Source organism: Erpetoichthys calabaricus, chromosome 5 (assembly GCF_900747795.2).
Source record: "Erpetoichthys calabaricus chromosome 5, fErpCal1.3, whole genome shotgun sequence".
NCBI lineage: Eukaryota > Metazoa > Chordata > Cladistia > Polypteriformes > Polypteridae > Erpetoichthys > Erpetoichthys calabaricus.
In genome coordinates this window covers 114,355,269-114,427,357 of record NC_041398.2, presented here as the reverse complement: position 1 = coordinate 114,427,357, position 72,089 = coordinate 114,355,269, and the positions used below count along the sequence as shown (strand labels likewise).

Sequence of the window (72,089 nt, the reverse complement as noted above, 5' to 3'; positions counted from 1 at the left end):
AACTGTCAAGGAAGAAAAGTTCCTTTTGGGCCTTCTTCCAGTGATTTTCTTTGTAATGTCGCAGCTCTATACCCTTCAGTTTCAGGTCTGGTCTGAATGCCGACTTCTCCCATTCCTGTTTTTTAAGTTAACTGCGAGACAGAAGAGATGGGACCTCCAGGTTTGAAAAGGAACATCAGTGGGTTTGAGTTCTCCAGGCTGCAGGTGAAAGAAGAGAGTCTGTTAGTTTCCACGTTTCCCTAGACACTGATGACTGTGTCCTTACCTCAACAATTCTGTGAGAATGCTCCCGATTTTTTCGCGTATAATATAATTAGCAAGTAAATACTGATTTTGACTATTTCTAAAGAAATCAGTATTGTTCTTTACTGTGTTATTATGAACACTTGGAAGAAGAGGTGTTCCGAGATTAATTTTAATTGATGAAAATTAACCTGGAGAGGATACGCAATGTGTAAGGGGAATCGCAACTTTATAGGCTGTGGAAAGGAAAGAAGTTCAAACACTAGAGTTAAACCAAAAAAAGCAAAAAACAAGATCACTAAAAGAAAATCAAAGTCAAAAACAAAGATTTCAGGCCAGATGTTTCAATACTATCTTACTTGTTTCTTTCCCTTACCTAACCCTAAAAAAATGTCAGGGTAAGCAGAAGTATTGGAATTGCCATTAGGTTCTTCTTATTAGAATAGCCAAATTCTGACTCCATCAGAGTGAGTCTCTTAAGAAAATGTGCAGCAAGTCTAGCAAAACTCTAGCAAAAACAAAGAAACCTTTTTTTTAATGCTGGCATGTATACCTCTCATTATTTAAAAGAATTTTAACATTTTTAACTGATAATGCCTAATGAAAGAGTAATAATGAAAACAACTGAAACAATAAATTCATAGTTTAACTTTCATGTTTAAAAGGCAGAATAAGAATACCGAAATATAATAACCAGTTATTTAAGTAATACATTGAATGATTATTTTGGTGCGGTGGGCTGGTGCCCTACCCGGGGTTTGTTTCCTGCCTTGCGCCCTGTGTTGGCTGGGATTGGCTCCAGCGGACCCCTGTGACCCTGTAGTTAGGATATAGTGGGTTGGATAATGGATGGATGGATGATTATTTTGATTATTTTGGCTGCTGAGACAAAGATGGATGGCATGCCCCAGACAATGTGAGTAGTTCCACAGTTCTTTAGTGAAGGTGTAACTTTTTACAAAATTGAATTTTTTATAATAAATCTGCTTGTATATTTGTGGTTGTAACTGATAAAAACTTATTAATATTATATATATTTTATACATTTATGACTTATTAGACTTTTTTCAGTTTTCAATACATTTTATAGCCTACACACATCTTCTGTGGTTTTCCATGGTAGGCCACAAAAAATGTCAAAATAATTTATAATTATTATTTATAATTAATTTGAATTAATTGATTTTACTATTCTAAATTACACTGTTAAGGTAAAATTGATTAGGAAATTTTAAAAACCCTGATTCAATCTGGTCCTGTATCTCACATAACATTTTTAAAAATGCAGAAGGCTTGTTTCTTTTAATCTGTACTCTTTTGACATGGACATTATGCACACAATTTTCCTCCTTATGATCGAATTTTGTGGAACAATGTGAATATCACTGGGAAGGATATATGTTTGGTTTCTCATCATCTTGACTGATTTGACCCATTATTATTCTGTGAAAGTTTTTTAAAAGATAAAGCTTTCCTCATGAGGTTCAAAGTTTGATTGTGTAATGAGGGTTATAGCACTGGATGTTATCGTTTTGATTTTTTGTGTATTGGCAGCAGGTTTGTGTGTCTTGAGTGCACCACAAGTTCTTTCAGTTGCCGGCATTGGGAGGTGTGGTGGGTAATGCCAGCGGCAGATTTAAATAGCTACCAACTCACAATATCTTCATCAAAACTTGTTGATCTCGCAGTTGTTACCTTTTTCTGTTTTGCATCTCTCTACTGGTTTGCCCTTTAAAAACCTTGTTGGTTTCCTAACATTACACTTTTTTTTCATTTAATGGAAAGCCTAATGCAAGTGTCTACTGTATACAGGTATGAACCACTATTATTTATTAATGGCATTCATATTTTGATTCATAAATGTACTAAAAAATTTATTAGGATTTTCTGTATAGCAAAAAGTTTTTTTGAATATGCATCTGAGTATTATTTAGCCTTGTAAGCAAAATTTTGTTAAATTTCTTGATATTAAGCATAAATGTTATTTTTGTAAAAGTGATTCAGAAGATTTAATGCTTTTATTTTACACATTTTATATTTTTTCTGCTTTCTCTGGGGACTTTTGGGGACATCTGTATAGATAAATGGTTGTTTTTGCCAAAGGAGTTTGATTTTGGGGCTTATTTTTAGCTAGTTGTTATCTTGAGAGACTTTAGTATTTTACGTTCTCATTCATTACAATTTTATTTGCTTATTGCCACTGTCATGTAACGGCTGCATCAGCCGCTGACACAACAGTCTATCCCATAACCACCTGGGAATGCACAATACACAACATCATTCATGTGAACGTATAAAGGTCAATGGGCTTTGATTAAAAATAGCGTTTGGCATGGGAATTTTAAGATAAAACTTTTCCTAGATAGCAACATTGAACTTGATTGTTTACAACTGCTTTTCTTATAAATAAAAGTTAAAAAGCAACAGGGTTCATACTAGAAACAGCATTTCATTTCTGAACTTATGACAATAATGATGTCTGATATAAAAGTAAACAATAAAATATCTAGGTATAACAAATGTGAAAATGTAACAGAAAGACCCCAGCAGAGCTATAAAACACAATCATAAAATAATGTTAAAAAAAATTATCTGTATAACACCTCCACTAATGACTTTTACAACTCTTTTGCTTCTCTCTCTAAGAAAGACTTGCTCTTACATCTCACCAAACCTTTGTTGACTTGGACTCTCTGTGTGTTCTCCTCAACATGTCAATTTGAAGTTAGTTGGCTGAAACAAGTACTCAGTGTTGGTCATGTAGGGCCAGGTGAATGAAGAAAGTACTTGCAGGATATACTACACAGAAATCATAATAGATCTTTCTGCAGGATGATGTTTAGGGCCTGATAAAGTTTTTTTTTTAGAATCACTTCATATTGTTTTCTGTCTCCTTGTCAGCACTAGTATCTTCTGAAACTCAGGGGCACATTTTTGTGCCTACTCATTTTTATTTTTACCTTACATGCTTGTTCAAATGAAGAATATCTGTCAAACATCACTCAGCATTATATGTCAGCTGTTATACAGTTCTACTAGACAAGTATTTCTTACTATTGTGAAAGGGGAATCTTTCAAAAGCCTCAGGCAACAAGATTTCCTAACTCTCAATCATATACTTATCACTCATCATATGAAAGGCTTCTGCAGTCCTGAAGTCCTAGTCCATACTGCACTCAGTCAATAAAAATATTTATAGAGCCACATACCTAGTCAATTCCCCATTTGCAGTGCTGAGAACAATTAACACCAGAATGTTTGAGCCTTTATCCAGGTTGTCTCTACTGTCGTAAAAGTAGAGAAAATGGGTTGGGTTTGGCCTGGTACAAATTCTGCAGCACTTTTTGCAAAATGTATGGCTTCCTGTGAATCTGCTTCTGAAGTCAATACTTTCCATTTGCATACATCTGACTGCTTAAGTTGCCTTGGAGGTTGTGGGTATTCTTCAACACTATTACTTATATTCAGTTAAATGGCTATTATGTATTGTGAAGAAACAAATATAGCTGTAGGAAAAGGATCAAAGACTTACTGATCAAAACATATTAGCATATGATTACAAGCTGGTAAAACTGGGGCCAGGTTGCTCATTTGAGGACAAAGCCAGAAAGACCAATTTCTATGATGTAGCACATTATCTTCACACAGGATTAGAGGAATGTTGGCCTTCAAAGTGAACAGGAAGGACTGAATGTGCTGTAAAAAATCTAAACTGGCTTTCTCATACCCAAAGAGAGTCTATTCCTGAGCAAGGAAGCAATACTAGTTTTGGCTGAAAAGAGGTTTAAAGCCACTCCAATCCAGAAAACTGGGGCCAGGAAAACAGCTGGGGTTATGACATGTTGCGCGGAACCTGTGAGGAAGAGAGAGATAGGGAGTGAGAAAGATAGAGAGGGAGAGACAGTTTAAGCCTACTCAGGAATGCATAGTCTGACAACAGATTCTGGTTTTGTTGTGTCTTTAGAGGTTTGTGTTCCTTTTATTTGTCCCTGTACTTCCTTGTTATAATAAATATAAAGAGTCTGATATACCTATGACTTCTTGGCATTTTTCTTGGGTGTGGAGAGATGACAGGAGGATAGTGCCCTCTGTTATGTTTAAATAAACAATTGAGGAATGTGTATAGAATTAAATTAAATGAATCACGTGTTGGAGAAATTGAATTATCTTGCCTGAAGAAGGGGCCTGAGTTGCCACAAAAGCCTGCATATTGTAATCTTTCTAGTTAGCCAATAAAAGGCGTGATTTTGCTTAACTTCTTACCACATCCATAATGGCTAACACAGTACAACACCCTAGTACTTCTGATGTTTTTGAAAAAGAACTCTAAGGGCTGTTTCAAATGTGCTTTAAAAAGAGATTATCAGATATAAGTGCAGGTCATTTTCTTTTTGAAAATAACATGTACTGTATATTCAGAATACACACACTCTATTTCCATATTTACTTTAAACAGACCAAACTGAGACTTCTCCAAGATGGTCTTGGTTTATTTGAAAAGGAACAAAAATCGAGCCTGTTATCATCTGTCATAGTGCAAAAACATACTGTAGTAATGCAAATCCAAAAGGAACTAAATCGAGCCTGTTATCATCTGTCATAGTGCAAAAACATACTGTAGTAATGCAAACCCAAAAGGAACTAAAAAAAAAAAAAAACAGAAGTGAACCAACAAAAGGAACATAGTCCTCTCTCAAGGTCACTGAGCAACTTTTTTTAATATTAAAACAATGGGACTACTTTATATATAAATTTGGGCAATATACATTTAATTTAAACAGTTTTAAAAGAAAATATATGTGAAAAAACAATAGAACACAACTTAAGAACATTACAAAGATATTTCTTTCATCCATGTATAAACTCTGCTTTAGATACCCACATATTAGGAATGGGAGCCTCTTTAACAAAAATAGGTTCTTCGCTGTCTCCACATTTATATTTAAGACTTCCATCTACTGTATCTAAATGGTTCCACATCATAAAATTTTATGGGCTCCAAGTTTAAATTAATCTTAAATCTCAAAGTTTATTGTTTCCTTTATTTTTTCAAAGGAAATAGTCAATAAACAGGTTGTTAATATTTTATATGTGTTACGACATTAACTGTGAAAAGATTTTTTCATTTTGCCAATAAAAAGTGAAATGAAGACTGCAGACTGTTAGGTACCCCGCCTTTTACTCCGCCCTGCCCTCAGGATGACCTATTTTCTTTTTGTTCAACTCACAATGCCCAGGGCTTATTAAAGCCTGGAGGCAGTCCCAGCTAGTTGAACTTGAAATAGGTAAATTCTGGTTTCTATAGAAACAGTTTGCCTTCTGAAACTTGAGAATTGCAGGTAGAGGCGTTCAGCAAAAAAAGAAAAAGAAAAACACTCAAGAATTGTAAACAATTCTACAGAAAGCATTTTGGACATTTGCTAGTTTCATATCCTAGAGTGAATTTAAAGGCTGGCTTCGTATACATAATAATATTGTTGTTTACAGCACAGTGTCCCCATCACTACACTAGGGAACTGGGATCAATATACAGACCAGAGGGTAAGTGCCCCCTGCTGGCTTTACCAACACCTATTCCAGCAGTAACCCAAGCTTTTCCTAGATGGTTTCCAATCCAAGTACTGGCTTGCCCAAATATACTTAGTTTTAGGTGGATGTCCTCTTCTGACACTTATGTTTTATGGAAACACAACCTCATACACTTTCACATATAAGAATATATACTGTACAATGTTCTTTGCCCTGTTAACTACTGTACATCTTTTGAAAGTACTGCTGGAACTGGGGGATAAACCATTACAAAACATATTTTGCTTTCAGAGTAAGATTATGGACTATTTTCATACATTTTTGTCATAAAGTTTGAAAGTAAAAAAGTAAACTCAAGTCTCTTTGCTTTTCATCTAATGTCTGTGGTCACAAGGTTGTGCTTTCTGTAGGGTTGAAAGAGAAACTGCTGCTGCCCAAGTGTTAGTAACAGGGTAAAAGCAGGAGTGAAATATTTACTAATTGACATGCATCTGCTCAGTTACAACCAATTAAGCCCAGATATTACAGGAAATGAGGTGTAATTTCAGTTTGTGCCACCTATTGAACCTACACTAATGCACATGAATTATGCTAGATGACCAGCAAGACGATCTGAAAAGTAACCAGGAGCATAGATGTAGTCAATACTGAAAAAAGTGTCAAAAACTGAGAAATTTACCACCATGCCACCTAAGCTAAAACAAGAATCAAAAAATAAAAGTGCAATTTGAATACAAGAAAAAAGCTTTTTGAAAATTACGTTTTAGAGAGATAAGAACAATTAATAAAAAGAGTTTTGTTAATCTGTAAACTAGGATGAAGACAAATACATAAAGCTGACCTTTTAACCTGTTGTGCGATGAACGTTGGAGCCACAACCTTCAAACCTCAACCCTAGCAACCACTGAAGTGACCCAGCAATGGGTGGACAAAAATTGTGATGCCCTTAACAACTAAAATGGTGCTTGAAAAGATTAAAAAAAATATCATAATTGGAACCATATAAAATTTCATAATTCTAACACCACAACTGGAATACAGTATTGGATAAAAGAAAACCTCTAAACGGATCCAAAAATGCAAGAACATGAAGAGAAACATGTAAATGATTAATAATCAGTACCCAGAATTACTTCTTGATTAGAGTTTGGGTCTTTATAGTCTCGGCCACTGAGACAACTGTACCCTTGTGCCTTATATACTCATAGTTTTCTCAGTAAAATACTGTAAAGTAAAATACTGATTAATGATTCAGAAAAATGGATATCAGTAAGTGTATATTTAAGTGAGGTTCAGTGTCTCCCTAATACAAATTACAACCTATTATTGTTTATGATCTCTCCAAGTGGCAATATATACTAAAAATGCTATATTAGTTCCAGAAGAGTACTGAATTTAACTTAAGGAACACATAAAAATGTATAATGAAACTTATTATAAACAATTTTGAAAAGTACTTTATAATCAATATCTAAGCAATAAAACAGTACAGTACAGCTTGTTTAAATTATTTGGAAAATGTACTGTACTATGAAAAATGATTAATTTGAATTGCTTTGTTATATCAAATTTCTTTGAGTAGTTTCTGAAAAACTGTTCAAATAATTAGCTTTCTACTTAACCTGTAATACAAAGCATTGCAGCAATGAGCATGACAAGAATTAAAATGTTTAATCAGAATACTTAGTTATTATTAAGTTTAGAGCCAACTTTAAAATTTTCCTTTCAATGTATACAATTATAATTTATTTTGTTCACCTTTAACTCATATTTTATAAATGCCAATACTCTAGAGTGTTTATTATAGGTACATGAACTACAGTTCATTAAAACTGACACAGTAAATTCAAACTAATGTGAAAGGTAGTTTTTAGCCATGGCCTATATGGCCATCAAACTGTGGAATCATTCACCGGCTAATATTTCATAAGCTGTATTGGTCTCAGATTTTAAATCAAGACTAAAGACTTATTATATTAGCACAACATGCTCTTGTTGGCATTGCTGATGAGGCTATTAATATTTGTTTTTAATAACTGTGCAAAGTATTTTGATTGACAATGCAGTACACTGTAGTAGTTAGCACTGTAACTGCATGAATCCATTGTCCAGGTTTCATATACCATGCTCAGTCTTTGTCTATGTGGAATTTACATAGTCTCTGTGTGTATGCATGTTTTTTTCCAGTGATTCAGATTCATCTTCATTAGATGCTCCACATCCTGGTATGGCATCTGATCAGTTCAAGAGGGTGTACTACAGAAGGTGGTGAAGACGGCACTTAATATTACCATCTCCAAGCTGCCCTCTGTTCAGTACACATACAACACTCACTGCCTTTAATTATATATAAAATGTATGTAACTTAAGAGCACAAGTTCTAGGGTGAGTTTCTTTATGCTCTAATCAGTTTTGTTTTTAGTGAAGCTATTGCTATTGCATCTAAGGTTTCCTTAAGAGCTATATTTTAGATTGCCTTATTTATGTAATAAATGCTTTCAGGAAAAACATGAAATCAGCCCACTTAAAATATACATATAGCACTTATATTCATAAATTACTTTGACACCAGAATTCTTCCTCTTTCAACAAATAATAGGCAAGTAAAGCCTGCCAGAGAATTTACAACCAGGAAACAATGTTATAATTAATGTTCTTGCTCTCGTTGCTGGATATTTGAAAGGTTTCTAGTGAAGTGGCAACTCAGGCATTCCGATTCTTGTAACATGTGTATGTTTCCATGTTGGCAAAAAACACATTTTTATTTAAGTCAATAAGAAAAAAATGCGAAAGAAAATGTGAAAGAAGAATCTAATCAGGATATAATACTGTATATACTGTAGAAAATCAATTCTCATTGGGGGTTGCGTTTCTGAAAAGTCCTGCAGAAAAGGAATCCGTGGATACTGAAGCGTTAATCCTATGGAAATAATGAGGACAAGTTATGGTGACCTTATTCACAATACACTTTTGCTATCCATTCCCATACCATACATATATAATTTTGTGTACCAAAAATTAACTAAGCTCATCCAGGTAGGGGAGAAGCGGGCTGGGTCTGGTCCAGCAGATGGAGACAGGGATGGACAGATGCACTTGAGTGGAGGATGCTATTGCCTATCTGCTTCACAAAGCTTTTTCCTACCTGGACAATACTGGCAGCACTGTGAGAACTGCGGTTTTTGATTTCTCCAGTGCCTTCAGTACCATCCAGCCATCTCTGTGAGGGGGTAAGCTCATGGATACGCAGGTGCATGAGCTTATGGTGCCCTGGATAATAGACTGTCTGTCAGACAGAACACAGTGTGTGAGATTCATTGTATCTGATATGGATGTGGGCAACAGTGGAGCACCAAAAGCTCCTTTATTCCAACATCAATACATCTGCATAATGCCTCACTGTGAACATATGACTGGAAAACTTCCCATGTGGATTTTGCAATGCAAGCAATGCCAGCAATGTGACATTTTTTTGTCATGGATAATTTTGATATTGTTCGCTGTTGTTAAGTGTATGGTAACATATATGCTCTATTGCATCAGAAAACTTTTTCTGCATGGAAACATGAAATTATTTTTTTTCAGCTATCTCTACAAACTTCATGAGGTAGGGAGGATATAAAAAATATATAATTTTGGGTATTGTATTTATTTAACTGAATAAGTGTTCAACATTTTCAGAAAAGGTAAATGCCAAAAAACAGCTATAAGAGGGGGATAATGAGGTACTAGAGCTAATGGCTCAGATTGATATGATCAACATTACGGTGTTCAGCAGCTAAACTGTATAAATTATTGTGAAATGAATTAATCATAACATTTCCATTAAAATGGAAAAAATATAAAATTCCTGCTGGCAAATATAGCAAAATATTTAAATTAAAAAATTAGTATCTTTCACATAAGATCAGGGTCATGGGGAGGGGGGCAATTGGCTGGAACCTATCCCAGCTGGCATAAGGAGCAAGACAAGAATAAACCCTAGACAGGGCACCAGTCCATCACAGGGTGAACACACACAACAGGGGCAATTTAGCATCACCAATTTACCTAACACCCATGTGTTTGGACAGTGGGAGGAAACTGGAGCCCCCACAAGAAACCTATGCAGAGACGAAAAGAACATACAAACTTCACACAGGAAGGACCCAGTACATGAATCCTGGTCTCCTTTATATGAGTAGTGCTACCACTGTGCCTCCATGCCGCCAACATAAAAAGTAAAAAAATGAAATATAATTACACTGTGAGGAATCTGAAGCTTGAAAGAACGGCTTGAATGACAAACTGTCATAAAGGCTCGAATTCAACACAACATTTTTGGTAGCTTGAAGAAATAGCAGGATGAAAAACATGCTAGTTCTATTGATTCTGTGCTAGTTCTTTTTTTAAGATACAATAGACAAATGTCAAGTTGAACATAAATTCTATTTCACAGCTAGCATATCTCAAACCTGATTTTCACTAATCAGAAGGTGAATTACAGATATTTTTAATTACACGCTGACTAGTACAAAAACACAGGTTTTTCTCCTATTGACTTCTATGAAGCTTTCAGTTTCAGAAATTTGTATTTACATTTTGCCTTATCAGGGCACAAAATGTATACAATCAATATAGTTACATTTACAATATATCTATAATACAATTTTTGTGAGGTGAAATTTAACTGTATATAAAATTGCAGATTATAGAATTGAACGTTTGGTTGTACATGTCTCAAAATACTTAATAGTCATCTCTAATTTGCACTCTGAGGCTGAATTATAGGTATCTATAATTCTCATTTTTGACTAATCAAAAACATATGGTAAATGTCTCAGATTTGAATTATGACTAGCCTCATGCATATTGAAATGGTCTCAAATTTGAATGTTCACTAGTTGAACTAGTCAAAAGTATATTTAGATGTATAAAATATAATTTTGACTTACCTTAATGTAATTATTGCTAGTCAATGAAAAATATTAAAACAGCATATCATACATGTAAACCTGACATTGTCCACACATTTTAAGCCATATAAGATATGTATCAGGCTATATCTGAAATATTGAGTGCAGTGTTGGTCTCCATATTACAAGAACAATTAAGCAGCCTCAGAGTAAATCCAGAGGAGAGCAAACAGACAAATTCCAAAACTAAGAAGCATAACCCAGAAGGAAGACTGAAGGATCTTTGTCTTTTCAACTTAAGTAAACAGAGTTCTGTATATATAAATGAAAGTAAGTACAGTTGATGCCAGTTATTACTTTCAAATAAGTTCTTTAACAATAACATATGGGTAAACTAAGACCTCAGTAAAGTCTTAATTTTGTTTAGACATCCGGAAGTATTTCTTCACACACGGGACTGTAGATAAATTTAAAAAGTTACCAAGTAGTGCAATTGACAGAAGCCACACACAGACTATCAAATTTTGAATCTTTTTTTGGAAACATTATGCTAATAGGAACATTTGGATATTGCTTGACAGAATGACTTTAAGTTCTTATTAAATCTGTGTACAAAAAAATGCATTTTTTTGGAGGCTACTTTTTGTTTACTGCATAGGTTTTTATAATTGCTTCATGAAAATAATGAATAAAAGCAGTAAGTCAGTAACTAAGTCAGCAATTTACTTCAAACGTTTACAGGTGGTGAATGTATTTTCAGGTGAATGTGTACCTTTTGCTTAGAGTATGTATGAATGATATAAAAATGACCAACAGAAGTCCATATATTGACTAAAGTGCATCTTTTGGCATAGTTAAAAAGATTTTAAAATCGTGAGATACTGTGTTATGAATACAAAATTAATCAACTAAACAGAAAATAAATAAATAAATAAAATATTACAAAGACTCAACCAAAACACAAGAAGCACCTTTCCTCTTTTAAAATGTTTAGTCCTTAATGCAAGGAGAAAATGTATGAATTAGAAGCACCCTATTGACTTGGGACTGAGAGAAATGAGAGTGAAAAAGTGAAATATATTATCAGTAGTTATACATACTTCAGAAAGGATAGGCAAGAAGGGAAAGGAGGAGGTGTGGTGCTATATATGATAAATACTATTCAGGTGCATAAATTCAAGATGGAAGAATAGAACATGTCAGAATCACCATGGGCTAAGATACTAATTAAGAAGGCCAGAGGTTTGGTTATTGGAGTTTGCTACATTCCACCAGATTTTGATATTTCCAGCAACAGGATATTTAATCAAAAAAGACACTTTCACGCATAGGTGCCAAAAAGGTAAACGATAACACTTTGGGATTAGAAGGGGCACTGGCACTAACCATTTCTTATCCCTCCACCAAAGTTCTGAGAAGACATCCAGGGATGACGCCTACCCCCACCTATAATATCCAGAGGAGGCTCCACCCCTTCTCCCTTGGATGTCATAAAAATGGGCAGTCCCCAGAAGGAAGTTGCCAATCTCTACCTGAGCCTCATTTTTATGCCAAAATCCAACAAAACAACTAAAAAAATCAGGTAAAATGGATAAACATCTTTTTTTAAATTAAAACTGAAAATGTCACTGTACAAGAAACTTTAATAACAGCCAAATAATTCTGACTTAGAGGAATACTGGGCACTACAGTAAGAGATAAAAAAAGCATTCTAAAAGTCAAAAGAGAAGTTAAAAAAAAATTGCTATGTGAGTCCAAAACAATCTTTTGAGTACCACTCCAGTAAAAAGACAATAACAGGATTAAGAAACCTCAGGTACACAAAGGGAGAAATCGTTGAAAATGAGAAGGAAATAGCAAATGAAGAGAACAAATGTTTCACTCAAGTATTTGTAAAAAAGGAAACAAATGTAATGTCCCCTGCAGAAGTATAAACAAACTCAGAGTTCCTACATTTTAAAACAGAAGAGTTACATTTGCTTCATGCCATCAATATGTTGAACATAAGAACATAATAAATTTGACAAACAAGAAGAGACCATTCAGTCCATCAAGCCCGTTTGTTTAGCTATTAGCTAAGCTGTCCCAATATCTCATCCAGATTTTTTTAAGGCTGTCAAGGTTTCTGCTTCAAATGCATGTCTCAATAGTTTGTTCCAGAATCCCAGAACTCTTTGTGTAAAGAAGTGCTTCCTGGCTTCAGTCTTATATGCACTTCACCTTAATTTCCACTGATGTCCTCGAGTACATGATTCACTCTTAAACTCAAAGAATATTGCTAGATCTACTTTATCAATGTCTTTGAGGATTGTAAATACCTGGATTATGTCCGGATTATGTTTGAGTCTAAACAGTATTAATTCTCTTAGTCTGTCAGAGTAGGGCATGTTCTTGAGTCATAGGATAAACTTGGCTGCTCTCCTCTGCACAGTTTCAAGTGCTACTATGTCTTTCTTGTACTGTGGTGACCAGAACTGCTCACAGTACCCAAGATATGGTCCTGCCAGTTCATTATACAGTTTGAGCAAAACATCCCTTTACTTAAATTCAACAGTTTTTATGATATAATCTAACATTTTATTTGTTTTATTTGACTTTTTAAACACTTCTATGCTTTGCTTAGTTGATGCAAATGTTGCATCAAGATAAACCCCTAAATCCTTTTCAGAGGTTACTTCCTGTATGACATTGTCTCCCATGTTGTATTTATAATTGATGTTTCTTTTTCTCACGTGTAATACTTTGCACTTTTCTACATTAAACTGCATTTTCCAGGTGGTCGCCCAGTTCTAATGGTTGTCCAGGTCTTTTTGAATTCTTTTTGCTGCCTCCTCGTTGTCTGCCATCCCTCCAATTTTAGCTTCATTTGCAAATTTGACAAATTTACTAACTATACCAGAATCAAAGAAGATTAATAAAAAACGGGACCTGATCAGATGTTATGAGTTGTATTGAAATAAATTAAAGATGTCATTTATAAACATGTGTTAGGCATATCTGATCAGCTACTTGAAACAGGAGAAGTACTAGATGATTACAAAGTTGCAAATCTGACTCTAATCTTCAAGGGTGGAGATAAAATTGATCGTGATAATTACAGACCAATAAGTCTGACTTCTATAACTTGCAAAATTATGGAAACTATAATAAAAAATAAATTAGTACCTATAACTATGATTACTAGATAAGAGCCAGCATGGGTTTATGAGAAAAAGACCTTGCCAAAATAATCTTTTAGATTTTTTTAACAGGCAACTTGAATAATTGAGAAAAACAAACCCTATGACATAATTTACTTAGACTTTCAAAAAGCCTTTGATATAGTCACACATCAAAGATTAATTTGGAAACTAGAAACGGTAGGCATCAGATAGAGTTCCTCAGGGGTCTGTCCTTGGACCATTACTTCTTTTGGTTTATATTAATGACATTGATTCTGGAATTGTTAATAAACTTGTGAAATTTGTAGATAAAACTGAAATTGGAGGAATGGCAGACACTAAAGAGGCAGCAAAAATAAAATTTAAAGGACCTGGACATGCTTCAGAACTGGGCGAATACTTAGATAATGCAGTTTAATGTAAAAAAGTGCAAAGTGCTACAGATGGGCAACCATAAGCATCAGTTACAAATAAAAGGTGGAAGACACTGTCCTAGAGGAAGAAATCTCGGAAAAGGATTTAGGGGTTTATGTTGACACATTGCTTTCATCATCTAAGCAATGTGCAAAAGTGATTGAAAAGGCAAATAAACTGCTAGGTTACATCATAAAAACTGTCGGATATAAACAGAGAGATGTTATGCTTAGACTATTTTACATACTAGTGAGACCATATGTGCAGCACTGTGTGCAGTTCTTATCACAATGTTATATAAGAGACATAGCAGCAATTTTGTTTGTGTTCGCAATCTCTAGGCTTAACTCAGAGTAAAAGAAATGAATACAGTCTTTTAAGTTGAGAATTGACCGGATGACAGTTTGAAAAGAATTTTCCATCAATTATATTTGTTTTTGTTTGTTTTATGTTTTTTCTAACAATGTCCTTCAACATCAACAACAACAACATTTATTTATATAGCACATTTTCATACAAATGATGTAGCTCAAAGTGCTTTACAGGATGAAGAAAGAGAAAAAACACAAAATATATTAAAAAATGAAATTAGGCAATATTAATTAATATAGAATAAAAGTAAGGTCCAATGGCCAGGGAGGACAGAAAAAAACAAAAAAAACCTCCAGATGACTGGAGAAAAAAAATAAAATCTGCAGTTGTTCTGAGGCCATGAGACCGCCCAGCCCACTCCAGGCATTCTACCTAACATAAATTACCTCAATCAGTCCTCATGGTATTCAGGGTTCACATGGAAGAACTTGATGATGATGGTCGTGTTGACTTCTGGCCTTTAATCCATCAATGTAGAGACATCATGCTGCTTTGATCAGGTGGTGATGGTGAAGATCACCACCACAGAAAACCGGAAAAAGAACAGCAGAGAAAGTATGGGTTAGTACGAATTTTGGAGCCATCATGAATGATAATGATAATCAAATGTATATACAGAGTATCATGATTAAGCTAAGATGAAGCTAAGAGAAGCCATATTAAAATAATGTGTTTTTAGAGGTTTTTAAAGTGTTCCAGTGTATTAGCCTGGCAAATTTCTATTGGTAAGCTGTTCCAGATTTTAGGTGCATAACAGCAGAAGGCTGCCTCACTACTTCTTTTAAGTTTAGCTCTTGGAATTATAAGCACTCATTTGAAGATCTAAGGTTACGATTAGGAGTGTAAGGTGAAAGACATTCTGAAATATAGGATGGAGAGAGATTATACAAGACTTTGTAAAACATAAGCAGTATTTTAAAGTCAAGTCTAAATGACACAGGTAACCAATGTAGTGACATCAAAACTGGAGGGATGTTTTCGGATTTTCTTTTCCTAGTTAAGATTCTAGCAGCTGCATTCTGCAGTAGTTGCAATCAATTGATGTCTTTTTTGGGTAGTCCCGAGAGGAATGCATTGCAGTATTCTAGCTGACTGAAAACAAAAGTGTAATTTCTCATTATCTTACATGACCGCTAACAACAAACCATTTAAATAGTACTTTGCAGTAAATAAAAACATACAATTGAAGAGTTACAGGATACACAAGCAAATGTTAAAATTTCCATTTTTTACTTTTTTAGCTTGCCCTAAATTCCATAGGTTCTTGCAAAAGATTTCCTGCCCCACAAATTATCAGTGGGTAATCATTAGGACACATTGGACTGAGTGGGTCTGAATATGGATGGACTGATGGACAGGATTGTATCAATTATTAATAAACATACAGTATAAGTAAAAAAAAAATGTGGGAGAAAGCTAAGTGTGTTATGCAGTAATACCTAGTACATGGTAAATACAATGAGTCAGCAGGGTGTAATAAAACAGCATGAGAGAAAACAACAAATCAGATAAAACAGCAAATGATTAGCACAGATAGGTTTAACACAGTAAAGCAATATTTAATTCTATTTTTTTTTTTTTGGATGTACTGTAGTAATTAAATAATACCCCACTTGATTTCCTGTGGTGCAATTTACCTTGTTTTGTGGTTTATAATTCATGTAGTTTGGTGACGAGGCTTACACTATGAAGTACTGGATGTATGGGACGTGTTTACTACAATAAATCTTTAAGAGAAAGTAATAATCAAGTGTGGCAAAGTTAAAATTCACTGCTATTAATTAAAACAGCAGTCTTATATCATAGTGTCCTTTGCTTCCTGCAGACATGGCTGTTTCGTATACAATAATATAACAATTATGAAATGAAAGATGTGCATTGATAAAAAAAACATATGAACAACAAATAGAGAAAATTACTGGTAAGACAGTGTAATCATCTAATTAGACCTCACCTAGTTTCCAGATCCTGTTACTTCAGTATATCAGGGGTGTGCCTGTTATGCACAGGGATAGGCATTTAAGCATATCCCCAGGCTGAATTGTAATTGTTCCTCAGAACAGACAGGAAAATAGAAATTGAATTGTATTTCCTGAAGACAGAAAACTCTGAGGACGCTGCAGTCTTCGAAAAAGGTGAGAAAACAAATGTACTTGTTGGTAGTTTGCACAATACATTCAAGTAATGTTTATTGGTCTGAAACATAAAATAGATTTTTAGACAGCTTTACATTTGTTGTGAAATAACTGTACATCCCAATAATCATAAACACACACAGACATTTAGGCTAAAAGACTATTCCTTTACTTCAGTTATATATGTGCTTGCTTCAAGTACTCTAGAGGAATGAAATCACAGTGATAGGCATAAAGCTGAATTCCTCTTTTCTATATTATAGGAATATTTACCTACTGACACAGTACGTATCTGTATAGAAACTGCAACCAAAGGACACAGCAGAGTCTGATCCTTTTGGCTGTCCTTCTTTGTCAAGAGAAGTTTGTAAAGAATTATACATTTAAGCATTAAATCAATTGTAATTTCCCCTTTAAGCCAAGATTTAAGGATTTTCTACACTAGTAGAAGAATAAGAAAAAAGATCTTGATGATACCTATAGGAAAAGTTAACCAGATTAAGTCCCTGGGGTTTGCTACCTCCACTACTTTTTATCTTATCTTTTTTTCCTTTGCCAGGGCTATAGTGTGGTGAGCACTGCTGCATCAAGATTTCCAAGAACCTGGCCATTCTCAGTGTGGCGTCTGCACATTCTCCTCATCGTTACGTAATGCTTTCCTCAGATTTTCCAATTTTATCTTACATTGCAAAGGTGTATATTTGGTTAATTATTGATCTAAATTGATGCAGTAGAAGTGAATGTGGCTTCATATGCATTAGTGTTCCTTGTGATTATTTACATCTCATTAAATGTTGGTGTATCCCCTGTGCTTGATGATGCACTACCTTCCAAATATTTAATGGAAAATGTTAGCTAAAAAAACAGATACACATAATACGTTTATGCCATTGAAAATGTAACTCTAATTGTGCCATTTTCTGCAATTGATTACCTTGTTTAATATTGGTAATGTTTGGAATTTTACAGTTAATTTATTAAAGAACTAAAATCTAATTTCATTTTAAATTCATTTAGAGAACTAAGATAGATAGATAGATAGATAGATAGATAGATAGATAGATAGATAGATAGATAGATAGATAGATAGATAGAACATTATTTGTCGCCAGGGGGAAATGTGGCTCTTTATATAATATATACAGTATATATATATATATATACATACAGCATATATTATATATATATATATATATATATATATATATATATATATATATATATATATATATATATATATATATACTACAGTCTGAACACAACAACGATAACAACAGCAACAAAAACATTTATTTATATAGCACGTTTTCATAAAGTGCTTTACGAAATGAAATAAAAGGAAGTTAACATAAAACATAAACAAACAAGATTAGGAAATGATATTTTACAGTATGTAGCAAAGCAAACGGTACGGCTGAATGGCCAGGAGGACAGAAAAAACAAAAAACTCCAGTTGGGCTGAAGAAAAAAAATAACAAAATCTACAGGGGTTTCATGGCCAAAAGACTTCCCCCACTGGGCATTCTACTTAACATAGATTTTCTAAATCAGTCCTTACGGTTTTCAGACTTCACATGGAAGAAATTGATGATGATAGTCATGTGGACATCTGGGACACCCATCCATAAACACAGGGGCGGCATGGTACCTTGATCAGGTGATGGTGGCACAGATTGACACCTCAGTAGAACCGGAAAAGAAAGCAGAGAATAGTAGAGATTAGTAAGAAATTGTAGAACCTAGAGGAAAATAATAATTCAATGCCCATATAGTGTAATAGGAATACAACTAAAATGAATATACAAAAAAGGCATTTTGAAATAATAGCAGTTTTTAAAATTGCTCTACAGCAGGGGTGGGCAAAGTCATTCCTGGAGGGCCGCAGTGGCCGCAGGTTTTTGTTTCAACCCAGTTGCTTAATTAGAAAACAAACCTTGCCAATAATTACATTTCATGGCTTGTTAGTGCTTTAACTCTGCTATGTCAAATCATTCTCATATCCTAGATTTTTTTTCCATTCTAAGGATATCATCCAAATACTTTGACGTGTAAAACGGAGGGGTAATTCTCAATCCTTCACTTTTTTCTCTTCTCTTTCCTTCCAAGTATTTAATTAAACCAAATAGTGCACGATAAATACACAGAGGTGTAAAGGGTAACAAGCAAAATGGATAACTGCTGGTTTCTTTTGTCATTTGCATCTTATTGTTAATAAGGAGCAATTAAAAACCGAGAATGCAGCTGTTTAAGACTTAAATAAGCAATAAGGGTTCAAATCTTAATGAGGGAGATAACTAAAATGAAGCAGAAGTGTTTCTAGAGCAATAAGTGCTTCTTATTAAGCAATTGGGTTGGAACAAAAACCTGCAGCCACTGCGGCCCTCCAGGAATGACTTTGCCTACCCCTGTTCTACAGTATTTGCCTGGCAAATTTCTATTGGTAAATTATTTCAGATTTTCGGTGCATAACAGAAAAAAGACGCGGCACCACTTCTTTTCAAGTTGGTTCTTGGAGTTATAAGCAGACCTTCATTTGAAGCTCTGAGGTTATGACTTTGACAAAACATTTCAAAATATGAAATGGGGTGGGATTATTTAAGGCTTTGTACACTATTAATAGCATTTTAAAGTCAATTCTAAATGAGACGGATAACCAATGTAACAATGCTAAAACTGGTGAAATGTGCTCAGATTTTCTTTTTCTAGTTAAGATTCTTGCAGCTGCATTCTGCACTAACTGTAACACACACCAGAATAACTAAAATTGAAGAAATATTTGTACAGAAAGAAAACTTCTGACTTGGCAGTCATAGTCGCAGTGAGCCATTTTGCAGACATATTGCTGTTGGTATAAAGGAGCCCCAGTAGCGTTTCTTGACACACTTCTGCTGAATAATTAATAATGTAGAACCATAGAGCTGTGAGGCAGCAGAACTAACCACTTTACCGCCATGCAGTTTTAACATAATGACACAAAGATTTTATGTACTGTTATCTACTACCCTCTTTGAAATACAGTATAGTTATTCCGATTGTTTACCTCTCCTCTTAGACAGTGCCCATTAAAAACATGTTTCCTTGTGTACTGTAATGAGACATGTTTTGTAAAAATAGTTTGCTTTCTATAAATGGCACTAAATACTGAAAGTTGTTTAGTGCATAATAAAAATAAAGAATGCTATTAAGTGTTGTCTATTCCAGGGCAAAAAAACTCCATCCATTTATCCATCCATCCTCTTATTCAAGCCATGTAAGCCACTTTTAAGGAGCCGGAATGTACTGTGGCAACATAGGGTACAAGGCAGGAACCAAACCAGAATGGCACAACAGTCAGTTGCTATGTACTCTCATACATATTACCTAAACTTAATTCACACCGAGACAGTTTAGTGCTACTAAATAATGTAATATGCACATCTTTGGAATATCTCAGAAAACCAGAATGTAAACGTATTTTTCTTGAAGACTGCTCTAGTGATGATTTTTATTCTGATTTAAAGCTCTTCAACTTATGATAAAGTCCTTTCTAAAAACTACTTGCCACAAGGGTTTTAAACGCAAATAAAATATTACGAGAAATGATACCACAACTCTTTTTTGTCAAATAAACTAGTAATACAATTCTAAAAACACAAAGTAATAGGATTATTTTTAATTATTAAAAACTGTGATTTGTAATATATTTTGAAATCATTTCAAAGAATATAATGTGACTGGAAAAATGTTAACTGACACAGTGGGCAGCTTCTTAGTTTAGCCAAGCTATTTTTAGTGTACAGGAGTAGCTAAGAATGATTTGTCAACTTTCACCATATCTGTTCACTACATTGACATATATGTTGTAAATATACCTCATGGTAGTAGTTTTCTTTCTAAATTCTCAGTCACAAATATATTGTTGATTAGTTTTCCTGATCTGTTCTCAAATAACATATTGTTGATAAGCAAAATGTCAACACAGTAATGATGAATTTTGACAATGATGAATCTTTTGACAACTCGGTTATCGTCCCCTCAAAAACTGCAAGAAGTCTTGGTGTCACTCTAGATGAAGAATTGTCTTTTTCTCCACACATCAGCAACCTCTCCAGGTCCTGCAGATATCTTCTTTACAACATCAGGAGAATCCGCCCCTTTCTCACTACAGAGGCTACTCAGCTTCTCGTCCAGACCTTGGTCATCTCTAAGCTGGGCTACTGCAACTCTCTGATGTCTGGACTTTCACTAAAGGCAACACGACCACTTCAATTGATCCAGAATGCAGCTGCAAGACTCATTTTTAATATTCCCAAATTCTCACACACTACACCTCTGCTGCGGAACCTGCACTGGCTCCCTGTGGCTGCCCGCATCAGGTTCAAAACCCTAACACTTGCCTTTAAGGCCAAAACTGGAACTGCACCACCTTACATATCAGCACTGGTTAAGCAGCGTGTCACTTCTCGCTCTCTCAGAACATCAAGCACTGCTCATCTCGAACCACCCTTACTTAAAAGAAGAGGACGACATGCATCAAGACTCTTTGCAGTGTTGGCTCCTCAGTGGTGGAACAAACTTCCTCTTGCTGTACGAACAGCGGAGACCCTCACTGTCTTCAAACGTCGTCTGAAGACACACTTCTTTAAACAGCACTTGGGGGACTAAAGTCCCCATACTCTTTTCTACCCTTTTCTCAAAAAAAAATTAAAAAAAAAACATTTTGTACTAACAACTTACTATTTTCTTCTAGCATGGTTTTGTGTACAACTTGGTCAGCGGTAACTTGTTTAATGACAGTAGATTTAATCCTAGCCTTAAAGACTGAAGAACAGTCGTAGATTACTAAGCACTGTTGTAAGTTGCTCTGGATAAGAGCGTCTGCTAAATGATGTAAATGTAAATGAATTAAATAAAGATTTGTGCCACATTGCTGAAACAGATAGCTTTTTCAATATTTTCTTGTACTCTGCTCCACATAGTTACCTGGTGTGTGCTTATATTGCTTTGCTTTTGTACTGTAAGGATCCTTTTAATAACACTCTCTATGTAAAGAGTTATATACTGTACAATAAAGACTGATTCATTGATAGATTGAGGATTGGGTTTTCGGTCTGAGTAAGGCTACACAACATTTCTAGCATTATATCATAAACCTGTACTATTTTAGTTATAATATGAACCTATCTCCTGGATAGTGCAAGCATGGCAGAAGAATAAATACATTTTAAAAGAAAAGTTTGAAAAATCTGTTGGACAGACGAAAGATACTGTAATTTCAACAAGTGCTCTGAAGCCAGATAAGCAAGAATGGTTTGTTATACGTGCACGATGGCAATCAATACTAAAGAATTTAAAACTCTTTTAAGCAATAGAACAAAGAAGACAACTGTCTCTTTCAAGCAAAAGATAAATTCTCAATTAATAATCACTTGACTGCTTGCTGCTAGCATTCAAAGGAATGTAATTAAACTTCATATTATTTGTCATATGTACTCTGGGTAACCAGACTGCAAACAATTCAAGCAGTATGTCATTTTTTAAATAAACCCTTACCCAAAGAGAAAATCAGGACACTCTGAAAAATGGTTATATTCACATCATATACTTAAATTAATTTTAGGATACATTTTAAAATGGTTCATATAAAATAAAACATGGAAATATATGGCGCTTGGTGAATAAGTAGGTCCACAAATTGCAAACTGCTACATGTTAATATTATGCGAGGAATACTGTAGTGTCGCTTTCTTTCCTACAAACATTTTGTATGAGATTTGCTCATTTCAACAGATCATCCCTTTGAATTAATAGTGAAGTATTGCCAACACAGAGGTTAGTGAAGTTTTCCTATAAATTTAACATTCAGCATTTAGTTGTGTGATGTCAGCACAGAAAATTGTCACTTATTTAAACTTGACTTAGAATAAAAAGGCCTGAATTAAAATGAATTTGAAAGTAACAGATACAATAACTGTTAGATAGTTGGTGGTAGATTTAGTGTCACTGAGGAACTTCATCTGCTGGTGGTTTCATAGAGAAGAATTCTGGCCTAACTCGACACTTCCCGTCACCATTCCTATTTCTTACCTTTAAGTAGTGACTACAACTTACACTGCTACCACCTAAGATGCAGGTCAGCACTGACTGACAATATTTACGGTATATGTAGATTCCTTCCTTTCATAGCCATGATGTCATTAAGTCAATCCTTTGACTCTGCTCCAAATGCCAAGTCCTGGTAATTTCATGCATTGTAGCCCTGAATCTTTTTTTCAGTTTAATTTTACATTTGGAATGTAGCTTCTCTTCAAGGTCTCACACTTTAAGTAATTTTTTGTTGATGTCTTGCTTCCCTAGTTGCTGGCTTTAATATTAACCAGCAGTTCAATTCCATTCATCAAGTATGTCAGTTATAATCCAAGCAGCTATTGCCCTTCCCCCACTGAAAAAAAAGTTCCTTGTGCCCATTTATACTCAAAGCGCTCTTCTTAAAGGAAAATACCTTCTAAAAAATACTATGTAGATTGCAATTATTTTGAGTTTTGAGCATAGCAAAAGATATTTTGACTCTTAAAAGGTACTGCTGCCTAATTTATTCTTTTAAAAAAATTAAAAGATATGTATTTTCAGAAAACAACTGAATTAGTTAAAGCAGGTGTTTTATTCCTTTGCCTTGATTCTGAAGATTGATGTACAGTACACCACACAGTATACTATAGTTATTGCTGATAAGGAAAAGGTTTTAGGGATATGTCTGTATTATTCATCCTGTTAATATTTAATATAGAAGCTTGCACAACACCTCGAATTGCTCCAAGATGTATCTGTTTGATGAAAACATTTTCTCTTTAGATAGATAGATAGATAGATAGATAGATAGATAGATAGATAGATAGATAGATAGATAGATAGATAGATGAAATTGTATTTGATCATCCATCCATCCATCCATCCATCTACCACACTTATGCAGTTCTGAGCTGTAATACGGTGGTCGCTATCTGTCCCCAAGGTGGGAACTAACTCTCAATGAGTGATCAGACTTTTAGATGCACATTCAGGTACCTTGTGCCAGTTTAGGCTTGCCAGTCAAGGTTAACACCAGAGACCCTGAAGAACACCCACAAGGGCATAAGGACAGAGAAAGCTTTGGAATCCAGGGCTCTAGGTTTGTGAGATAGCAGTTGTAGTCACTGCAACTTTATGCCATCCACAAGGAATATCATAATGTAAAGTGACAAATTGTGGTGTGTGCTGTGTAGGCCTAGGGGAAAGTTTTCAGTTTAAAATGTTTTTTTTTTTTTCTTAAATTGAACACCAATATAATACTGTTTGTTTCATATTCCCAGTTATCCATTAGGAATATGGGAGACGTGTCTTTCTATAAAATGTATAAATTTGATGAGAATGTATTGTTATATTTGAAGGACTTGATTTATTTTTGTTGAGCCTCTTCTCGAAAATCTGGAGAAGGGATGTAGTTCACGGGTAAATTTTGACGTCACGTTTCTAAAGCCTAGTCTCTCCCTATACCTTTCAGAATGAAATAAAACAAATTTTATTTGTGGGCGCTCTGGCATATGATGGTGGGCAATGTGTAACACACATTTTACTACCGTTTTTGTTTGTGATGGACACACACATATGATGATGTTCGTAGCAATGGAGGCCTTCGATGATAGCCAAGGGCATATTGATATATTCGTAATAAAAGTCGTTATAAATTGTGCCCGATTCGATTCTCCGCGCCATGGCTCTAAAGAATGATTTCGATAGGCGGGCCTGACTTTTAAAGACGATTTATGAAATACATGTATTATATATAACAAGGTTACGAATGTAAGGAGCCATATAAAACTGCTTAATTCTTTATGACTGATCCTGTAAGATAGACATGAAGAAATTTGCCATGATTCTCCTTAATTTGTTTTGGGGCCTGATCACTGAAAAGTTGTTTACGTTTAAATACGCCATACTTTTAATCCGCTTGTTTCTCCCTAATGGACGCGCACGGAGGGCTTTACAGTTAAAGGCTAAGTAAAATTTAAAGCTTGTTCAGTTTTACGGTTTGTCCACAGCTTTTCCTAAATGAAGGTTAACTACTCCCCTGGCTTTTAATAAAGGCATTTAAGAGATCTTGAAATGCAAAAGTTAGATTCTGAGACTGAGCTATCCGAAGTGTATGCGGATGAAATGAAGTAAATTAGACAGAACTCAATGCAGCTTGCTGAAAATGTAAAGAAGCTTATCTTGAGATATATTAAATTGAGTTTCAGATTAGTGAAAATCTGAACTTCATCTTCAGATATCTGAAACTCATCTTGACATACATTTAAATGTTAATTTTACTTGCCGTATCCTAGTCTCATTTGATGGTGATTTTCCCGGGGTTTTATATTCGGAACATTCATTTTGCCCTGTCATATTAAAAATAAAGTTGTTTTTTTCCTGCCTTGTTAAATGATTTATCTTTACTTCAGTAAGTGGAATGCACAACCCACATCACACCTCGCCCTTGCCTCCGCCCGTCGCGACACTCCCAAACTGACAGGAGGCTCCAGCTTCTGCTTTGCTGTCCCCACCCTTTCCTCGCCTTCACCGCCCTCCTAGAGACTCCCCGCCTGGACAGACAGTCATGTGATGGGAAAGCTGAGGGCCGCCACTTTAAACAGATGGGCATTCAAAGTTTTCATGTGAGTGAGAGAAGAGCTGTGATAATCGACGGTTAAACGCGTCTTCTATCTTTGAACTGTGGAGTATAAGGGCTTACGTCGTCTAGGAAGTAAGTGCTATTCTCCGAACTCGGATGGATTGGGGGAGGAGGTTCTTGGCAACAAATGGTGATCTTTTTCATGTTTATTTTATTGAAGTGACGTGCTGCGTGTAATAAATGAGTTACAAACTATCCTTACTACAATAAAACATGAGGTGATGGGCTGCTTTTATCATCCTACTTCTTACACCATTATATCGTAGGCTTTATGCAACTTTTATCAGCCCAGACTTCGTTACAGTAATAGAAAGCTTTTGGCTGATACTGGCAAGCGTTACAGAAGACAAGTTTCGTACCTGGCGTTCAACTTTTTTTTTTCTTTTTCTTTTTCGGAAGAGCTGGTAGTTGCTGCTCCGCTTAGCTAGGCAGCGCACCTGAAGGAGTTAAGTTTTGAGTCGCCTGTGGAACTTACAAACGAAGCGCTGAGATTTCGAGGGTTGAGAATTGCTCTTTTCAGACAAGAGGTCTTCATTGTCTTTGCCCCCCACCCCTGTAATGTGTGCGGACTTGTAAAGTGTAACCCGATCCTAGACAGCGGGTGAGGTGATTGTGTACCATAGTGCTGGGAAAAAAAATCCTAACGTGCTCCGTAGCGCAGCCACCGATGCCAAGATAGTAGACGGCAGATGTCTGGGATGAATGTCTTTCATACTTGTAAGGAACTCGTCATAACCTAATATTTAACGTCATATCAAGTGTGTTCCATCAGGTAAAGGATGCTTCTGGTAAGGAACAGCTCAATCCCAAGACGCGAAAGGTATGAAGAGTGTTTTCAAAATGTATAAGCTTGACGGTGTTGGCATTAACCAGTGAAATGACGAGCTAATTGTTTTGTAAGTGAAGGATTTTATTTGGGATTTAAAACGATACAGACTGAAATACATATAATTTTTGTAATTGGTTTCGGTGGATTATCAGTCATTAAGAGGAAAGATCAATTAAAATTGAAGAGAATAATCGTGCCGCGTTAAATTTCGTCTCCGGTGAGTTTACTTACAGTGCGGCAGGTGTGCGCTCATGTAACCAGAGGGACCCCGACAGTAAAGATCTGTAACTTTATTATATCTCTTCGTTCACGTAAAAACCAATGGCTGAAACATAGATAAGTAGTACTGGGTGTAAAGTTTGAGACAATTGTAGGAATTGTCACGTACGCTGGGTCAGTTATGAATCGTTAACCTAAAACAAATAACGGGAACAGTTGTTGGCACCCTACAGTGTAAAGACGTTATACTGTATATCGCTGAGCGATGCCGCGTGTTGTGAAATGCGCTGTATAACAAAATATTGATTTATTGACAGATAAAAAAAACTATCAGTTTGTGCTTTTTATCTTATACTTCATTTCGTTATAATCGGGTTGTGTAATGCACACCTTTCCTTTTATTACTGGCTACTTTAGAGGTTATCCAGGGTACTTGCCATCTGTGTATTTCACTCAGAAAATGACAATTGTGCACTTCACGTTTGTTGAACTAGTTTATATTAAGCCTATTGTACACACACATTGATTAGAAGAAGTAGTTGTACTCTATATAGTCGACTTATATATTTATATTTCTTTAATGTGACTTTAATTTGAGCCCTGTGGTTTAACTCTACATAAAAACATAGCAATAGGCTAATTTGCCTATTATTACATATTATTTACCATCTTACATTATTTGGTAAGATGTAAACATACAGTTAATGGAACTGAGTTGATTTCTTTAGTTTACATAAATAAATTGATCAGTGTAAGTTTTTCAAATTTTTGCTTATTAGAATGTATTTTTATCGATTAGTTAAACTTTATTCTGCATAGCACCTTTCAAAGTGTGAAATTGTGCAAAGTGCTTTGCAGAAATACATGTTAGTAATATTTCTTTGTGTAATATAAAGTTAAATACTGGACCGTCATTGCATCGAAAAAACGTGTACCAGTGTGCCTTGTACATTGCATGGTTATAGAGATCTAAAGGATATCTACATAGCCTTGAGGACTAAGCAGGAATTATTCTAGACTTGATTCCACTTTTACACAAGGCACATATTCAAAACAAATTGCACATTCTTCTATGATGACCCTTCTTAAAATCACTAAACAGTTGGTGTAAAAACAATGTAAAAAAAAACAAGATATACCAGCCGTTTAAAAATTTCTAAGAATATTTTAGATAGTTTTTGCTCAAGGTTAAAAGGAACAATGTGTTGAATTCCAAACGTTCAATACATGATCATTTCAAGGAACCTAAGCTCTAGTAAGCAGCATATTGTACTGTATACTGTATATCAACAGACAAAGTATGAAAGTCTTTTTTTATTGTTTTAAAAACACATTTCTTTTATACTCATAAATGTACCAACAGAAAAGATATATAACTTATTAGGTGGGTTCATGAGTCAGGTTAATGTAATCTGAATGCTTGGTAAACCAAATATCCATCTGTTTTCTGAATGTTTCACCCAACAACATAAGACACAAGACCGGAGTTAGTAGTGCATGGGGCATGAGTTTATTGTGGAGCACACACACACACACACACACTGACATTCTCTCATAACGGGCACTAGATGCCTCAGGGTTCTATAAACTAGGCTGTGTCCTGTTAATGTGTTTCAGCTCACACCCACAAAGCTAGCACCTCCACCCTCTGTTGTTGTATTGAGCAGCAGCTGCCCATGTAAATACATACAGGGCAAAGTCAATGTTTCTCTTTGCCTTTGCTGCACCTGGCTCCAGCCGAGCTGTTTCCTGATCTTTGTTTCAAGGCCTTGTTTTGCGTCAGACATTCCAAGAGGCACATGCATGTTCTTTTCCTGTTTGCAGACCAGTTCGTTGGAGGTAAAGGCAGGGTCCCAATCAAAACAGTCCAGGCACTCCTCCTTGGGCCCCACCCTCTCTTTGCTTTGCTATTATCTCACACACACACATACAAAGTTTATTGTTCAAGATATATTCCTTTTACATGCCACACAGAAGCTCAGTACTAACCTTTTCACCTCTTGCTTCATAACATGTTATTTACTCCACCAAGTTGTTTTAGGATTATGAGAGGTGGAGGAGTAGGTGTCACTTGCTTTTTTAGGCAGTGTGTTATGTGTTTGTTACATTTTGTACTTCATATGGTAACAGCTAGGGCCATCTAGAGTTGTGTTTGCCAGTCACTTCCACTGAAAGTTTATTTTTTATTTATTTTTGAGTATGAGTACTTTTTGTAAATTATCAGAAATGTATCATAATAACTGTCCTTTCTTTCTTTCTTTCTTTCTTTCTTTCTTTCTTTCTTTCTTTCTTTCTTTCTTTCTTTCTTTCTTTCTTTCTTAACATGGAATACATGTTTAACCATTCCCCAGTATGTTTTGTGATAGATGCAACCCTCTATCCAGTAATCTGGTTTTCAAACTCAGTTTTCCAATAATAGGAAGAATTGTAGCCTAAACAATAGTTATGCAATTATTTTTCTTTTTTTGTTTACATTTTTTTTTGTTCAAAGGGAAAAAAAAGATAACAAAAAAAAATGTATACGTTACAATTCTTACTGACCCCATTGTTGCCCCTCTACTGACTTAAAACACAGGATATATAGTAATCATAATAAATCAGATGCAATATATGGTTTAAAACCAGACATAGTGTATAAGATATGAAGATATAAATAAAACATAATGCACAGAATCTATGCAGTCCAGACATAATATAGAGATTGATGGAAGCATCCATCCATCCATTTTCCAACCCGCTGAATCCGAAAACAGGGTCACGGGGGTCTGCTGGAGCCAATCCCAGCCAACATAGGGCACAAGGCAGGAACCAATCCCGGGCAGGGTGCCAACCCACCGCAGGACACACACAAACACACCCACACACCAAGCACACACTAGGGCCAATTTAGAATTGCCAATCCACCTAACCTGCATGTCTTTGGACTGTGGGAGGAAACCGGAGCTGATGGAAGCATTGTTAGCATATTTCAAGAAATAAAGTGTAACACAATTGTAAATATAAAACTGGTTAATATCCGATTACTTAGAGGAGTGCTGTTTCTGGTTAATGTTTTGATATGTTTGTACCAGTGGGTATAAAGTTGTTTAATATGATTTGTATCTTGATTATAAAAAGTGCTACTGTAATAACTACTGGTCGTAGACAACTGTTTAAGTTGCATAGGATTCTTGATGTATAAAAAGACTTTATACAAATTAATCTTTTGCCCTTTTGATAATTGTACGTAGAATGTCAAGCAAAAATGCATCCAGACAAATAAAACACTCCATTATGTATATAAAAATAATGCATTAATTTCTGTATTTATTGCATTTATAGTTTGAAGTAAATTTCTCTTTTCATGGACAAATCCTGTGTTATCAATAAAATGAGAGCCAGCTCCCAAAAAGTATATATATATATATATATATATATATATATATATATATATATATATATATATATAATTAGTCCTTTTTTAATAATAATACATTTTATTTTTATAGCACCTTTCCTGTGCTCAAAGTGCTTTGCAAATATACAGAGGAATACACTAGGAATAAAAGCAAAGGTGATATCAATAACAAAGGATATAGCACTTTTCCTAATGTTTAAATATTTAACACACACAGCACTTTTTTTACAATACTTAATGCTCAAAGTGAAGCCTAGTCAAACTACCAGAACATGTTCAGGGTCACACAAGTTATCAATAATACGGGATGGACGTGCAGCTTTGCACTCAATTCCAAATATTTAGCCTCTGGGCCTTACTGAAAAAAAGTAGTTTTTTAACTGGTTAGTGAGATCTTTTTTTTTTTTTTTTTTTACACTCTATCCAGTTCCCTTCTATGTCAGATGGGAGAATATGAGTCGCTGAGAGGAAACCAGGCAGCAGTCTGAGTTGATAAGGAAATGCATTGTCTGAAAGAGTTGGCTGAAGCTTTCAGTTCTCTGAGGTTACTGCACAAGGAAGGAAAGCCAGACAGGATACCACTCACACACCCTTTAGCATGCTGCGTGGAAATGATGCCAGGCCCCTAATGATCCAGAAAAAATTGGACATGATTATTTGATTGATTGATGTAAGGGTGCTTCATAGTATCCAGGTTAAACATTGTGACTAAGCCTAGCATTATGTTGAATAATTTATTGTGTGAATACATTTTATATGATTTGAATATGTCCAAAAAGCCAGCCCACAACATGAAGGCTGCTATATGTCTGTATGGCATATTAAGAAAAACATACTTTGATCCCTAGTAATATAATAATAATAATAATATAATAATCCACAGTTAAGCTTACAAAACTCTTTATACTATAATAACATCAGTTCAAGTGTGTCTGTCTATGGATTTTATGCTAGCTTATTTTATGTGTGTTTGTGTGTGCGTGTGTGTGTGTTTGTGTGTGTGTGTATAAGCAGCAGATACATGAAACTAAGATGTTTTTCTTTAAACCACTGACTGAGTCGATGTTCTGAAGGCTTTAGAATTATAATGGGATAAAAAGAATAAATCTCCCCTTAGTCCTTTCCCAAAGTTCACAGTTCTGTGTAGTCTGCACATTCTCCCTGTGTTTATGCTGGTTTTTCCAAGTAATCCAGTCTCCCAGGTTTCTTCAAAATAGGCAATTGAAAATCATTCCACAATGAGCAAATATTTTAGTTATTTTATGTTGTATTTTAATAATGGCTGATTGCTTTAATTACATAATATGTAAGACTATTTCTTTGTTTTCTAATGATTTCCTACAGATTCATTTATTATCTATAAGAGAAGACTTCCAGCTCAGGAAAACTATTGTTGAGAAATCTTAAAGACTGAGGCTTTGCATATTGACATCCCCTCCCAATATTCTGGCAGCCAGCACACTAAAATTATTTTAGACTTAGCATTTTAGGCTACTATGGCAATACATTATTACAAAAAAAAATGCAAAACAAATATACTTATTTTTCAGATCACCACACTGTCGACTTCGATTAAATTTTAATTCCTTGATGAGAAACCTGTCCACATACCAGCTTTGTCAAGGTTTTCCTGACTTGTATTTAGTTCTCTGAACATTTTGGCTGGCAGGTTAAACTTACTTTTGTTCCTCACTTTGTTTTAGAAATTGTACTGTTTCTGACATTTTCCTGAATGTCATACTTCAGTTCCAAATAGCATGGCCTAATTACATATATGTGGATGCCTTTTTTTGGACAGGAAAGGTACTATTCTGCCTAATGTTTTCAGTTGTTGAATTTTCTAACTGTATGGTGCTATAAAGCTCAAACCTTATTGTATTGCTTTCAACAGATGGACAGCAGATATATTTGTTTTTGTAACTGTGAAGCCCCTTTCAAAATGAGGAACCAATATAACTTAACATTAACTGCTTTAGAAGTATATACTGTAGGGTGTCACTAATGTTGCATTTAGCTTAAAGATTAAAATAGAATAAAAACCAGTCAAGGATGTTCATTTTTTCCCCTCCTCATACTATTGCACCTGCTTAATTATATTGAATCGTATGACAGAGCCGCCCAAGCAAATGGGGTGTGGGCATAATAAGATAGTAAACTGAAACTAGACCTGTTTGGACAAGCCGTGGGGATTCATCTGTGAGCTTTGAGGGAGGGTGGAGCAAGATATTTAAAGATGATATATAGTTGAGGTCAAAATGTTTGCTTTCTGGGTTGAAATGGGTTGAGGATTTCATGTTACAGTTATTCATCTGACTTCCTTTAATAATAAATTATTATTGAGACTGTTAGAGATGTCACATTTATTTTGTCTGTATAGAAAACATGTGGAAGGGCGTATGTTTCAATGCCTGTTTATAGTGTGTATTTTTTTAGTGAAATAGTTCTGTTAGACTCTATATGTCTTACTCCGAAAGAAAATAAAAAGAGTTACACTTTAAATTATGAAAAGTATGATAAAGTATATGGGTTTTTGTTTTTTATGGTTCAGTTTGAATTTTCTAAAGTAAATGGATAGAGATCCTTCCAGATGTTTTTTTACAATACCCATAATTTAATAAAGGATAAAGCAGATAAGTAAACTGCAGTGTTTATGTGTGTATATAATATATAAAATATCTATGTGTGTGTGTGTTTTTATTTATAAATAAATATATATGTATGTATGTGTATATATATATGTATATGTATGTATATATATATATATGTATATATATATATATGTATGTATATATATATATATATATATATATATATATATATATATATATATATATATATGTATATATATATATGTATATATATATATATATATGTATATATATATATATATATATGTATATATATATATATATATATATATATATATATATATATATATATATATATATCTACTCTATATACCTGTATATAAAATCCTAAGCCTAAAAGTGCAACGATTTTGTGCAACATTTATTTATGTCACGTTTTTTTGTCACGCTTTAAATTGGGCTGATTTTAAAACCTACATATATATATGTTTGGTATCATTCTTTTCAGAATTTATCGAACTTTAATTTGATATTGTTAGATTTTCAGATTCTTATTCCGTTTTTAAATTATAAACTACAAAATATCAGCAACTCACTTTCCGCGAGATGAGACTTTGTGCCAGGAGATTTAACCGTTCCTGAGGCTGGAAATAAAAGACGAAGAATAGGACAGCTGCTGTACAGGCTTTTAAATGTTCAAAGCACCCTGCAAGATGCAAATCACCCGGCACAGCAGCAGCAGCAAGCCAGCAGCTGATCGAGCAAAGAGGAGGTAAAAAAAAAAAAACCCTGTATTTGTTTCCCATTGTATCACCGTTTAAGAGGGGGTTTCAGAGGAGGGACCATGTCTTCTTGGGGTGTGTTCAGCCCCCCTCTTCACAACGCGAGTGGCAGAGATGCAAAGTGGCTGGCGTGTAGCACAGGCCAGGGGGGTTTGGCGAGTAAAGCAAGCAGGGGTTGAACCCCCTAGTATATATGTAGTGAATAAAGCACAAGACAAGGGTGAAAAGAGTAGGGGTTCTCTTTATACTTGGAATTGTGCAGCAAAAAAAAACCAAACAGGCTTTACAGATGAGAGCTCAAAACAGAACATAACATGAGAAAGATGAAGGATTATATGGCCGGATTGAGAGGAAGGGGCAATATGTATGTATATATGTATATATCACCTGACTCAGTAATACAGGCTAATTGATCGTTATTTATATCATTATTATACAATTAAATTACATTTTATAGAGCATTCATTAAATGAGCTGAATAGAATGTAACATTTCCATGGTAATGTACAGTTCTTTGAGGTCAAGTGTGAGTGGCCTGTCCTAGAAGTGTTCAGCACAGGCACAGACATCTACTTTAGCCGTGAGACACAGTTAATAGATTACTGATTTGTAAATGCACTGCATTTTCTGACTTATAGGATAATTGATCAGATTGTTCTTTTAAATGTGTGCCTTTAAATCCTTTCTATATGTTTGTCTTCTGTAAGGAAGGTCTGAAGGTACACATAAAAAAGACAAAAAAATCTGTCTTTACTATCAAAGGTTACATTTGTGTAAACATTTTTAAAGTCATTTTCAGTACTGACTAATCAAATGTGTTTCCAAAGATCACAACTGATACATTAGTGATATATAGCAGTTTTTTGAAGCAACACCTTGCAGCCAAATAATTACATTATGTTGGCTTAGAAAGTAAGTGGATGAATATGTAGTGACAGTAACGTGAGCTTATTGGTGCTTAAAACGTTTCAGACAGAACTACAGTATGTATATGGATACTTGATGGGGAAGATTCTGCAGTTTTATATTAATCAAATCCTCAAAGGTCCCTTTTTGTACATATGCATTCTAGTTTTGACTAGAACTGTTGCATTAGAGATGCTCATGTCCAAAGGGAGCAGTTAAGGTGGCTAATGTTTAACATGCTTTTCTTGTGAAGATGACTCCCTGACTAGATTTCACATATGAGTTCTTTCTGCCTCATTGCTACTCTTGGCGCCTATGTGTTTACCATTCTTTTTATACCTGGTTGACAATTTATCATCTGTATACCTAAAGGCATCTGTACAGACTGAGGTTGTTGATAAAACTCCCCTGTGTTTGTAACATTAATGATAATCTATAAATTACAAATAATAAGTTGCAGGAAAAGTACAAAGGTAGAATATGATTAATTCTTTTAAATAATAATAAAATAAATCAAAATGAATATATGCAGGTTATTATATAAGAAACTAGCAAAATACCTGCGCTTCGCAGCGGAGAAGTAATGTGTTAAAGAGGTTATGAAAAAAAAAGGAAACATTTTAAAAATAACGTAACATGATTGTCAATGTAATTGTGTTGTCATTGTTATGAGTGTTGCTGTCTTTTATATATATAATATGCACACACACACACACATAAACATATATATACATAAACATATATATATACATATCTACATATACACATATCTACATATACATACGTATATACACATCCACATAAACATATATATACATATACAAATTTACATATCTACATATATATATATAGACATAGATATATACATACATACATTCACATATATATATATATATATATATATATATATATATACTGTATATATACATATCTACTTATTGGCTCCTGTATTTAGGATATGGCAGGTTGGATAATGGACGGATGGACATTTGTATGCATAGCCCTATTTGCCCATTTTCGTTTTTTTTTCTTTCTTCAGTAATATTTCAGCAAACCCGGAGCTTGTCAGTTCAAATCCTGGTACTGACACCACTGTGTGACCCTGAGGAAGTCACTTCACCTGCCTGTGCTGCAAAAAACAAAAGTAATGTAACAAATTGTACTTCAGATGTTGTAAGTTGGTGGAATAAAGGCATAAGTCAAATAGATAAATATGTATTATACACATAGGAACTATTCATTTATTTTCAGTTAAGTCATCTGCAGCAAACTTTTATAAATGAGGGTTTCTCCTTTTTAGATAGTGCAAACTGTTTCTTCTTCATTGACGTTTTCTCTTGGAGAGCTTTTTTCATTTCATTGAAAAAGAAAGCAGCAGCTGCCAAAATATGTAGCTTTCTTATTAATTTTTCAACATTGTGTAAAATAAATGTATAAAGTAACATAAAAGGTTTAAATACTGGTTATTCTTTTACACTAAAATATTACTACACAGATACAAAAAAAGTTAAATGGATATGTTCTTTTTCTTTAAGGAGATTAAATATTACTGAAGAAAGAAAGAAAAAATTAAACAGCCAAATGGGGCTATGCATATGAACTTAAAAGGTTTAAATAAAAGAGAAATATATATTTTATTTTTACTTGGTTAACTTGTGGAGGGTGTATCCTGTAGCAAAGCCCTAACTGTTTTCGTGAAAGCCCGTTTCAGTCAATAAGTCTTATGTGTGTGTTTATGTATGTGTGTATATATATGTAGATATGTGTATATGTAGATATGTATATATATGTATATGTATATAAATGTTTATGTGTGTGTGTATATTATATATATAATATATATATATATATATATATATATATAAAAGACAGCAACACTTATAACAATGACAACACAATTACATTGACAATCATGATACGTTATTTTTAAAATGTTTCCTTTTTTTTTCATAACCTCTTTAACACACTACTTCTCTGCTGCGAAGCGCGGGTATTTTGCTAGTATATATATATATATATATATATATATATATATATATATATATATATATATACACATACATATACACACATACATGCAGTTTCAATAACATAGAAATCAATATAAATATTAACATCATTATCATATGAGAATATGAAGTAATATATAAGAAGCACATTTCATATAAATATAAATTATTAAACAGTAAAATCTTCTTCTGTAATTTGCTACCGTGGCAATTTGTGTGTCTGTCCAGGATTTTAAATCACCTGTAGCTCGCAAACCGTTTCACCTATTGACTTGAAATCTGGTACACATATAGTACATCACGTCTACTATCCGCTTTATGGGTGATGATTTTATTACTCTTTTTATGTTTATTTTATTTTATTGTAGAATCAACTCCTATGTGCGCACACCAGGGCGGCCGTGGGCGGATGCGTATGGTGTATTCACTCCATGTTATCGTGCATTGCGCTGTCAGTGGTATTTTGATAAAAGAATTTGAACAACATATAAGAAGCGTATAAATTATTAAACAGTAAAACATTAACATTTAAGAAGTAAAGTTAGATTAAGTACTACTGCAGTGCCCTCGGGTATACCTCATTTTTTGTTTGTCCATTACATGCTTAAATGTATACATTTTTTGGTGTACCTACCCGAGAACACGCGACATATAACCGAGCGTGGGAGAAGCATGGATTTTAAACACGCGTTGAGTTCATCTGCTGGTCTCCCTCGTGGAATAACTGGTAATGTTTGAATAAAATCTACAGCGAGTAAAACGACATTACCTCCTATTTTTTTTTTTACGATCTCTGAGATGTTGCTTTTTTCGGTTCAAGGCTTCATAAGCTCTTTTATGTTGTATGGTGTACTTATCCCAAACCATCATCTTTGAATGTTGCAAGACTTTCGCCTTATATGTAGATCGGGGTAATTACATTCATTGCATTCCTAGTCTGAATCACAATCTGATTGTATGGGTGGTTACCTGGCACTGTAGGGTTGCCACCCGTCCTTTAAAATACGGAATCGTGCCGCATTTGAGAATGAAATTGCGCGTCCCGTTTTGAATCAATACTGGACGGGATTTCTCCCGTGTTTTTTTTATCATTTTTTTTAAAGCAGCGTCTCATGCAAATCATCCCACACGCATTTTATGAAGATGCCTCCTTTCCTACTTTTGATTGGGTAATACTTGATGTCATCGTTAGTTTGATTGGTCTTTTTAACTGTCCAGTGAGGAGGGCGTGTCTTTTAAGTAGAGTCTGGAAAGTGTTGGCACTGAGATGTGGCGTCAGCGCCAGAGTTGAAGCCCCTAATGTTGCGGTCAGCAAGTCGGCTAACATCCGCCATGTGCCGTCTTTCAGTTGCGAGAAGCAGATCATAGAATGGTTGAAACTGTTGCCCCTAACGTTGCGCCACGGCGTGTGGTTCGTTTATACCTCGTGTGTTCTCATTAAAGTTTTATGTCGCGAATATGTTATTGCAATCCGCAGTGGGAGCGTTTCTATAAACTTAATTTAAACTTACGTTTTACACCGTGCTTTGTTTCCCTTATGAACATGCTTGTATGCTTAACTCGCTCCGTTCTCAATTGTTTAATTAATTTTTTGCTCTTCGCTGTTTGCGGCTGTTCCTCCATTTCCCCCTACTTCGTTCTTTTATCTCGCGAATATGTTATTGCAATCCTTAACGGGAGCGTTCCAATAAACTGATTGAAAATAGTTTTGCATTTACCTTTTTAGTAAAAGGCGAGCTTTTAAGCCTGAGAAATCACCACGTAAATGCACACGTTTAATTGGACATGTGTTAATATGTATGGTTACACAGTATTAAAAGACAGTGAACAACGTCAGTTACCTTTGTTCCCGCGTTTGATAAAAGGTGAGCTTTTAAGCCTGAGAAATCACCCCGTAAATGCACACGTTTAATTGCACATGTGTTAATATGTATGCTTACACAGTATTAAAAGACAGTCAAAAATTAACGTCATTTACCTTCGTTCCCGCGTGTGACTCGTGCTGTAAATCTCTTCCTTGTTTTTAGTTCACGTGATTACGTAGGAGGCGTGATGACGCGATACGTGACTCTGCCTCCTCCATTACAGTGTATGGACAAAAATATGTTCCAGTTATGACCATTACGCTTTGAATTTCGAAATGAAACCTGCCTAACTTTTGTAAGTAAGCTGTAAGGAATGAGCCTGCCAAATTTCAGCCTTCCACCTACACGGGAAGTTGGAGAATTAGTGATGAGTGAGTCAGTCAGTCAGTCAGTGAGGGCTTTGCCTTTTATTATTATAGATAACAGCAAATAGAATACAGACATACTCTATGTATTATAAAAAGAAGACAATTTTCTTGTATGTGAAATGGCTGAGATGGGTGCCTGAATCCTTTCAAGATTTCATGTCCAAGTACAGTATATTTCTATTTGATAATCAATTAATGAAAAGTGTTCAAAAGTAAAGTGTATTTACATAAGTCAAATTGTATGTAGTAATAATTATCCTAAGTTCTTTGAAACACATTTAAAAAGATTTAATACAAAATAAAGATTCAGGAGAATCTGGCCTGGAAATTACCATTGCTGTCTCAAAAATCCAACTTCATTTTTGTTTTCACACATCCCAAGCACCTTAAGTTGATTGGGGCTGTGTTTGAGTGGGAGTATGTGTAGGAGCAACTGTACAATACACTGGTCCCCTGATCAGGACTGATTATTGCCTCGCACTTGATGCAAACGAAGATAGGTTCAGGTCTCCCCAGACCCTGAATTGGATTACAAGGTAATAAGAATTATGTTATAAAAATAGTGCAGTGTTTGTCAACAATAATCAATTTTTTTCTCTAATGAGATAGCTTGTTATGTACAGCAGGTATTTAGTGTTTGGATCAGAACATTATGAAATCATTTGGACATTAAAATAAAAAATATATCCAAAGGCAGGCACTAGGTTGTTAGCTTGTATCATCTCCAGCGTAATTAGTTGCCCCGTATACTGGATTGTAAACTGGTGTTTGGTGAGGCACTGTATTAAGCTAAATTCAATGTTGTATTCATGAAACCATTCAAGGATGTCCCATGCCCTCTAGCATGGGGCAATATCATTCAGAAAAAAAGCCTATTCAAAGGTGTATGCATTAGAGATAAACCTAATCTCCAACACTGTTCATATATCCTATGGTAGTTAAACACTTATCTTTTTGTATCATGGAATTCCGTATGTGCCACCAAACCATTACATTATGACCATCATCTGGCATTACTGACACCCTTTACAATAGATCCATAGAGTCTACAGAGATTTTTGTCATATCCTAGCTTTCCCAATAACAATAACTAGTACTCTTCAATAGGACAAGCAGTGTTCTACCAGTCCTGTAGTGTTTGTGCTTCTTGAACCAACACATTTGCACTTTCTTGTTTTTTACTGATAAGAGGGGAACTCGGTTGGGTTGTTGGCAACCATGTCTTGCATACAGTAAGATAGGATGGCTTGCTGCAATGTGATAATTTCATCACCACTTCTGCACACACGGCTGTTAGTTGCTGCAATGACTGTAGTGTACTATTTACAAATGGAGGCTGACATGACTGTTTAAGAACAAAGGACTACTACAGGCTGGGTGTTTTTTGGGCTATAGCCTATTTGTCATACACTGCGTGCATGAAAAGCCCAACAGGCCCACTATTTATGATGTTGTCATGATAGTGCATCAGGTGGTCACAAATATGTTGTGTCAGAAGGCATTAAGTCTTTCCATTTCTCTCACTGAATTTGGTATGTCATAGTGAGGACACACAGAAAACCAACACTGGAAGGGTGTTTAAACCCATAAGCGTCAGTGTCCAAACTGACTTTCAAAATGTATATTGAATTCACTAAGATGTTGACAATTGTTCAGGATGTCAAAATCTATCAGGCCTTAAGCTATTATCTCAACTGGCTCACTTTTCTTATACATAAACAGTACAATGTTGGTAAAATGATTTATACATGTGAAATGTTTTTGGGTTGTGTTCATTATATAAATGGTGCATGCAAAATAAAAATTGTACAAATACATCAGCACCTGCAGGAAACTTACATCAATCATTTTTTTTGGTGCTGATTAATTTAATAGTTACCATTAAATTAGATTTTTTTATTAACCTTCCATCCATTTCAGGGGCAGTGGAAGCCAGAGACTTTCCAGGCAGAAAAGTGCGTGATTGAGGTAGTGATAGGTGATCAGACATGATCAGACCCTACCTTGGTGCTTACACACACAAACCAACACTCATTAACACTAAGCCAAATTATAAGCCAGACACAACTAAATGAAGTGTGGAAGGTAACCTGTACCAGGAGGAAATCCTCCAGAACATGATTAGAACATGCACATTTAATGAAGAAGATGTCTTTGCTGTTAACTGTGTTTATACAGTAGTGATTTGCAATGCAAAAATTTGAGGGAACTTCAAGTATACTGACATGTATTAAATGGGAATCTTCACCTACAAATGTGTGTGATAGGTCATTAAAATCCCTGGCATTTTTATTTGCCCTCCAAGGAAGTAACTGACCTAGACAATAACAGTTAAATGTACTCTCCACTATAACAGAGCAGCATAAACAATTTACAGTGGGAGAAGAAAAGCACTCCGTCGTATAGACATCTTTTGTTGTCTGCTTCACATGTACTTGACTTCTTGTTGAGAACAAGGTGTAGGATGACTTTTCAGATCAGATGACTGTTTAGTGGGGTTGCATTCTTTGCATTTTTAATTGTAGCCAGTGGGGGTATATGCTATAACTTCACTATAGTATCCCTTTCTGTGAAGTTTATGATGGACTGTTCTTGATGAATTTTTCTGCTGCAGATTAACATTTGTAGTCTAACTAACTGCTTGTCTGTTTTTTCCTTGAAACCTGAACATATTTGTGTAACTCACAGATTAAAAGTTCATGCTTTCATCCACAGTTGCTTAACATCTACTACTGACATCCATGCTGTTACATCCATGTCAAAAACATCTTTTTCACTGTTTCTCATTAAACATCAGTAAGTTGACCAGAGTTTGACACTGAAGTTTCTGCTTAATTTGCCTCAACCATCAGTCCTATCACAAATTTAGAAAGTTATCAAGCCATGGTAGGCAACATAATGAGCAACTTAGATCTTGTATTTTTGTAAATGACCTTAAATCTGTTGTGTTTTAATAACTTTTTAAATTTTACCATACCTGTGCAGGAGCACCTGGTTATCAGTTTTTCATTTTTACGTCATTTACTCAAGAGGTTTGTTTATTTTGAGAGTAATCTATAAATGGAACGAATGACCTAGATTTTTATGTCATATAGGTTATGCAACTAAAGGTGATATATTTGGAAGTTGAAAGGAGCAATGTATAACTGATTATTTACTTCCGATTCATTCAGGTTTGACTTTATTTTATGATTTATGAATTGATGGAAAACTAAAAAAATACTCTGCTTAAAACTGAATAATATATAATATATATTATATTTAATATAATAATTTATATAATTTTTTATAAATATATATATATATATATATATAGGAATAAAAAGGAACAGACCACGATGAAGAGTTGAGAAATACCAAAGTAGTACGTGGTACCCCCATATACACGAAAAAAAGCCAAAACCTAGCAAATCAACAGATGCATCTTTACAGGCAGAGCTCATGAATGAACTGATGAGACTACAAATGTGGAGGTTTTATAGAGGCCCAGGGAAGCTGGAACTGGACATGAGATCATCAGAAGGAAGTTCCTTCTGTGGGTCTGCAGAGGAAGAAAACGAGAAATTATTAGATAAAAGCGCCAACACCCAGGTCTGGCAGATAATTACAGTTATTTAAGCCAGTAAGCTGCCTCCCATGTGCATGTGTATGACAAAATATACTGTATATACAGTATATATATAATAGTAATGTTCAATCATCAAGAAAAACAAAATATTCTGTTTAGCCTGAAGGCTGAAATTTGGCAGGATTGTACATCTAGGAAAATAGGTATCCGCTAAGAAAGGATATTTTGAAATATATCAGTATTTAGGTGTAAAAAAACACCTCACAGCAGAAAAACTAAATACCCAAAAATCTCAAATATGCTTTGATTGATTGAAATTTGGTGATGTTATAAAAAATCAAAAATTAGCTGACAATTTTTGTTGATATTTTTCATTAATAATGTTCTAGTGAGTGGAACATTTTAACTTACCGCATCTCTTGTTTCGCTACAATACTGACAGAGATGCCTCGGAGAAATGGGCAGTGCTGGTTTATGCAAATGAAGACCATCTGTGGAATGAAAGTGAAAGGAGCTAAGTTCAGGGAACTCGAAGAAGACCAGTTTAGCAAGTGCTTGCCAGGTTGCTTTGGCTGTGAGTGTAGTCAGTTTCATGCAACTAATTCAGTAATACAGGTATTTAATGTATATTAACCCCCACACCATCATTTTTGCAAACTTGTGCAAATGCTGATGTGGGGGCTACAGTTCCCATCAGCCATAGTACTGCTCCAGACAATATCAACAGCGTTCATGAACAAAACGTAACAGAATCGACAAACAAAGGTAGGAACTGCTGTTTTTTTTTTTTTTTGTGAGGAGAATAGTTAAATTGTCTCGCCGGATTACAGAGTTTATCTCGGGGTGATGTGGTCTTGGGGGCCAATTTTACCTTTTTTAATTCCTTGACAACCAACAAACAGCATTTGAAGAGAGGGATTTTTCCCCGTTTGTGAATCAAGCAAAGGCCTCTTGGTGAAATGAGCACTGTTAGAAACTGGAAAGAATGTTGCATAGTCATTTTGATCACTTCAGCAAACCTGGGGTGTGTCACATCTTAATACATAATTCGCCAGCCTCCTCACTCACTCACGTCCATCCGAAGCCGAATGCGCAGTCGCCTTCTGCGCAGCTGCCTGAAAAACCTTACAGGACCGACATCCAACCCCAACATCACAGCATGTACAGCCGCAAAAATTCAAAGAGAAAGGCAACTTCGATTAAAGCTCTAGAGGCCTGAATGGCGATTTCGACTACAGCTTGAGGCCTAATTACGCATTCTGATTCAATTACGCATTAATTCCATCCATCCATTTTCCAACCCGCTGAATCCGAACACAGGGTCACGGGGGTCTGCTGGAGCCAATCCCAGCCAACACAGGGCACAAGGCAGGGAACCAATCCCGGGCAGGGTGCCAACCCACCGCAGGACACACACACACACCAAGCACACACTAGGGCCAATTTAGAATCACCAATCCACCTAACCTGCATGTCTTTGGACTGTGGGAGGAAACCGGAGCACCCGGAGGAAACCCACGCAGACACGGGGAGAACATGCAAACTCCACGCAGGGTGGACCCGGGAAGCGAACCCGGGTCTCCTAACTGCGAGGCAGCAGCACTACCACTGCGCCACCGTGCCGCCCACGCATTAATTCAATACACCTATATCAGGTTTGTGGTGCTTATACTTATTACTGTTCCATATTGTACTGGAACATTCATCATTCAATATTATACTATAGGCCTGGAAAATTAATCAACTAACAGTAGAAGCCTGCACAGTAATGAGTAAAGTGGACTACAATCATTACAAAACAACTTCTTCGTTACTTATCATTTGTTCTTCATACACTGCTGACACAAACTCGTGCCCGTTTCATCTTATGTTGTCGAAACGGGCTCTTTGTCTAGTTTGACAGTAAATCTAAGATAAACTGATTACACTTCATTTTTTTTACCAGTGCATAGCCTTGTGTTTTTGAAAATGCCAAACCTTTTGTCTACTTGCATATTGTTATTAAGTTTGCAATACCAATCAATGATCAGCTTTAAGTAGGTTTTGAAGTTAAAACACAGAGGAAATATAAAGAAAAAAAATGGCACACATTAACCAATGGAGCCAAGCTACAATCGATTAGAATGAAGCACAATTTTTTTCTATAGTTGAAAACAGGATGGTGATTTTGAGTGAGTAAAAATAATTAGTAACTTTTGCTTTTTTTGGTAGATATTTATTCAAATCCAGTGTATGTTCAGGCAGTACTAATTTGAAGCTTTGATGCTAATGGAGAGCTGAGATTTTTAGCAGTTTTTATCTTTGAATGAATCCTCCTTAAATCACCTTTGTAACATTTCTGAATGCTGTTTAAATACTGAGTTCTGCTGCAGTCTTTTCACATCAACACCACCAAGGTCGGTATGTAGCATGTGTAACAGTAAGCAGCTAAAGTAAAATAATTTTAGTGCCTGGTTAAAAAATACAAATATTGTGTACAGAAAGTACTTAGTTACCAAACTACAGTATTTCTGATACATCCAATTAACCAATGGCACTATAACTGAAGTCCATTGACAACTTAGACTCCACAATATAATGAAGAAAAATTAGTTAAGAAAATAGATGGCTGGACACACTGTTTGAAGTAGAGAAATAGTGTTATGCATTACAAACAGTGGTATCCACTAAGCAGTATGCAAGAATGTATCATGTGTACCATAGAAGCTTAAGTTATATTCATTTTAAGCTGTGTGTTCAGCCATATGGGCATAAGAAAATAACAAACATGCATATGGCTGACAACAAAGACGTTATAATCTTCATGGGGTACCACTGAAAAATGCCCTTCCAGATAGGAATATCAATTTATTGGATAGCTTACTATTATTAGTTGTTTACAGAATGCTCACTAAGAATTAGTGAATGTTTTGTGATTTAATCATTGTTTCTTTCAAACCTCTTAGTAAGGTGAAAGTCCCAGCAGTGAATGCACCAAAAACAATTATTTTGTATAGTTTTTCCCTACAGTGAACATTAACCAAAGGCTTCTTATGGTTATTTACAGATTTTATTGAGAGACAAGTGAATTCATTTCCTCTGGGTCACACAGTCAGTAGTAACCATTAAGATATTATTACTACTTTTTATATTTTTTTCAGATTAGTAGAAAAAAAACTACATTATTACTCCAAGAGTACCTTTAATTTTGGAAAAAGAACAGCAGAGAAAGTAGAGGTTAGTACAGATTGGAGAGTATTCAAGACCTGGAGTACGGGTAGGCACAAAACTGGATTCAAATACAAAAAGAAAACACTTATGATTCAAGTAAACTTTAGCAAATAAAGTGATTTTAAAAGTGGAGTTTCCCGGAGATCAGTACTGCTCTTAATTTATTTAAACAATGTTGATTAAAAATAGGAACTTGGAAAATAGTTTGCAGATTACGCAGAACTTGCTGCATAATCTAGAGTCAACAAAAATCACTAAAAACAGATTGCTACACATTTCAGACATATCCAGATAAGTAACAGATTACAGTTATTGTATATTATTGAAACATTTAATACACATGGAATAAAAATACTAGATATACTTACAAAATAAGGGCTCTGAAATGGAGAAGTACACTTTATACTGTTTACAAGAAGGACTTATACAGGAATTGTTATAAGCAATTAAGAAGGATAATAGAATAGTGATTACCTACCAACCCAATTTGAGTGGAGATCATTTGGAGATCATGTAAAATACCTGTGTGCCTCTTCTAGGATATTGTGTGTAATTTTGATTTCCATTTTATGAAAAAGATTTTCAGTGGCAGAGAAAATCCAGGTATGGACTAATAGACTAAATCAAGGACTATGGGGTATGAGTATTGTTGAGAAATTGAAGAAACTGAATCTTCTCAGTATAAGCAAATGGATATTAAGAGACAGCTAGTACTTTACGCATAATTCTTCAAGTAGAACTGAAGAGCACCAATGAAAGTTAATTAAAGGTACTTTTCACAAAGCATTTAGAAAGCTTTTCTTCACACATTATTTACATCCTGCAGTGGGCTGTCGCCCTGCCCAGTGTTTGTTTTCTGCCTTGCGCCCTGTGTTGGCTGGGATTGGCTGCAGCAGACCCCCGTGACCCTGTATTTAGGATATAGTGGGCTGGATAATGGATGGATGGATGGATTATTTACATCTAATAAACAAACAGTCTAGTAGAAAGTACCCCTTTGGGGTATTAAAATATTATGTTGATGATAACATAACATTTATCAACATGGATAGCCCAAATGAGGGTTATGGAATGCTATGGAACCATTCCTGACAGCACTGGGCTCAAGGCAAGGAGCAGCTTTTGTCAGGGTGCCAATCCATTACAGGTCCCACTCACATATGCATTTGCACTCACACTCACACAGGGCCAATTTGGAATTGCTGGTTAAGGGTTTAGACACATGGGATGGAGACACAAAAATCAGAGGACCCATCCAGAAAACCCATCCATGACCGCGCGTAGGAATTCAAAACTAGATCCTGGTAGTAAGGCAGAGGCACTTCCTGCTGTGCCATTATGCCACCCTAAAATGATTATAAGATTCTTAGAACTTTCATGATTAATGTCATCAGGTGTGAGAAGTTAGTGGGTCATACAGGAGGCAAAGCTCTGATAAAATTAGACCATCGTAAGGTGACAGTCTCCATCCAGTAATGGCCACTCTACTGTGTTGCCCAGTAATACTAGACTAATGACTCATTTAAGCGAGAGAGTGATTAATTGCAATGCTGGGTCAGGTACAAATCACCCTAAAACACTCAGGATGTTTGAAGAAGGCTATGTAAGTACCAATTGATTTTTTACATATTACTACCCACAACTACTCTCAACAGAGCATAGATTATGTAACATTACCATAGAGTGAATATAATCTGTCATGATAAATATTTTGTTAGAAAAAGACAACTTGAATAAAGATGTTTATTCCTTTTTGTGTTTTTTTAATAACAGGTGCCAGCTGGCAAAATGCTGATGTATGACTATATGCCCATTAAGCAAGAACCAATGGAACCAGTAAGTAATTATGACATAACTGGTAGAGTATTGACAGGCTAGTGAAATTCAGGATTTATGCCATAATATGTGGATCTGTTTTCTTTTGTTTTCAGTAAAATTTGTTTAATTTCATTGTTCAAGATGTAGCTAAACTACAATCTATGCATTTATATTTCATACGCTTGTGTGAGTTGTACTACTAGAGGGATTTCTTCCTTATTTGCCCATTTCTAAAGTTGTAGAAATACATGAATAATAATGGAGAACGACTTTAAAGAAATTTAAGGAATAAAGACAGAGATCTTAGGGTCGCAGGGTAACTGGAACCTATGCCAGCAGTCATAGTAATAATTTCAAATAGTCAGTAATAAATAAATAATAAAGGTAACTACTTATAAAAACAATAGTAGTAACATGTATTACAAATGTACTGCATATAAAGCAGCTACTAGTAGCATATTTGAAGAAAGGGAGTCAGCACAGAGTTCAGAGCCCAGACACCCGTGGGGTAGAAGCTATTGCAGAACTTGTCAGAACTGGTTCGGGTGCTACAGTAATTTCTGCCTGATGGAAGTGGGACAAAGAGACCGTAGGAGTGCTGGGAGCAGTCCTTCACAGTGCTGTAGGTTTCATGGATTGAATGCTTTATAAAGATGTATTAAAGGAGATCAGAAAGGTCCCAGGGATTTGTGCTGTGTGCACTATTAGTTGTAGGACCTTATGGTCAGAGAAACTGCAGTTCCAAAACCAGATAGTGATGCAGCTGATCAGAACGCTGTTAATGGTGCTCCTGCAGAATGTGATGAGAATGGGTTGAGGTAGGCTTGCCTTCTTCAGCCGCAGTGGAGACACTGATGTGCATTCTTGGCCATGAAGGCAGTTTTAATTGATTAAGTAAGGCCAGCTGCTTGGTGCACACCAAGGAATTTGGTGCTTTTGGCCAATTCCACAACAGAGACCTTTATGTGCAGTTGAGTGTAAAAAGCATGGGCCTTCCTGAAGTTAATAATTATGTCTTTCATCTTATCCACATTAACTTAGAAACCTAGTAAACAAATCTATTTTGACCTCTACTTGCAAATTTGTTTTCCAAATGGAAGAACCACAGAGTGAACACAAAATTATTTCTAGATTTCTTCAGAGTATAATAGTGTGTATCTGAGCTCTTACATTTATAGATCACTAGCACCAAGAACCAGGATGAACTAGGCTAAGAAATAATATCGCTACTAGTACATTCTTAGAAATTTTGGATCTTATCCAGATTAAAGCATTGAATTAAGTATTAAAACTGGTTTCATTTAAATGCCATAGCAATTTGATGAGCTGAGTAGTTTAAAATTCTGACTTGAATGAGTTATATTGATGTTAACATTTCTTGGTAATAATGGTAATTTTTAATCTTTGTCTATGTGTATGTATATTTAATTTGCCATTCTTTGACTGCTGAGAGCAGCCACTGGCTATCAACAATCAGTACATCAAATGTAATTGTGTTGTGCTAAATACTTCACCTTGAGGTTGCAGGTCATGATGTTTTATAGGAACTGATTATTACTATCTCTGTTGTAAATGCTAGAGCTTTGCTGTTTCAGACTTTAAAACAGAATCAAGCCATTGCTACATGTGGCGTTGGATTATCTGTGTAAATTACTGTCACAAACTGAAGCTGAGTGACACAGCTTCATTACCTGATCAACATGACAGACTTCAAACACACCTTTTTATTAGTCATTTATTTATACAGAACTAAATAATATGGATTATATTAATGTGTTTCTTAATATTCTATCACAGTCAATACCACTAAATGAAATAAAGCTCTTTCATGCCTAAACATTCATTTCAAAGATCTCTTCTTTGCTGGCAGAAACTCTTAGTTGAGCACTGGGGACTTGAAGGAGCTATAAGCTTATTGCTGGCGTCTACTGTATTCACGATACTTGTATGTGGGGGGTACTTGAGTTAGCCCACTATACTTTTGACAAGCCTGAGTATTTGGTGCACATATTTTTAGTTCTTAAAAGTTTATCAATTTTTTATTTCATTATATTTTGTTTGATACAGTGGTGTGTATTTTTAAAGCATTTTTACAAAGGCAGAATAAAATATGAATTTCAGGGAATAGAAAATGTCAACTTTGTAATTCTTTCATGTTCTTCTCTTCATTATGAAAGGGTCAGTAAATTTTTCTGCTATCAAATATATTCAACTCTCTGTCTGCTTCTGTTTACCTAGTGTTTTGGAAAAAAATTACAAATATACCAGTGGCTTGGATAGTAAGAAACAATAAGTTAACAAGTTGGTGTACAAATGACCTTTACACACAGAAATCTGTGATAGTGCCATTATGAAGTGTCAGTTGTTCATTCCTTGTTTGATAATTGCCAAAATCAAGAATATTTGAATTACAAGCTAAATCAATGTAAATATACAGATAAAGAGAAAATATATTTTGATTATGTGGTTTGTGTTTTGTTTCATGCAGAATTTACATTTTGTATCATTTGTTACTTTTTGTTTATAAGTCCAGTATGAAAAATGTTTAAACATGACTGCAAATCTAGAAGCAGCAAATCCTCAAATTTATTATGTAGAGGGTATACATTTTCAGTGTCTTTTTTTAAATTCTGCACCTAATTGATGGAGATCCAATGATTCCAAGAGTATGCAGATGGGCATCACTGTGTGTTATCTAGCCAGTAATGGTGTCCGTGCTGTTTTTTGACAAGCCAAGTTGGAGATTTTCTTTTTGCTGTTGACAGTATTTTTGTGTGGTGCCAGTTAAGTTTCACCTGAACCACCACACTCTATTTATAGTATTTTGAAGAATCATACCTTTTAAAATATTTATTTTGTATTTTAAAAATATTTTGTAATTGCACATTGAGCGACTAAAACTGAAACAGACCGCTATTCTGTGTTGATATAAAGCAAAGAAAACACTATAGAGTTTGTCTACAAAATAGAAATATTAACATGCATACCTAAAAATTTTTGAGAGTGCTGATTAGGATTTGTTCCTGCCTTGCACCCTGTGTTGGCTGGGATTGGCTCCAGCAGACCCCCATGAGCCTGTGTTAGGATATAGCAGGTGGATAATGGATGGATGATTATAAACCAGCATAAACAGATGGTGATATAAATTAAGTGGATTAAGAAACTGTGACATTTGAAGAAGGAGTCTCTTATTTGACTATGACACTCTGTGGCTCCTAGAAAATTCAGATACTTTTCACTAAGTGTCATTACAGCCACAGGATGTTTATAGAAATGACTGAGAACTGTTTACTTCTACAGTCTGTGGAGGGAGGAGTGAACTGGTGTACAACAGATGTGCATTATTTGACCTAGAATTAAGCAGGAGGGTATTGTTTTGCTCACAAGTTACAGAGAAACCTGTACCCTTCTTTGTTTAAGATACATGGTGAAAAAGTGTAGTCTATTTTTTAGTAGTATGTTAGGTATATTTTCTAATATGTGAGCAACATCTAATGGAGAATAAAAGGAGGCGTCCTACGTAGAAGGTATAACTAAAGTTTAAAGGGTGACTTACTGTATGCAAAAGCTCACAGATACGCTGGAAAGTGCCAAGTCGAAACAAAAAGGTTTAGATATCTGTTAACTGGCCTATGGGGAAGATCACAACCCAAGGATTGTTTTCAAGATAGGGGATTGTGGGCCGTCAGTAGCTAGTCTTAGTTTGGGACGTGAGAGAACAATCAATCCTAGAACTTAACCTATGAACAGTAGATCAGAAATGTCATTTTTAGGGGTCACTGTAACCTGGCGGCCTCCATAAAAACTTTAAAATAATTAAGAAACATTTTTTTCTTCTAGTTCCACTTTTTCTTAATACTAGACAAGAGACATTTAAAAAGTGAAAAATGCTACCTAGTCACAGAAATTGTATAATATTTAAAAAATTGTGGTTTACTGTTTACAGATTGTTTCTTTTTTTTAGCTCGTATTCAAGGTTATAATGGCAGAGGCAGAAGCTAGTATTTTCTGAATAACTATTATTTCTTTGTCACAACAAAACATACAATCTGTTTTGCATTTTTCAAATTTGATCATGTTTCATTCTTCTCTAATTGCATAAATGCAGAATGGCTCAGAATACAGCTCTCAGGAAGCAGCAGTTTATGTAAACACACTGGGTGTGGAGAATAAGCAAACAATATTTTTAAGTCGTATCCTACGGTAATTTAGTTGAATGTGATTGTATGGATTTAGGAAAAGGGACTCGTTTTTTTTTTTACCTCCCCATGTTCACATTTTAAACAATGAGCTTTGTCAGATTTTTGATTTTTCTTTAAGTTTGTAAGCAGCTTTTAATAAGGTAGTCAGAATAGGCTAATTACTAGCAAAGTGGAGAAGACACTACATAATCAAAGGTTCTGTAGAAACTACTAACTGGAGTGTAGGACCCTGAGACAAACATAATCTGTCCATTTTTGAGTTGTGAAATAAGATTACATTTAAGAGATACAATTTTAAGGATTATTTAAAGATTGAAATGTTTTTATTTGGTATGACATATATACATATAAACCTACATGTAATTGATTGACTCACTAACTGACTGACAAGAATTCTTGGCTATTTGCAGGAAACCTAAGGAAAACTGTTCTTCACTAATGAATTTATAGTATGGCCCTGAGGTCTGGAGGCGTTCAAAAAGTTAATTTATGTGTGATGATATTTTGCCTTTAATAGTCAAAATGGACAATTATAGTGCTGCTCTATAGCAGTGGTAGAGTACCACAGATGGAACCATGTCCCTTGTGGTTATTCTAGTCTTTAAGCATATCATTAGAACTAATCATGATAACTGTGTTATCCATTTCACAAGAAAAATTAAATGGCTTGCAGAATACAAGCCTAAATTACTCCTGGTATAATATAAAACCTTTACTTGCAAGGAATAATAAAGCATTAAAGACATTACAGTAAGGTTGGAGCAGTGCTAGCACTGCTGCCTTGCAGCAATGAGACCAGGGTCCAAGACCACACCCTCCATGGAATTTGCATTTTTTTCCCATTGTCATCATGAGTTTATGCTGGGTGCTTCAGTTTTCTGCCACAGCCCAAAGACTTGCAGATTAGGTGGATTGGCAATGTTAAATTGGCTCTGTGTGTGTGTTCACCCTGCAATAGGCTGGTGCACTGCCTAAGGAATGTTCCTGGCTGTGGCTTGCTTGGATAGGCTCCATCTTTCTTGTAATCTTTCTCTAAGTGGGTTTGGAAGACTAAGAGATGGAATGCATAGACATTCCAGTAATAGCAACCTACAAGAGTTAAACAAAACTTAATTTTCTATGGATCTTAGGAAAAATTTGGTATAATTTGAAACGTGCATATTACATATGATAAACAGAAACTAAACTTGAGCCACTTTAAGGGTGAATGGGCCAATTATTTACAGTTCATAAAATTGGATTAACTTTACTTTTAATGCGAGATTCCTTAAAAATTTGTATAATAAATAAATTGTAAGGACACGGACTGCTATACCTTTAACAACCAGGAAAAGGTGGAAACAAGACAAAAGAAAGACCAAAAAAAATGACAGAACCCTGAGATTCAAGTGTTTCAGTTGGCACCTAAAATATAGGAAATTCTTGGAAATCCCTTATAATGTTTTTTCTCTACAGTTTCAAAACGTAAGATTACACACCATTATCATCAACATAATTAGCAGACAAGGCCTCCCTATACCCAGGAACAAATTTCTTGAAAATGCCTAGAAGCTCCTAGAGCAGTCAAGTGCGGACATAACCACAACAGACAAAATCAAATTGTTTGCTTATTTATCTAAATATTTATAAGAGGGATTGCTTACTTTCCAAAACTCCCTAATTTTCTTATTCCTTCCTTGTTTTTGACCTCTCTGTTTGCTTTTTTCCTACTTTTACTTTTTGAATTTTTCCTAGACATGATAATTAATAAAGTATCTATCTATCTATCTATCTATCTATCTATCTATCTATCTATCTATCTATCTATCTATCTATCTATCTATCTATCTATCTATCTATCTATCTATCTTTCTATCTATCTATCTATCTAATTCAGCACAAGCTAATTGGGAGCTGAAACCCAACCCAACAGCATCAGGCACAAAACAATAGCCCTGAATAGGGCATGCCATACTTTTGACTTTGTTCTATAGCAAAAAATCTGCCATTGACATTGATTACTTGGCATATGTGGAGCTATTCTATATCTGTACAATATATTTACGCTAATGTCATATTTACTACCAACATAAGGATTAAATTACTGTGTCATACACTTGTAATTTTTTACTTGAATCTGGTAATTGCAATATTTTCTTAAAATTAGTTTTTATGAGGGTTCAAAATGAATACATTATTTTCATTTTTTTGAAAGAATAATTAAATATTTTATTAGGGTCATGTTATGGTCACACATGAGAAAAAGTCTACATATTAAATAATTTTTTATTTAATTTTGGATATTTATGGTTTGGAAAAAGCATAAAATTTGTATATTCTTATCACATACAGTATCTGTATATAGTTCTCACATGAAAACACTGATGAATTCCAATATTCTTTAAAACTGCTGTTGCACCTGATTTCCATCCCAATGTGTGTGGTATCTCAATGGTAAAGAGGCCCAGTAGGTATGCATTTTGCACCTTTTAATATTGATTAATCAGTCTATCAATATTCTAAACCTGCCTAATCCAAGTTTAGAGTTGTGGTGGGACTGGGACCTGTCAGGGCAGAATCATGTGCAAGTAAGAAAACAACCCTGGATGAAGCACCAATCCATTAGAATGCAGTGGCTCTCAATAAGCCTGTTTATACTCGTTAATCAACATAACAAGCATGTCTTTGGGATGTATAAGGAAAACAATTGTATTCAGAGTGAAATCAGGACAAGAATGTACAAACTTCACATGTACAGTGGCCTGGCCTTTATTTGAACCTATAATTGTGAGACAATAGCACTACCCACTGTACCAGTGTGCTGGCTCTAGTTATGTGAAAATATATGGAATGATTCTTAGTAGAATTTCAGTATTCTATTCTGAATATTTGCTTCAAAATCTCCACTGTAACTATTGACAAAAAGTGCTCGTACTTATTGATATGATCATAACTTGGAATTAAAAACATTCTTAGTAAAAACATTCTTTTACCAGATGTCCATGGATGCAGAGAGCATTTTACCTGAATGTAGTTAATGTGTTAGCCGAGTCTGCTTAAGAAGGGAGGGTGAACGAGTAGCAATGTCTTACCATTTTAACTTTTTTGTGTGCCACTGATACATGATGTTAATGGATTGCCAATTTATTTTTTCTTACATTATATTTATATTTTAAAATGAAATTACTTAATTTCTCCCTTCTTTATATGTACTAATTCTGATTAGTTAAGGAAGCTGGCCTAATATTTTTATTTTTTAAAGTAACACATTTTTAATTGCAATGTTCTATTTAGTAACTTTATGTATCTTGACTTGTGGAATTTTATTTTAAGAAAGCAACACACTCTTGACATAATAAAATCCAAACAGAAATGTGTTTGTTGAGTTTTACCAGGACTATTCATTCACTTGATGTGAATGAAAAGAGACACAATGACTTTATATGCCATGAAAAATTGCACAACAACCAGACTTTTCTGAAAAATCTAATTTCTCTTGGGCATTTGTTAAGTTATCGAGAGGTGTCCTTTAAGGACCATAATGAAACCATTCTTTCAAATTTAGTGAGGAAATATTAATAATAAATATCACATACTTAATTAAGAGTTATTTAAAAATGTTGGTTATCTTTGTTTCTGTTTTTTTTTCTCCTCTAGTACTATCCTATATACATACCCCAAAACCAAGAGAAAACATCGGAAAAATACCCTTCAATGTATTCCAGTGGACAAAGCATCAGGACATTTTCACACCCTGATGGATTGTTATGTGAAAGCCAGATGGAACCAGTAGATTTATCTGTGAAGCCACGGAATTCACCCCCCATCTCATCAAGTTCACCTTCTTCACCATATTCATTGACCAGCCTATCCAACACTAGTATGCAAGGCATAATGCCTCACTGCAGCCCAACACATAAAAGAACTTCTCCAAATGTTCCACCTCTGACCATACCCATGCCTTTTCCAATTCTGCCTAACACAGGACTATCCAGTCAAGGGATTTTTTCAGTTATACCATCAGTAGTGGTGCAGCCAGTGTCTCTGCTTTATTCTCCTCATCTTTCTCAACCATTAATGGTCCCCTCAGTGATGAGTGATGACATAAGAAGTCATGCTAATCAAGGTAAATATATGTTCATGAAGGATTGGCTGCATTTTTCATGTTATTATTTTCATCTTGAAATGAGTGGATAGTTTTTCTTGGTTAATTCAAATTTTAAAAATTGTGTACATATTTTGGTAGTCTCCTTCTCCACAAGATACTTTATAAAAAATACTGTGCAAGAAAAACAGAAATGGCTTTAAAATAGTATGAAGTGCCTAAACTGTTTGTTATATAGGTTGTTGAATTTGAAAATTTCCTAAAACTCAAAGGTTAGATGTTTTCTGATTTTCCTTAACTTTGTACTTTGTCATAAAGCTGTTCACCACTAACATCCATGGCTAGCACACTGTGAGCAGGGATAGTTGTTTATCTTTTTATTTAAATATGAATTATTTGCAAAATACCATTTTACTAAGTGTGACAAAGTAAAAATACATTTCTAGTATGTCACTAGGTTGCATAAAAATCCAAGTAGCTTAAATTATAATTACATCCTTTACCATATATACTCGAATATAAGCAGAGTTTTTCAGCACCCAAAATGTGCTGAAAGAACGTTACCCTCGGCTTATATTCGAGTCAGGCGAGAGAGACACACACACACGCGCGCGAGAGAGAGAGAGAGAAAGAAAGAGAAAGAAAGACACGCGCGAGAGAGAAAGAGACATGCGTGAGAGAAAGAGAGACAAAAGCACACAGGAGAGAGAGAGAGAGAGACACACACACATGCACGCGCGAGAGAGAGATACCATATTGTTTTTGTTGACCCTGTTCTCCACTTACAGAGCTAGTTTACTGTTTTTCTTTTAAATAAATACTCAAAAACATTTAACCTACTGATGCCTCAATTAATGTACGGTAATTTTATTGGTATTTATTTTTATTATTGAAACCAGTAGCTGCTGAATTTCCCACCCTAGGCTTATACGGGAGTCAATAAGTTTTTCCAGTTTTTGTAGGTAAAATTAAGTACCTCGGCTTATATTCGAGTCGGCTTATGCTCGAGTATATACGGCATACAAATATTTTATCAATGCTAAATGAAAAAATAATATTTAACAGGCCATACTAGCTCGAGTATCTTCCAAAAAGCCAACATATTATTAAAGACAAATGGGCTCTATAATCCTTCATTTGTCTGTAATTTTAGTCATTATTATGAATATAGCAGAATATGGAATTTAATTCCTATCCTAAGTGCAAAATGAGCATAATAAATTAAAGTACTGAAAATATTTATATAGTAATTAATCAGTAAGTGGCAGCATTTAGAATGCATTTCTAAAAATTCATCTTATTCTGCTATTTAAAGGTAAATTTTAATAATTAGTAACTTTTTTCTTCACCATCACTTAACACCTCTTTCTTGACAACTCTTAGCAGTATTAGGTTATATGTTTTGATAAATGCACTGAAAAGAACTTATTTTGGCAATATCCAATATGCAAAAATGTATCCCTGTTTGAAATGATTTATCTCATTTAGTTAATTCAAGGCAAGAGGAAGACATTAACAAAGAATACATCCATTCCATTAAACAAGAGCCAAAGCAAGAGAAAGAATGTTACACTGAAGAAGTTTCATCGTCTGTCATTACTACACCACACATGCAAATGCTACATGAGTAAGTAAAACATATTTCTTGATATATTATACATTTTTTGTCAACTAATGAAAAACTAGACATTATTCATTTGTATTATGTACAACTACTGAAATAATTACTTTCTGTTTATTCATGAAATTCTGGTAAGGATGGGTTTTAACATTAATAAAATGCAGTTTAATCATATCTTGGAATGTGGCCGAGCTCATGTCTGTTATATCCATTCTTCAATATATAGATTACAGGACGTTCTTTATCCAGGCTAAAATACAACTGAGCAGGATCCTTTTCAGTGAGCAATGGATGCAACACAAGAGCCATCCCTGAATGGAATGTTATTTGGTAATTGGCCCCAACTATGCACAAACCATCAAACCTGCTATGCTTCTTTTAGTATTTCAGTCAACCTAATACTGTGGTTCTCAACCAAGTGTCACAGCTGAGTCTTCCATCAACAATGTTACCTGCTGTGCTACTGTTATTCCCAATTTATATATATATATATATATATATATATATATATATATATATATATATATATATATATATATGCTAAATATTAATATAATAATATATATTAATACTGAATAGTAGTTAATGACAACAACAAAAAATAAAAATTGTGTTCTACTGTATAATGGGTAATAATTTTATCTTACAATGCTTGACACACACCCCTCACAGCTCCTTTTTAAGTGCTTCAACCCATAGCTTTAAAGATTTCTAGAATAGAGTAGTCAGAAACTATAGACACTTCATTTTCCTTTATTATTCACATCACATGTTCCCACAAATTTTCAAACCATTTTAGGAGAAAGTAGTATTCTTAGTGATACTATACTCTAGCTTCCAGTTTGCACCATAGATTTATTTACTCTAGCTGTTAATTATACGGAAACTCCATCTACACCAGTTGCTATAAACGGAATGTATCCATCCCACAGGAATTATAGTGATAAGAATTTGTGAAAAAAGTTAATTACTTATACTGTAACTATTCCATAATCATACAAGCAAAATGTGAAAGAGTTTTTAAATATAAACTTTTGACACAATGAAATGGATAGATTCAATATTCTTTTCTTTCACTATCTTCTGATGACACATTATTTCTGATCCTAAGTTACTGGGAAAGACACTTCTTAATTTATAAATTATGCTTCGCTTAACAACTCAGATTTCAATGATTAGAATAAGGAAACATAACTGACTTCAGAAATACTGAAATTATTAGCTATCAAATATCATAAGCAGTGAATTATAAATTAATTTTTACACTGTTGTAAGTTGTGTTGTTTTTCTCTGTGCTTTATCATGATGTGTTTTTGCCTATACATGAACAACTGCGGTCTTCTTTTTTTTATTTACTTCCTTTGCTTACTTCCTTTGGAGGACAGAATTGTGGTTAGCATTACTGCCTTTCAGCTCCAAGGTGGTTCCCGTTCACATTCTTGAGGCATGTACTTAGTTAAACGGTAGCCCTAAATTATGAGTGAGTGTAAATGTGTGCGTAAATGCAACTTGTGGAGGACTGATGTCCCAGCCAAACTTGGTTCTTACTTTGCAGCCCATGCTGCTAGAGTAGGCTGTAGCTTCTTGGGACCTGAAATGAAAAAGACATATTCAGAGAAAGGATAGACAAACGCTTTCATTATATACATTTTTTATTTTCAGCGAGAATAGAAGCATTAATGAGAATCAAATGTACTCCTTAAATATGGTCAATACAACAAACTTGAACAATTTAACAAATGATTGTTTATTAAAATAGTTTACATGCACCATGAGCAAAGCTAGGAATAATGTTTGTCTCAAAAGAACAAGGCAATTTTAATACATGCTGTAGTTATTCTGCTGATTCAATTGGTTGTCAATGACTTTAGTAGGTTAGGGGTTCTCAGACTCGGTCCTTGGGACCCCCTGTGGCTGCAGGTTTTTGTTCCATCCAAATTCATAATCAGTGACAACACCTGATAGCACTGATCTCATTTAATTAGCTAGTATTTTTTTTCTCTTATTCTACATTCTGAAAAGCACAGCAGCATGATTTGTACATTTATAAGACATTTAGAAATATTTCTGTTTTTGCTATAGATTTAAATGCTTAACTCTCTTTTGTTGATTTCATCATATTTTGCCCTTTCTCTGTGCAGTTTGTTCCCTTCATTGTATCTTAATAATGAAAATTAAAAAAGGGAAGAATAGACAGCCAGGCAAACAACAATGAATAATCAAAGGCGGCAACTACTTTAGCGTCAGACCCACTAATTAGTAAATAATGGATTAATTAAACAATTAGAAAACCTGGAAAAGTAGAATGAAAATCAAGATAAAAAATTGTTAAAAAAAATAAAACTAAAAAAATTATTCCCATATAAATACTTGGTTCATTTTAATATTTTTTTTATCAAACTTAGAATTTCTGTATTGTTCCCAAAACACAGAACTTGGGAAATAACAGTTCACTTAATTAGCCCAAGAGTACAATTAAAAATAAATCCTACAGCTACAGTGGGTCCCCAGGACCAAGTTTGGGAAGCACTGTAGTAGATCAGTTTTCCATATTTAATTTTTAAAGCAATGTACTTGCCAATTCTTTTTTAAGTTTACAGTATCCACCTATGGTATGGCATATAAATTTAAGGCTAATATTTCTACTTCCCAGATAGCAGTCATGTGAGTAAAATAAGCTAAAAAATTACTTGAATATTTAATCCCTCATCTTGCTTACAGATAAGACGAGTAAAGTAATATTTAATACATGTTCTGTTTTCTTTATGAACATTTGACTCAGCCCAGTAGGCTCCTGGTTTATAATTAGGTTAAATCTAAAACTACATTGCCATGAAACATGAAATGCAATTTCTGATTTAAAGAGTTAAAAAAGTAAATGCTTAGTGATTTTCTGTCTGCTTTGAGAGCTTTTACACATTAGAAAGTAAGTGCTGTATAAAACAAAAATTACTGTGCTTTATATATGCATGTGGGTTTGAAAGCCTGTTTTTTTTCTCAAATGAAATTACCTACATTGAACCATTCATGTTGTTGTTTATTTTAATTAGAGTGCATGTGATGTAATTCTGACATTTTTAATAATACATCTTTTGGAAGAAGCTTTTGTCAGTACTTTATGGGAAAATAAACCTGAAAGGTTTCAGAGACATTTGCCTGAGCACAGCTACACCTAAACACACAAAACTATTTTATTTTAGGTTACATGTACAGTCATTACAGCTCCATGACACTGGCTTGAAGCCTGACCAGGCATTATACCACACAACCTCGAACTGGATAAAACAGGTTCAGAAAGTGGATAGATAGATGGATTCTGTTTTACTCTTTAAGTATTTGTCAACACCATACAAACATACTGTATGTGCATTTAATAAAAACAAGTATGATGTTCATCCCTTCTCATCTTCCCAGCAGCTTTTCCTAGTGAGGGTCACAGTTACAGTAATCATGTATGTTGTAAATTAGTGAGACTGGTTTTAGTGATTTATGAAAAAGAAAATGCTAGAATAAAAGTTTAAATACTACAAAACATCAATGAACCAAGCTGTCCATAAACATATACTAACAATAGAAGGAATCAAATCAGTTAGGGAAAGAAACATGAACAATCTTGTTGGTATTATTTTGCCTTCTGTCCTTGTGCAGTAAGAACCACAATAAACAAATAGAGCAACTTAATAATAATTTTATACGTAAAAATAACATATGAAGTCTGTGGCATTTGGAAGAGCCAGTGCTTATCATCTCATCATTTGGATCAAAGCCTGGTTGCCAGTTAGCTCAATGTGCCAGTTAGCTTTGATATGTGAGAGGGAACTGGAGTGCCTGAAGAAAACCCATGGAAACAAAGGGAGACTCCTTACAAGAGATAAACCCAGTTTTTCTGGAGTTCTAAGGGTGTGTTTCATTATTTTTATTAACACACATGCATTTCCTGTTATCCACATTTCAGTATCTAATCCACAGTAACAGTCCATGTTAACTTGGTTTTAGGCAGTGCATTTAGACTAAGGCTTTGTGTAACACAATTCTGATTTTTTTTAAATATGTCTTAATATTTTGATTAATTTTACCAATTCTTACAAATCTGATACAGATCAGATATTCTGTGTTCTCTTATATGCTGAGCTTTTGTTTAGAGGTGTTGTAGATGTCACCTTCAGGAATTATGTGTGTTGCACTTCTCACTGAAATTTTTAACGTTTATGCAAATATAAATATCAACCTCTCAATTAGAATGAATTTATAAAAATAGTAAATAAAAAAGGCACTACATATTTCTTTTGTACATATCATTAACATTGAAATTTCCATAATTAAAACTTTTTTAGTCTAAGTTGCATTTGCTTCCCAGACTTTTTCTTGGGGTTCTTTTGACTCATGTGCTTTAAATAGATAATAACACGTGTAGTGTAGCTTTATTTATTTAGTGTTCTGCATTAACCACAGATAACAAGCCACCATGGTATTACGTCTGTCCTTTTTTAGTATATAGAATAGTAGATAAATAACACACTTTAATGTGTACTGCTGTCCTGACAGAACTGTATGATATCTGATTGATTTTATTGTTCTTTGGCCGACAACTGAGAGTTAGTTACATGTGTCGATACATGTGAACACAGAGGATCCCTGCTATCACCCTAAACGCATTGTTTAAACTCACCAAACTCTAGTTTTTTGTTTTTTGGTACATTGCTGAATTGTCTCAAATAAAGGCATCATGGGTACTCCCTCGCCACTTTGCCACAATTTCTGTGAATAATCTTTAGTGATCACAAACCACTGAGTTAATTTAAATAATGTGGATGTGTTGGGTTTGTGAGGTGGTAGATGGAGTGTCATGCACAGATTTCAACTGATGTTCTTCCGGCCGGGTTTTAATACAGCAGCCCTGTCTCTCCCCAAATGTACAAAGCTGTTATTCTTGTCCCTCTCTATTCTGTCTTCCTTCTTCCCTCAAACCAACTGCAATTCAAAGAATGATTGTAAAAGTAAAGGAAGCTGAAACCATAAATCACAGATTCTTCAAAACATTTAAAGCACATAGAACTATTAACTTACACATTTGCAATCGTTAACAGTTTAAATTGTTTAAATTAATAAAATTTATCTTCAAAATATAATGCTACAAATACTGTAATGCATTTTATCATGAAAGTGATATCATATCAAGTGTAAACCTTACTTTTCTAAATGTTCTGTGAACTGTCATGATGTGAATTTAATGTGTTTGGTGTCTGTCACATAAAGTAGCCAACTTAAGAAACACTTAATGATTAACTAGTGGATTGGGGAGCACATAGATAATGAAGGATTGAATAAGCTGCTTTAGTTGGGATGGGTTTTGAGAAACGCTCATAAATTAACAGTCGATGTTAAGGTGGAATTTACAATGTTCTTAGTGTTTTGATGCTTTTGGGAAATGCACCCTAGATACATTGTGAGATGGTTGAAGAAAATTGCAGGTTTGTGGATTGTATTTGTTTGAATTTTATAAAATATTTTTGTTTCTTAGGCATGGATGTATAGGTAATTACTTCTCCAATGGCAGTGCTTTAAATATATTATCTTTCAAATTTTTAGGACATCATGGATATTAATGTCCATAGTAAAGTTTCTTTCGGTACAGAGCACAGTAAAAATTTGAAAGAACAACCTCTTAAAAAGCCACAGAAGCCAAAACAAGAGAGGTGGTATGGCTTGCTACAGGCTTGTGCAGATGAAAAGTTCATTGCAGGAGACTTTCACACTTTCATTGTCAGTACACATAACATATGCATCTGAGATGTGGAAGAAAAATTAAAGTACCCAAAAAATTGGGGATTCAAGCCTGGAACACTAGATGTTTGAGGCAGAAGCACTGTGCCACACTCATATACTTCTGTCATTAGATAAAATGATATATAGAACAAAATAACATGAAAACAAACCACTTCCTTAATCACTGAATATGACTGCTCAATGGGTAATTTTATTATTCTGTGCATCACTTGTACAACTAACATGTTTTATCCATCCATTATCCAACCCGCTATACCCTAACTACAGGGTCACGGGGGTCCGCCGGAGCCAATCCCAGCCAACATAGGGCGCAAGGCAGGAAACAAATCCCGGGCAGGGCGCCAGCCCACCTCAGGGCACACACACACCCACACCAAGCACACACTAGGGACAAATTAGAATTGCCAATGCACCTAACCTGCACGTCTTTGGACTGTGGGAGGAAACTGGAGTACCCGGAGGAAATTCACGCAGACACGGGGAGAACATGCATACTCCACGCAGGGCGGACCCGGGAAGTGAACCCTTTACTATAAATAAATTCTCTATTTTTCACCACAATAAGCAACCGCTGTTAAAATGGTTCGAAACTTTCTAGTTATTGTTGTTTTAAGAAGTTCCAGTTTGCACTAGTTGCAAGATTATGGCAGTAATAAATTAGGGCAACTTTAAAGTCTGACTAAGTCAGAAAGTACAGAGCACTGGTTCACAGTTTCAGTCCTGCCGTAATCCCTGCAGCTACAGGTATTTGTTCTAACATCCTACCTCAATTAAGCATTGTTGTTTTCAAGGTTTGCATTTTTGTGGTATTGGGATATTTGAATACAGGACGTCAAAATCAAATCTGTGATGTGTTATTTGTCATCTGTGGTTAGACTTAATCAAATTTTATAATCTGGTGAGGACTAGGTAATTGTTAATTATGTCTATATATGTAAAATAATAAATCCAAAAGAGTGTATACATTTTCAAATCACTATATGTGTGTCATTGAAGATTTAAATATGAGAATGTTTTTAAGGCAAATATTTCTACAGTTTGTATTATTTGTGCTACATTTTACAATAGTTCATTTTTTTGTGTCTTAGAAATCCATTCTGCTTGCTATTTCAATTGCACCGTTACACTGCATGCTTAATTCTATGTCTAGAACTATATGATGCCTTTTTGTTAACTCTCTCATATTAATTAATTTATTTATTTAGTTGTTATTTATTACTATCGCTTATTTAAAATTCTATTAATGATTTTTTGATATTTATAAAATCATTTATTATTGTTATTGTCCTCTTATTATACTTCTTAAAGGCACTGTCATCAGAGTAACCAAGCATTTCACTACATATTGTACTGTATGTATAATATATGTATGAAAAATAATGTTTGATTTGATTTTGTTGAAAGTAATTTTGATATGTTTTTGTTTTGCTTGAGGAAAACACAAAATAGTGCCATAGAACAGTATACAATGGTCAGTACACATTACCCCAAGAATCTTGAGATTCACACAACATCAAAAGTTAAGCCATTTAAAATCAAGCAATAGTCTGTATGTAGCATTTAATGTAAACGTTTTATATGAATAGTTTGTCTCATTCAGTTTAAAAATACTTTCCCTCCATCCATCCATCCATTTTCCAACCCGCTGAATCCGAACACAGGGTCACGGGGGTCTGCTGGAGCTTATAAGCAAAAAGAATTCAATACTTGGAATAAGGAAGTGGATTTGAAAATAAACTTTATCTAATGAATCAGCGATACAGGCACGTTGTATACAGTGAACTTATGATCCAAGAAGTTTAATTATCTTTTTCATTTCCTTTATATAATTCTGCTTAAAATATCAACTGATTAAATTTGTAATTACTGTAATCTGTACAAATGAGTAAACAAGAGTTTGCCAGATTTGAGTTTTACTTAACATGTCATCAGTTTCTTCTGATTTAATACTCACTAGAAAATTGAGGCAATTATTATTCTCCAATGTTTTCTCATATTACATTTTAAAATTATTATGTTGTTGTAAGGAACACAGTAGCATCAATATCTTACTACATCGGTTAGTTTTCTTAATTCTTGATATAAAAAATTGTAATGGTCTAAAATTGTTTCAAAGTGTACAGTGATGTTTTAGGTGCCAGCAAAAAAGTTTGTGATGTCTATAAAGTTACTGTATACTTAGTTCTGAGGAATGTGTACAGTTGCTAACTTTAAGGAGATAAAATAGCATGAAAAGACTTTCCTTTCTGAATGAATCAAAGGGTTATACTGTATGCTGGTATTCATGACAGCTGCTGTCAAAGATAATAAACACTGACAATGACTTAAAAATGGAAGTTAAAAATTCAGACATTTTCCATACTCACTTTGCCCAACTGGGGTAATGGCCAAAAATTATTCCAGAAAGAGCTAATAATATGTCAAGTAATTTTCTTTCTTTTTCTTTACATTTCATTAGCAGCAGTGCCTAGCAAACAAAGAGTTAAAAGTTTTTTCCTACAAACAGTGCTATAGTACAAAGAGCCAATTTTACGCATCCTGTGGGTGTGGCACACCATCCGATCGTCTACTTTTAGGTATTGATGTCAACAGAGAAAAAAAGCCGCACCCTTTTGCTAGCAGGAAGCTTTAATTATGTTGTAAGGAGTGGCTGGAACAATTAGGTTTCTGTTTATGCCTTGGAGAAAGAGATGACGACAGCTTTGCTTCAAAAGGCCTACTTTTTTGTTTAAAGGAAGAAATAAGTTAACATTTTTAAAAAGAAAATTGAGAAGATAAACACATAGTTAGAAATAGGCTTTTGTTATACTTTGCTGAAATTGTTTTAAATACTTCATAACTAAAATATAAAGTTTCCCTGATCATTCTTGGTATTATTTTGTGTTAAAAACATTCAAGTTATTATAGCACATATCAAATTGGAAACTTTAATTATGTTGAGCCTGTGCATGTCAAGGTGCCTGATTTTTTTAACTGACTTCTTTAGGCAACATATCAGTATTTTAAAAGTGTAATATAAGTAGGACCCTCAAAATATAGTTACACCATGATTATGCATAAAAATCACAGTAATGTTTGTACGTAATATCTATTGTTCTCCATGATCACCTGTGAAATAGTCTCATTATATTACAAAAAAGCAAGCCCCATTTTTACCAAAAAAAAACCTTGTCACATCAGCTTTCTCTGCCATTCTAACAAAGACTGTTCTATAATTTAAATAAAAGTTTAAAAAGTATTAAATAGTGATACTAAGGAAAGTGCCCTGGTGTCATTTGAATCCCTTATTTTTACATTTTCTTATTTCTTTTTAATTAGAAATACTATAACTTGACATGTTTTATTTTTAATAAAGGAAAACAAATTGTTTATTATGAGTTGTTAAAATGTAACTATTAAATCAGTTAAACTGTCATTGCCATTAAACCAGTATTGCATATCCTCCCTAAAATCCTAGTGTATTTTATACCTAACCATGTCTCCACCTCAGGTGGCACTCACAAACATTTACATGGCTGTAATATCTATCAAAACATCTTGTACTGGAACTGTCATAACTGAATATTTTCCAGTTTTCTAATCAGTATTGTGAGGTTAAAAACTAATTTAACAGAATTAATTTTTGTTTATTTTTCTTTATGAATAATTTTAATAGGTAGTAAATGCCTTTACAAGTATGTTTTTTATATGACAGTGACATTATATAACACTGGATGTGTTCAAAGTGTAAAGTGAAATTCTTCAGTTTAGTGGGAGTTTTGATTCCATGTTCTGAAAAAAAATCCTAACATAAACACTAATTTTATAGTGGTTTTGATTACATTTAAAAAAAAGTATTAAAGTAACTAAAATGGCTTCCTCATAAACACAAAATTAATAAATTATTAGAAAGCTGATTAGGATAGGCAGTTTGCATTTCCATGTACTTAGAATGTTCTTTCATCGGTTTAAAGATTTTCTTAAAAAGAGATTTATTTTTTTCTATCTTTTAGAAGTCACACACCCTCAGTTATTGTTCGGTCAATCAAGCATCCCCTCCCTGTGGAATCCCCAGATACTGTGAGAAAACGACGCATTCATAGATGTGACTATGAAGGTTGTAACAAAGTCTACACGAAAAGTTCCCATTTGAAAGCTCACAGACGAACACACACAGGTAAGAGTTTAATTTGCATTTGTAAATTTTGGTTGAACCAGGTATCATATTTAGAAGGTTGTGTCTTATTAAATCAGTATGACCATGTAACACTGAGAAAACGAAGTAAGCGTGTTAGTTTTATGGCATGCTATGGATGGATAAATACTTGGGGAAAACAGGCTAACTTCTAAATAAATATTATTTGCTCATTTAAGTAATTGTGTATATATAGTTTAAATTTGAATAAAAATAATTTAAGGTTTAGATAGCTCTTTGTCTTTTGTGCAGTCACCCAAATACAAGTTATTTAAATGAAGAAAACCTATTTATATATTTATTTGGCTTGACCATGGCTTAGTGCTTCAGAGCTCTGCAGTCTTGGACTCTTAAACAGAATCTTCAGGTTCTTGTGTCTCTTCCTACATCCCAAAGAAATGCATGTTACGTTAAATTTTTTTTGGTGTCTCTGAGCTTGCAAAAAACGACCTAAATGGGGCAGGCAAAAATGCTTTATCCTAAATGATGCAGATTTAAATCTTCAGTAAAATCTATATTTTTAAATTTGTACTAATTTCATCCCGCACTTAGATATTTATTTCAAATATTTAACAAATCAATAATGTTAATAATTGTACTATAGCTAATTATTTCATAAGCACCTTGAGATGGTATTTATTACGTATAATTAGTTTTAAAAATAAAGGCTGTTTAATTGCTTACTGTCAGAAATCATTGACTAATAATGGCCGGACAAAGATATTAGTCAACTCAGTGCACCTGATAGGGAAGAGGACAATAGTTTGTGTGATTTGTTAATTGTCAGTTGGCAGGGTATGAGTCAATGGTATATAAGCATTCTTCTGATTACCTTCAGCATCTTTTCAAATGCTGGTTGGATTACTGTATGTGAAAGTTGCGATTTGTAACTCTGGCACAGCACCTGATTCTGTTGTGAAACAAAAGAAGGCTAGTTAAAATCAATGTCAAGAGTCTTAATCAAATAATTTATTATCCTAGTGATAGTTTTACTCAGGTAATAGAAGAGTATGAAAAATCATTCATCACAGTGAATATCTACATATTCAGGACTATATACCTTGACCTTTCAGTAAAATCAAATAGATCCTGCCTAGCAGTTATGATTTTGTTTGTGGAAGGCTGATTATAAAATTGTACTTAAATTTTATTTCTGGGTTTTTGCAGGTGAGAAGCCGTACAAATGTATGTGGGATGGATGTACTTGGAAGTTTGCCCGCTCTGATGAACTCACAAGACACTTTCGCAAGCATACTGGAATCAAGCCATTTCAGTGTCCAGACTGTGACCGCAGCTTTTCCCGCTCAGACCACTTAGCTCTTCATAAAAAGCGCCACTTGCTCGTTTGAACAAAAAAGAAAACCTCCTGCAATTACAAAAAAATCACAGGGATCAGGTCCAGCTGGCCTGGATCATTAGAAATCTGTCATACGTATTGTTTTCATTGGTCAGTCAGTACAGTTGTACAGTAGCAGATATTGCTAACATTTAAGTAAGGTTTTTCATAAACCACGGGTCAGACCTAAATAATGTGAACATGACTTTTTCCTTTATCTGTGTTATTGTTTTTTGAGTAAATTGAATACAAAATACATTACAAAATAGATGTGGACAGTGTTTCGGTTCCTTTTATGATTCTTTACATTTATAACATTTTTATTATGTTTATTGAGGAATTTATTGCCAGTGGTTTGTTTTTGTCAAAAGTATGAATTTCAATACCAGGTAGTACTGGGTATTGTGTTACCTTTAATGTTTTCTTTATGTTCTAGGCATTTGGTAAAAAGAAATATATATCAATGTATTTTTAATATTCACTTGGCTTACACTATATTAATTTGAAGGGCTTGTTAACTAATACAAATGTGTCAGTTGATATTGTAAAAAAATTATTTGTGCTTACTTTAAACAAAACAAGGTAGTCTAAAACAGCAATGACCAAATTTTCAGCACATCAATAGGTTTAATTTTTCTCATGCATGTCTCTGTTAATGGGAATTCCCCTCATTTGGAAGCAAATGTTCCTTGCAAAGAGATATCATTTGAGTGAACTAAGGCTCAAACCAGGGAACATCTACAAATAAATGGAATTAAGATTTAGTGAAGGCCAATTGCATGGTGAAAACTGAAAAGAAATACTAAAAGGCAATTTTGTAGCCATAGCTCCTTCCTGATTTGTCATTACTACAGTAAATTTATCCTTCCACCATAAGTGTTTTATTATTGCATTTCCAACTCTCAGTACAAACTGTCAGTACACAAAGTTCTTTTATCACTGCCTTTGGAGCAGTGGCATAATAATGTTTGCTCAGAGTTTTTTTTATATTTCAATTTACTAAATAGAACAGGATTCCCAAAGTTTTATTGCAATTGATAAATTAATAAATATGGCTATTAAACCTCCCGAAAATGTAAAGTTAGTGTAGGTCAATTGGTGACTCCAAATTGGCCTAGCATAAGTGTGACCACATGCTTGATTGCGTCCTGCAGTGGACCGGTGATCCATCGAAAGTAGTTCCTGCTTTCTGCTCTGCATTGCCGAGATGTGCATCAGCTTTGTGCAACCATTAATATAAAAAGGTTCAGAAATGGATAAAAGGATGCAGCCTTGTGCGAGGTAGTACAGTCAAACAAATAGTGGCCGGGCCACAGTAAGTACTATTCCATTGGAAAGCACTTTACAAGATGTTTACTTGTAACTAGCTGCTTTTTCAGATTATACTCACATGTAAACAAAAGTATATTCATCACCTTAAACTTCTATTCATTTCTTTGTTTTATTTGGGTCTGCTTTGCATTGCACAATTTTTACTATAAAATATATCAAGACTCTCCAGCTTACACCTATGCATGTCTTCCAGTTTAGCTAAATATAATTTATCTTCTGCATGGGCAGCCTGGCAAAGCAATCATTATAACATACATTTGCACCTGACAGCCAATAGTTTGGAAATAAAAATAAATTTAATACTGCATAATATTTTTAGAAAATTAAAGTAGATTAAATTAAAGTACCCTTAAAGACAGGGTGAGAAGCTCAGTCATCCGGGAGGGGCTCAGAGTAGAGCCGCTGCTCCTCCGCATCGAGAGGAGTCAGATGAGGTGGCTCGGGCATCTGATCAGGATGCCTCCTGGACGCCTCCCTGGAGAGGTGTTCCGGGCACGTCTAACCGGGAGGAGGCCCCGGGGAAGACCCAGGACACGCTGGAGGGACTGTGTCTCTCGGCTGGCCTGGGAATGCCTTGGGATTCTTCCAGAAGAGCTAGAAGAAGTGGCCGGGGAGAGGGAAGTCTGGGCATCTCTGCTCAAGCTGCTGCCCCCGCGACTCGACCTCAGATAAGCGGAAGAGGATGGATGAAGTTAAAGTATCATTTATTCATTTGTAACTACTTTGCTGAAATGAGTTTTTATACAACTCCAAACGCTATGTTTGTGAAGTAAAGTGAATGCAGTTTTCATTTATTTATTGTTTGTGGCTTCTGCTGTTCAGTTTCATAAAACACGCTTGTCATTGATGTAAGCATATACAAGTGAATGGTACTCTTACAATTTCGGCAAAGGGGAACCATTCATGCAGGCCCTTGTACGCTGGCCTTCTGTCTAGGTGGTGGTGTTCACATTCTCAGCTTTTTTTGTTCAAACTATGTCAATTAAGTTTGCACATTTGTTTCTTCTCATGTTATATCATTATTAGCAATGAAAATAGTGACAGTGCCTCCCCCTGAAAATGTGAATTGTAAGAATGAGCTCGACTAGCACTTTTTCAGCTGTTTCAGCTATTGAACCTAAATATTTCCATTTGTGAAACTATTCTCCACCACACAAATTATCATTAAATGAATAGTTTGGTTATCTTTTGAATAGAACTTTAACAGAAATTTACTAAACATTTTAATTTTATTCACATCTTATTATTTAGCTTTTAATGGACCCTGTTTATTCCGAATTCCTACAGAGAAACATCCTTATCAGTCAGCTCTCTTACTTAAGAACTGATTGCAACTGAGCTATGCCAAAGTCGTTTTGTCTCGTTTTTGTTGTATGTGTTTTTGTACATTCTATAATGATGATAAATGAGGGTAGACTGTTAAAATGAAGAGCTGTGGGCTCTCAGCTCTTAACAATGGTGAATTGTTTGAATTATTCAAAGTACTGGTGCAGTTATTAACTTTGTTATCATTTTCTTTACCACTTGAGTAAGTAAAACTAGTCTATAAGAAATATATTAATTTTATGAGCCTTTTGTATATATGAGTAGAGCAGCAGGTATGCTCTAAAAGTATTGTATTTTATTAATATTAACAGTCATTCTATTCCACATTTTATATAAAACTTTAAATGAAAAAGTGTAATCAAATTCAATTTATTTTTTACTGCATTCTATAGAGGGAAGACTAAAAAAAATTGTAGAAGTATGGCAAAATTGATTTTTTTCCCCCCCTAAATGTCAAAATGTGAATTTTATTTGAAATGGGCATTACTGTTTTTAAAAGCAAGTTTTGTTTTGGGAAATTAGTGTGGTAAGGGGCCGAGATGCTAAGAAGGCGACAAAAGGATTTTTTTAGAACTAAGGTTAATGCTGCAGTGCTTCAGTCTTGTATTTAAATTAAAATGTGTTGGACATTATACTTGCACTTTATTTGTAGTTAACAAAGTACTTGTTTGTGTCAAAACCAGAATGGAGCTCAATCATTTCTAATTCCGAAAAAATTGTTCTGTACTGAATGCAATCAAAGCACTTAATAAGTTATGAAGAATGCATAAAATCATGAACCTTTCTGTAGGTTGATTTTAGAATGAGTTGTACTTTGCCTTGGTGAGGTCAGCTTTAGTAGCTGCTAGAGTAAGTGCAAAGACATGTACGTGTTCTTGGGAACAAAGTTCATTGAAGCAGTTTCTCAACATGAGACTGTGAGTAACATTCAGCCAGTCCACATGAATTACTTTATACCTTCTTAGCATCTCAAGAGCCAGTCTTTAGCTTTAACTGTCCTCTTCAAAAATGTGCAAAGATGTTTCTTGTTGTTAGTGTTCTTGTTTTAAATTGTAATATATTTTATTATTCAGACTGAAATGGGCAATTAAGGTGTAAGCATGCTATTTCATTTTTTTTTACAAAGACTATAAAAGGTTTTATTTTAAACTATCTTATTCAAGATGTGAATTTTTATTAAACTATAACTTTGTATAACACTTAGGTTAGTAGTCCAATGGGAACTGTGTA

General features: G+C 34.6%; 1 protein-coding gene and 1 long non-coding RNA gene across 2 annotated transcripts in view; one reads left to right on the top strand and one right to left on the bottom strand.

The window, feature by feature from the left end:
• LOC127527941 (uncharacterized) overlaps positions 1-4,768 on the bottom strand; it is a 4,811-nt gene extending 43 nt beyond the window's left edge. The window contains exons 1-2 of the long non-coding RNA XR_007935126.1: positions 4,702-4,768; positions 1-198 (exon numbers count right to left, since the gene is read on the bottom strand). The exon at positions 1-198 is cut by the window's left edge and continues 43 nt beyond it. This is a non-coding gene — a long non-coding RNA (uncharacterized LOC127527941). The remainder of the gene's footprint in view (positions 199-4,701) is intronic.
• A 20,557-nt stretch (positions 4,769-25,325) lies between these two features.
• klf3 (Kruppel-like factor 3 (basic)) lies at positions 25,326-69,060 on the top strand. The gene is made up of 6 exons (XM_051928201.1): positions 25,326-25,421; positions 46,953-47,015; positions 54,836-55,304; positions 56,772-56,910; positions 66,684-66,847; positions 68,033-69,060. The coding sequence occupies exons 1-6, from the start codon at positions 25,401-25,403 to the stop codon at positions 68,212-68,214; spliced, it is 1,038 nt and encodes a 345-aa protein (XP_051784161.1). The 5' UTR covers positions 25,326-25,400; the 3' UTR covers positions 68,215-69,060.
• Positions 69,061-72,089: the final 3,029 nt, after the last annotated feature.

Coding starts and splice junctions, on each gene's coding strand:
- klf3 (XM_051928201.1), top strand. CDS start 25,401: ATGGGCATTCAAAGTTTTCAT. Junction 25,422..46,952: donor TGGGCATTCAAAGTTTTCAT/GTGAGTGAGAGA, acceptor TTTTAATAACAG/GTGCCAGCTGGCAAAATGCT. Junction 56,911..66,683: donor CACATGCAAATGCTACATGA/GTAAGTAAAACA, acceptor TCTATCTTTTAG/AAGTCACACACCCTCAGTTA.